Source organism: Chelmon rostratus, chromosome 3, assembly GCF_017976325.1.
Source record: "Chelmon rostratus isolate fCheRos1 chromosome 3, fCheRos1.pri, whole genome shotgun sequence".
Taxonomy (NCBI): Eukaryota; Metazoa; Chordata; class Actinopteri; order Chaetodontiformes; family Chaetodontidae; genus Chelmon; species Chelmon rostratus.
In genome coordinates, this window is record NC_055660.1 from 3,535,480 (window position 1) to 3,607,568 (window position 72,089).

Below are 72,089 nucleotides of genomic sequence, written 5' to 3' on the forward strand. Positions count from 1 at the left end.
TCATCAACATATATTAACATCATGTCTAGGATAATGTCAGTAAATTTGAGTTAAATACAGAATTTGCCATATGGAACAAAGACATGATGGGGTAATTTCTAAATCACATGAGGATTTAGACTTTACCGCAACCCACATTGACAGTGCTGCCTTTGAGGGACCAGAGAGCAGGAGAATCCAAAATGGAGAAAGTTATCGTAGCTTATTAACCGTGATCTTTTTTCTAGATCAGCCTCTTTTAGCTCCTTGTTTGGGGTTTGGGGTTTGCAGCTCTGCTCTCATCAACCCTGTTTCTGGTAAACCAGCTACGATAAGCCAGATATTTTTCTCAGGAGTTTGTGGAGACCAAAACAGAGCTATAAGGAGACTGAAATTTGTCAGGTGGCCAAAAGCATGACTCCAAAATGAATGTTAATGTTACTTTGTGTTTGCTGGTTGTGCAAATTGTTTTCTTACACACATTTGTAATTTTAGGAGGCAATAGGTCTGATGCTGTGTTTTTAGATTGTTCCACTGCCCCCAAGTGGCCAAAAAAAGTTCCCCTAAATGATTAACTCGCCAACGATGCACAGTAGCTTTCTTCCTGGATAAAAGGTTATTGAAAGACTGTGAAATCCACATGAGCAATCATGATGTGATAACTGTAGTGCAGATAGGTGATTGCTGAGCTACTCACCGCATAAGCTGCTGCCAGTTTTTTAACAGAACCCACTCAGAATCCTTAACATCATCACTTTTTAACTGCTGAACAACTTTTCCACAGCAGATATGTTGACTGGTCATAGTGGGGAAAGCACAGGTGTTCCTAATGACATTAACGATGGTTCTGGTCTATTTAAGTGTCTCGAAAGTTGTGAACCAGGATCCTGACACTGAAGCAGCTCAGTGGAACATAGCCACCTTTATTTTGATTATTCACACCCGAGCTTTTCCTCATGTGACTTCTGTGTGTCAACGTGTCGTCGAAAAAATAAATTCCACCTGTAAAATGCGGTTGTTGTCCGTCTCTGCAGGAGGATTTTCAGTTTGAAAAAGCAGGCCGACCTGCGTTGAAACGAGGGCCGGTGGTATAGCTCCCTGACCCGTTCACACTCTGGCAGCATAATTAGGCTCACCCCCGTGATTTTGTCTCTTTATCAAGAATGTCCACAAATCCCTCCGAATGACATCATCTTGTTCTGGGGAGTTGTAGCCAAACAGACACAGAGAGAAGCAGCACCGAGCGTAGCATCCAGATCCAAGTCCTCAGCAGTCACTCTCTTGAGCCAGCAGACCTGGACACCAGCAGAGAAAAATATGCCAAATACCTCCCCCCCAACCACCACACCACCCCAACCTTGCCCCCCCGCCACCACCTATTATTTCTGCCCCTCTCCCTGTTCTTGAAAGCTTGGTTACATCATCCTCAGTGTCCACATTTCAATAATGCCTCTGAAATCTCCCACTGGCTACAGGACTCAGGGGGGCTGGGATGGAGAAAGAAAAATAGCAGAATGCGTGATACAGAACAACAACACGCCTGCAGGAATCACTGAGCATCTGCAGAAAGACGCCAGTTTAAAACATTTGGAACATGCCAATCGGATGTAGCTTTCTGTCTGTACTCTTCTCCCCTCGTAATCCCTCCAAGTAGATGTGTAGTGGTAAGCGTTTGTATTGACTCAGGCCGGTCAGCCGAGCTCTCTTTTCAACCCCCCCCTCCCCATCGTTCAGCCAGTGGGGGGGCTCTGAGCTCCATGCAGGCCCAGCCATAGCAGACATTTTTGTGGTGAAATCATTAAACCCACGTGCAGCTCTCTCTCTGTGGTCACTGGGGGTCGTGCTCCTCTGCCTTTAGCTGAATAAATCATAAAGTTTGCCGGGGGACCACACAAGAAGCCAGCCCAGTGCAGCCAGCCCATCCAGTCTATGCAGCCAGCGCAAAACACATGCACACGCACAGCCTCAGACCTTGTTATTTTTCAGAAAAACACCGGCAGCGAGACAGAGACAGAGGAAGCGAGACAGAGGGAGGCGAGGAGGCAAAACTGCAAAGGCACAAAAAACAAGAGGGAGAACACTGCGTAGGAAATAATGTCAAAGAGATGATAGACTGTACAAAACTAACAGGGAATTAACAGGACTGCATCTTCCAAAACAGAAAAAAGAGGAGGCACAGGTACAGCTAGGTGGAAATAAACAGACAGAAAGGGACTGAACCAGCGCACAGTGAGGGAAAAACTGGAGCTGGAGCACAAAAAAACAGTCACAAATCTGAAGAAGATGTCAACAACATTTGCTAGTAACATCAGTTGGGACGGAACTGAAAAAACCCAACATTTTTCTGAGTGGGCTCAGGAGCATCATAAAGGGGAGAGATCCTCTCTCCCTCTCTGTCTCTGTCGGGATGACCTCGCCAGACTGATCCTTCAGACAAGACCTGACTGCTAGAGGAGGAAGCACTGTCCTGTCTGAGGATCACATACTGTCTGGGGAACACTTAAACAGGGCCGGCTGAGAATGTGCATCCCCTTGTGTGTGTGTGTGTGTGTTTGTGTCCATACTTGCAAGATGTACCAGTTAATACCATAAATTCCTAAAGTGGATCGCTCCTCAGACTGTCACTGTGATTTTAGCTCCCGTTTGCGAACACTTCGGAGTCACATTTCAATGTGAATTCGTACACAAGAGAAGCAACACTTGATGTCTTTGCAGTGGAAGAAGCAATGTTCAGATGTTCTGCTTAAACCTGCACTAAACAGTGTTTAAAATTGTCAAATAATGGATCAAATAATGGATCAAATGAGTGTTTAATGTTAAGGGGGTTGCTCGTACTGATGGATTCTGGATTATCACATGACTATTTTAATTTCGATCTCTAATTCCCCTCAGCAGAGCCCCTCTACGGAACTTTTCAGCATCTTGATTTTTTGGTTACATCAGCCAGAAAAAACCCAAATAAGCGACTTACTCGTGAACGTAGTGTAGAATCAAGCAGCTAAACAGCTTCCCTCCCGTGTTGGTGCAGATCAAAACTGAGCTAAAAGGAGAGGTGGCTGAAAACACGACTCCAAACGAATGCAAACGTTGTGCTGCATCTTCAGGTTGTCTAAACAGGCAGCTGTTTGCTAACATGATAGCAATAACAATTTTTGAAGGTGCTAATTGTCAGTGCTGTGTTTACAGCTTGTTACTCTGCCCCAAGTGGCCAGAATCAGTTATTGCAGTTTAAGTGAATGTAGTGCTACTAAAATGTAAAATCATTTACTTCCATGTAAAGCAAAATTTCATTCATATTAGCAGCAAAAGTCTTAAAATATCAAAAATCAAAGGACTCATTAAGCAGCAGAATGCCCCTATATTATCGTGTAATATGTTACTTTCCCTTCATTTATTATGCTTTAACATATAAACAGCATTATAGTGTAGCTGCTCATAAGAGAGCAGATCCTATCAAATGAGGGTTGTTTAAACAATGCCATACTTTATATGATGGTCATAGGTGTTGTGCATCTTAACCTGCAAAGTAACAGGTAACTACAGCTGTCAAATAAAAGTAGTGGAGTAAAAGATAAAATGTACAGTAGCATAAAGTGGAAGTACAAGGGTAACATACCTCATAATTGTACCTAAGCACAGTATTTGACACTTTGTACTTAGATTTCACCACTGCTCCGCTCCAAATGCAGAGACTAGTCATTAAAAATGTGAACCATGTATTTACAGCGTTGCACCATCAACACACCCGCTCCCACATAAAAGTCATTCGCAAACCTTTCCAACAATCCCTTTTTCATGTTTTGTTCAGACTTTCTCCAACTTAAAATCAAAGCATCAACATATCTAAACCGCCAAACCAAACCGCCACCTACTTCTGTTTTTTAACACCCCGCTGTCCTGCTCTGTTGTCCGCTCTTTCTTCACCTCCATCGAGCCTCTGTCACCTGACTAAAAGGTGGGGGTCGTCATGCGTGTCATGGCGAGAAATGTAAGTGGCAGAGCAGCCTGGAGAAAGAGGAGAGGGTGAGGGTGGAGGTTGAAACTCTACCCTCACCGTTAACGGAGGCCATAGCACCTCTCGACCCCAGGCCACACATTTCTGAGTGAACTTTGGCCCTGTGACCACACCAGTGGTGCTGGGTACCTCCTGGAGTCTGACACACACACACACACACACACACACACACACACACAGTATATCCTCAAACACCCTCTGGCTTGCAGGCAGGCAGCCATTACCTGGAGATTGTATCAGTGTCAGTTTGTGGGGGATTCTTGCTCCCTGGGGTAAAGCACAGAGGGCAGGCGCCTGATCTCTCTGTGAAATGTTAATGTGGAACAAAACAGGCTGAACTCTGAGTGTAGCAATATGTGGAGCCCCACTCATTGGTTAAGAAACTCTATCCCCTTTAGCATCAATTGGCATGTGACCAAGCCCAAAACAAATCAGACAGCTTTGAGTGCTTTGCAAAGATTTTTAAGCACACATTGATGGCTCCACAGTTGGCTCACTGAGGCATGCTTTACAGTATATCTGCAGCGTTCCTGCCTTCATTAGACTGAGACAAAAATCTTGCATTCAAGTTACAGTAAGAGTGTTCATTAGCACTGGTATTTTAATTTTGAAGACAGCAAATTGGCCAAGGAATGCAGCTTGTTCCTTATCAAAGTCTTGAAGACAGGGATCTGGGAATGCCTTGCTTTGTTGAGCGTTTAGTTTATCTGTCCCATAATTGCACATTGTAAAACTGTCTTCGGGGCTTCTTGCGATCCCCAGTGGCCAATGTAACCATCTGGCCCTCGCAAAGATCTGAGCAGGAAGTTATGGGAGACGTAAGAGGATAGGAACTCTGATAATGGCTATTTAGCCTCACATGAAGCTGGCTGATTCTTCTGCAGTCCCGTCATTGTCTGAAATACCTGCCACCGCATGCTTGGCAACCCTGCCAAAAGTTGTCAATCTTAATGGTTCTTCTCTGCAGAAAAACACTCAGCAAGACGTGAACAAGCGGTTCAGGTTTTTTGCACGATCCACTCGGAGTTGGTGCACAGGTGGAGACCATGCACACTACTATGTTACTCGACCTTGAATAAATGGTTCATTGAATCAGAAATTCTGGCATGTCTTTACCTAAGTGCAGGTGGAAGGAGCACACAGCCAAGTCTTTGTGCACGCTAGCATTACAGTTTCACTATGGGGAGCACCTGCTGTATTCTCGCACAAATATGTCTCTATTATGAGTGTATGTGTCAAGTGCATGACATGGTAAAAAAAACCCCACGTTTTTCATTATTATACCTTATGTTGCTGATATCTTGTCATTTCAGGGCTTGTAAGGTTATAAAGACACATGTTCTGTGTCTGCCTTCAGCATCCCTTCAACAATAAATCACTCTGTTAACACATGTGAGCAGGTGGCTGGCAGCCGCTTACCAGCTAAGTCACACAGTCCGATTGTATGAGATGGGAGCGCGTGTGATTACATCCAGCATCCCTGCCTGCTCAGAGGGCTTTCAGAAAGCTGGAGACAGACACAGCGATATTAAGACAAGGAGGTCCGAGGAGAGTCACCCCTCTCAGGGCACCCCCTCTGCACAGATCCCTCTTTATGCTCCTGTTTATTATGGTCCGAAGTAATCCATGCCTTGTGCACTACACCAGAGCTGCCATATGTCAACATCTTGCTGGTGGTTTGCAGGGTTCCAAACAACAGATAGGGTGCACTGAACCTACCATGTAAACTTTATAAAACACATTCAGCAGAACTGTAATTATTTACAAAACCAGACCATGGGAATATTTTTAGTAGGGGAGGGGGGATTTTTGAGGGGGTTTGTTGCTCACTGCATTTGTGATTAAAAACTCTATTAAGAATTTGATTTTACGCCTCGTTACGATGACACTTTCAAAGCGACTGGCGAGCTTGAAATTAAAGGGAAAGCTGTATTGTACATGAGCGTTTGGGGGGGGGGGCTCAGCTTTTCCCAGAATGGCCAACACACAGGTTTGTGTGTGTCAGCATTTCACCTTCAGTGTTCAGAGCCTAAACGGTCTAATGGAGGGTTCTGCAAAATTTAGTCCACCTTTCCGTAGGGCAGGCGTGGCAAAAACGGGTGGGGAGAGGGGTTGTTAGTGAGGAGTGAGGGGGGGTTATTTTTGTGAGCACCCCTACAATGCTCCACCTGTGCCTCAGCCATACCCCAGAGGACCACCCACTTAGGGAGAGAGAGGGCAGTTGAGAATCCCTATAACCTCTTTGGGTGGGCAATAAGGCCTTGCGCTGAAGTAGAGCATTTGAGACAACTGAAAGACTCAGGAGGAACGACTCTCAGCGAATACTATCACAGCACCGGCGAAGAATAGCGAGTGCTGGTGTGAATTAAAGAGGTGCTGCATCAGGGCAGCCTCTCTCTGTGTGTGTGTGTGTGTGTGTGTGTGTGTGTGTGTGGTAGTTGTAGTAGTACATGCATATCCATACTGTATGTGTGTGGTGTGAGTGTGTGAAGCTGATTCTCAGAATAAGGAAAAACTGAGGACTTTATGTTTCGGCCTTGGCAATTATATCGTGGATTTACAAGCCTGTGTTCATTTCATAATGCAGCTCAGTGGAAACCGAACGCACCATGCTAGACACCGTGCTAAAAATACCAAACTTTCACAAATTCTTTAACACCTCCTGACGCTCCTCTCATCCCTCTCGTCACCACTTTCAGGGTGAATTTCATGCAGATAACCATGAGCATTAATATCTGTCAGTTATGATGCCAGCATGAAACAGCTAACGCCAGATGAGTAGCAGGCCTCTACAGAAGACAAACAGAGGTCTCAGAGGTCAAAGACACACTTCACCATTACTGACATAATGCTGAGCAGGTTTGAGGAGAGGGAACGCTTTACGGTAATATGAAACAAGGTCCAATGGCAGGCAAAGTCTGATATATTGTATTTTCTAAAGATCGTAGAACATTGTGAATAAACCAGTGTTTATAGTAGCAGGTTGATCCCTTCCCTTTTGTCTGTGTCGGGGAATATTGTCAAACCACAGATCCTGCTCTGCCCAGCTGTGTCCATTAGCACTACCCGGGGGTTTTCAGTTTGTCACTTTCCTAAGTAGGTTAGATATAGCACTGAACATAAAAGAGAGTCTGGCCCGATGTGAGAGGTATAAACCTCCTTATCTGTGAGCATAAAGCCGGAGGTCAGTGTTTATTAAGGCCTTGGTTGACCCTGGGGGTTTAAGACGTCATTATGCCTTGACCGAAGTCCTTATCGGACGGTCGCAAAACATCTGAAGTCCTCTCCTCCGACATGTTTTTTGACTTTGACATTTAGGTAGAATTTTTTTTAACTTTCCACAACTGACATCAGGCCCACTTAATGCAGCATTTGGCAGGTGTGTGGAAGTGAGAGAGTAGGCTTGATGTTACCTTTACAGATTTACTCCCGTCATGTTTTATGTGTACAAGGTATCCCCGTTTGACTGATTTCCATGACGGCGGGCTTTTCCGAGGGTGCGGCTGTTCGCTCTAAACATTTCTGCTGGTTGACGTGGTTGGAGGACACATCGTTCTGAGCATACGTTAGCCTTTAGGGTTCATTCCGACTGTCCGCTTTAACAAAATAAAGACATTAAAATAAAATACACATCGGCCATTTACAATAACATATGCTGCATCAATCAATGCTTGGGAACCAAAGATCTGGCATGAATAATATACAGCATAATGTAAATCACAACATCTTTACATTGTAGGTAATTCAGGCCCAAAGTAAGTGTAAATTAGACACAATGGCGAGGTGTGAGGATGAGGGTCTGGTTGTGTTTGCTTGTATCTATCTTTGCTTATATGTACGTGAGTGATTGATGGCTGAGGAAAGAGGTGAAGGCCTCCTCCCTGGTGGTCTGGCTGGGCTCTTAGCCACTGTGCAATGATCGCTGCTGCTGCTATCCCTGACCCACATCACCACATCATTGACACTAAACCGACCGCCAATCTTCCGTTGGCCCATTGCCTTTGGCACCGTCAACACTGGAGCTGTTTGGATTATCACCCTGCTTCATAATGAAGCCTGAACAATAATGAAGAGGAACACTGTATCCACAAACTACAAGATAAAGTTTGTTTGTCTATCATTATTGTCAGGCTGGCTGATATTTTCCTGGCTTTATAAATGTGGTGCGCGCTGCTGCACAGGCCAACCCTGCGGTGCACGTGTTAAGTGGCAAACACAGGGAGGATAAAACAGCTCAGGAACACTATCCCATGTTCAAATAAACAGAGGTGTGTGGGGTCTGAAGGACAAACACACATTCATTAGGTGTCTTGGTGCCTCCAGACCCGTCGTGTTTGCCCAGTGATGCACACACACACACACACACACACGTACACACAAACACACACACAGTCTCCCTTACTTTCTTTTTTTTAATCTCTCATTCTCTCTTTTTCTCAGACATACACACTCACACACAGTCCAACCCCCAATTAGACAATCAAACAGCTCCACTGACCCTTAGCTTCTCTGGGATTTGGAGTTTACACCCTGACATGGGCCGCCCATTCCTGTTTACCCGAGGAACCTGACTGATGGATTGTATTGTTTGGCCTTTCGCAGCTATAATTGGCTCTGTTGTATAGGTTAAAGCTTGGGATATATTCTGCAGACCCCAAACATGCCACGCATGGCCTCTGGGTCAATAACACTCATATCAGTCCAGGGCCCCCTAAATGGTAAAAGGGTCAGGAGTGAACATCACTGGCTCGCTAACGACATCAGTCGGTGGCGATGACTTCACCATCTTACCCCGCCCCCTCCGTCTCCTTGCTCCTGAACCAGAGACTCTAGCCTGGCCAAGTATGCCTTCTAACCCCCCAGTACCCAGTAAATATTTAGCCAGGACTCCACACTGTGACACACAGCCAGTCCAAACAACCTGCTAAACAATTATCATTGGCATAATCTGTATACTGCGCTGCCTCCTTTATGTATCCATGTGTCAATATAGTATTTGGCTTTAAAACATTGTGTGATATTTTGTTAACTTGAAATGTGAAATTGTACTGGCTGTGTACTGACTGTCATTCTGACACCACAGAGAAAGAAAATGCTGTAAAGTCAATGCCATAAATGATGCCCAGGGGTTGCATTTTGTGTGTTTCTGCTCTCACTAGCATCACGATGGTCATTCCCAAAAGAGAGGCCACTAACATAGAGAGGGGGACTGATAACACAGGAAACCAAGAATGTTAAAATAACATTTAGCCAGAACTGCAGCATAAAATCAGGGTCCGAGTTTTAACATCAAGGTTGCTTTTGCAAACCATTAACAGTGTGAAGTGTGAAGGAGACCCTTTCAACGTTATGTTATGATGGAAAATAATTTGGTCGTGTGGATCTACAAGAGTCATAAATGACTAACACACTGGTTGCTAAGCGTGAAACAAAGTCAGGTACAAACACCCGACACCTCTCTGTTTGGCCACTGGTGAAGTTGTCACACTTGGGTATGCAAACATTTGCTAAAATACGGCTTCCTCTCCTCTGCTGGTTGCTAATGAGGCTGCAGGCACGGTGATTTAAAGATGCTCAGCTTGATCTTGGAGATCTCGCCATTTCCAATAAATGTGACGACCTTCGTGAATTTTTTTACGTGTTCAAGTTTGTGTTAGACTCTCAGGTTTCCACACCGGAGGTCTACAGCAGTGATGAGTCAATGCAGAGCTTAGTTACTACTTACAGTAACAGAGCTGTATTCCAACAATGATAGAAGTCTGTGGGAACTCATACTCACCAGATAATGCTGCTCTGTTTGTGGCAGTCACCCACAGTTAGCTAAATACCATGTGAGCACACAGTCCGAATCTAACTGCACATCTGACACATAAGAAAGGAAAACGTTGTTGTTTAGTGCATGTGCAAAATGGAAAGTAGCTTCAATGAAATATGGAGTTATCTGATTGGTGAACTCCGCATTAAAGAGTCCAGAGTGAAGGATTTTACCAGCATCAAGCGGTGAGTTGTGGATTCAACTGAATACCCCTCGACTCCCCCTCCCCTGCGATGGCTCTTAACAATGTGAAAAATTGCTGCCTCTGTAGATATACAGAGCTCATTCAAAGCTAACAGTTGTTCGTTTCAGTTGATAATACACGTTTCTGCCCCTAAATCCTTCACACTGGACCTTTGAATGTACCCTCTTGCATTTTAAGCAGCACTGGCAGCGTAGAGCAGTGTTTCACTGCATGAAGCCCAAATCATCTGGATCTTGTGTTTTACGACAACACTCATAAAAATGTACAAGCGAACCATAAGTACAGTCTCATCGGTTTACATCGATGAGAAATGTAAAACAAAAGTCTGTTCATACTTGACTTTCATACACCCTAATGTCAGAACCACCGCTGATCTTTATTGATCACTATCAGAGAACAGTACTGCAAACACGTCTGCAGAAGTAATTTCTTCCATCGTAAGCCTGTAGGCCAACCCTGGCCGCCCTTTGATTATTTGTCACCTGTGCACTAATGCATTAATCTACACAACTTAATTAAGATGACAAACAGAGCAGAGATCCAAGAGAAAGTTAAAACGTTTGTGATGTAAATTAAGGAATTAAAGGATAAAGGATTCATGAATGGTGTGGATGGCTAAAAAGTTTGCTGAATTTACAGTGTGCAGAGTATTTTCCCCCCAAACACTGAAGACTACAGACTCAAAAGTGACTTCTAAAAGCTTAATCTTCCAAAAGTAACCCTGCAGGTGCTGGTATTGATCCACAAATCAGAACATCCGTACGTATACAGCATTGTTGTCATCTCTATTCATGAAGCAATAAAACCCAAATTTATTGCCCATCGAGTGTTGTAATGTGTACCAAATGCTCAAGCTGCTGCAGGACAACAGAAATCAGCAGACAACCGAAAGACATCTCCTCCCTTGAATAACTGCCACAGTTTATTCATTGAATAGCAAAATAAATGCACAACACTTGAACAGCACAGTATAAAACATAAAGCAAGCTCAAGAGTGTTTGAACATTACTGATGGGATCCAACCGCAACAGTGCTGTCCAGTTGACCACACAAATATTTGGAGTACGCAGTGATACTTGGCAGCCTGCTTCTCCTTGAAAGCGCATGCAAGCCACAGGTTGTGAAAGACTGGTAGGAAAAAATCCACTTTCCCAAGGAAGCACAAGTGTTGAAACGCATCTGAATGTTGCACAGCGGTGCACAAATGATTTATGATCAATCTATCCTCTAATATGCTTGCTGGTTTATCTCACCAGCATTTCTTGGATATCAGAATTCACAGAGTTCTTTGGTGGGCTGAGTGCACCACAAGAACATAAAGGCTCAGTTCATTTAGTATCTTAATAAAAAACATGCCATATGGCTTCTATGTCTTGGCCTGTAAAATCATAACAGCCTTACTAATCAAAGACATTGTGTCAAAGGAATACTGATTCCAGTTGTGGCCTAATGTTGGCAAGACACCCCATTTCCCTCTTTATATTCGCCTGCCAAGGGCCGAATAAAAAAAAGTCAGCCTTTTACAGCGAATTAGCACAAACTGTACATCTATAAGCATCAACGTCAAACACCTGCTCATGCAGGCCACCATGTGACTAACAGAACTGCTGTTAACAATTACGTGCAGCACTTGCACCAGCTGGATTTCAAAAGAGACCCCTAAATGAAAGGGATGGTTCACCAAAATTAGAAAAAAACATACTTTTCTCACTCATCTATCTTGTATCTAGCCATGCAGTCAGTTTTTTTCCAGGTTCTGAGAGATCAGTGTCTGAGATTTACCACCACCACCTAAATACAATGCAGGTGAATGGAATTTCATTTATGGCGTTCACATAATTAAAAGAAGACTTAGAGCCATGAACCATGCTAGCAGCTCAGTGAGGCTGTAAACATGCTCACAGTGCAATGCTTGCACAGGTATGATGTTTTCCATGTTTCCCATGAGGATGGCAGTAGAAGAAAAGTCAGGGAAACACTGAAGTTATTACAGTTCATCCTGAGGCAAGGACACGAACGTCTGTACCAAACCGTGTGCCAATCCATCCAGTAGCTGCTGAGGCACTTTAGTTTGGACCGATGTGGTGGACTGACCGACCTGAGAGCAGACCAACATTTCCACCGCCAGAGCCTCGCAGCTACTGTCGCTAGAAATTACAGAAAATGTTTCAACAGCAGTGTGTCTTTCCAGAAACAAGACGCATCCACAAACCTCACTGCGGACAGTTTTCATTGGAACTCATTTCTACTGAAGACGTAGTGCCACTGAAAACTGTTGACAGTGTGTTCTGTCGATTAGGCCTTTGATGCAGTGAGCTTTGTTTTTATAAATCTGACCACAGAGTTCGTCTCTTACAGGCCACGCACTGACTTCAAACTTCTGCTAATAGACTTGTTAAATAAAGCATGCAGCCTTTCATACAAAACGCTGCCTCTCTGACACAGAGGGGATGGATAAGCAGCGCAGGGAAACATTTTATCAGAGTCTTTGTACATCTCCAGTCATGTAAGTATACTTTAAGTCCTTGGTGGTCCAATACTGCTATCAGCATCTGGAATGTAGCACAGTGGGGACTGCACCCAAAACGTTCTGTTCTCTATCTTTGCAATTAGCTGAAGATAAACTTGGGTTTTACACTGTCCTGATTTATCCTTTGTTTCTTAAATTATTTACAAAATGATCTTTCCCACAAGAAAGTACAAACATGAAGCCTGTGTTTATGCTCACTGACTTTCGCTAATTTGTTGTCTGCTTTAAATGGCTATGAGGGGAGTATGAAGATAATGAGGCAGTGTTTATGTTTTTCAGTGTTTAATAGGCCTGCAACTGTTTGCGTGTTTTGTGCTCTCGTGTGGATGCATTTACGGACATGTATGGAGGACATCTGCAGGTTTGAGACCACATAAGAGACGGCCTGTCTGTTCAAGTGTCAGTGTGGCGGAGGGTTTGAGGGATGGGAGGGGGACATACAGTGGCAGACAGGGCAGTGACCCCATCTGTCTGAGTTGAACCCTGCTGAGAGAGGTCCAAGGCCTGGGACGCAACTGCTCAATCACACAGTTCACACGCGCTGTCGTAACAGGGTTACTGTCAGACTTCTAATGAGAAATATTTGCAGTGAGGAATCTGGTTTTCTCAGTCAGGTGAGGAGATTAAAAGAAAGCTGGCTGAAAGATTCCTGCTCGAGAAGCACAACTTCTTGGCCATGTGTACACTTATTTGGGGTTAATGGGGTTTTTACATGTGCCCATTTTGACTGGTAGCTGCTAATCCTTTCGTCCAAAACACTCAAACAAACCCTAAAGCAGATAAATCGGTTTGCAGCTGACCTTTAGACTATTTGTAAAATTCTGATCCATTTGCACAGAAAGTCACTGTCCATCCAAATACTTCTACTATAAATGAAAGAAAAATAATATGGCTGCAGTCATATATAACTGACTGACTGATAACACCTTATATATATACCTGCCTTTGCTCAAATTATGGTAAAGGGTCAGATAGAAGCCTGATTGCTGCTTGTAGCAAACACAAACATTACATTCATGGGGCTATTGCGGTGCATGTAAAACCCATCCTGTGATTTCATAATTTAACTTGATTTTTCCCGATAACCTGTTTCTTTGTGTGCATGAAAAACGTAGCGACTGACTCAAAGCTGCCATCACTGGGGCCAGCATGGAGACCACCTTCTGACACAACGCTCACTCTGCCGCTAATGAGAACCTTAAGGCCACGAGGAGGCAAAACACATCTGACTAACACGCAGTTGTGCATGACCAATCCTGAGACGCTGCAGCGATTAAAGTGTTCGGCGATACATAAAGAATAATAGCAGGGGCAAGGTGGAAATGCACCTGGACATAAATAATGAAACATGTCTGTGTCACACTGAGTTTAGAGCAAGCGAGGCTAACAAAAGCAGTAGCAGATCTGGCATATTACAGTTTTCAAGCTGTTGCATCAAAGCTACCACCAAATACCTTCCGTGGCTACTATGAACCAAAAGCACAAAGGAGGCCGCAGTTTGAATTACATTTAGGGTGGCAATATGAAAATGTATACTGTAATAACTGGGCAGTGTTTTCTAGCAGACGTACCTTGGACTAACTGAAAGGGATTAGAACAAAAACATCCTGACAGGACAGGCTGGCACGTTATAAAAATGACTCATGCTTGGTAACCAGATCCCAGACAAAGGGGAAGTTTTCACTTGGCTTTTTGATATAAAAGAACAAGGGCCAGACGAGGAAATATTACTCTGAAATGAGACCTCAAAACAATTCCCAGGGACAATAAAACACAGTGGGTTCCCAAACTGTGACCTTTGTATGGGGGGGATGAAAGGAAAAAAATCTCAAGACTGATTCCACACCACACCTAACTGCCTTCTCGGGAGCGTCTGTTCCATTCGGCTCTTTTCCTTCTGTTGTAAAACGATCCCAACGCAAAGAGACTGTGTAAACCGGGATTTCACAATTGACCACAAGCCCTGAGAAAACCGTATAATGTCCACTTTTGGGAGAACTTGTACAGCACAGCACTATCATACCAGTCATCCCTCCCAACTCATGCTGAGGACCACCCTGAGAGCCACTTTTCCAAATAATGGAAGGAATGGATAAAATACTTTCCATTTACTTAATCTAAATAAGGGTGGGATTGATTAATCTGGCCGGTGTGTCTGCTAGCCTTTTTGTTTGAACGATAAAAGTTCAATATACAGAATGTGGCACTAAAGCAACACTGCAGGCAAGTCTCCTCAGACAAAATGTTCAAGTTTAGAGTGAGAATTGATGCCTTCCATATCCACCAAGGCAGCAAGAATTGGGGTGTAAACTTGTGGTGTGGCACTGCTTAGATTTGAAATGGTGCAAAAATAATCTCCTAACGAGCAAACCTGCAAGAGAAAAAATGCCATTATAATGTCATGCCGTTTGAAATCACCTGCTCTTCTTACCTGTCTGTATTTAAAAGCATAACATGAGCACAGCATGCACTCGCTGTTCTTCCTCACGCTAAATATTTTCACTTGAGCCGATCTGCCTAAATGCCACCTGATAGCCTGCTAATGACACTGGCGGGCCCTCATTTATCAAACACTTCAGACAGCACATTTAACAAAACACAGTCTTGCAGGTGCGCATACGCACGCACACGCTCGCACACACAATCCTCTGCCTGGCTTGTTTGGATGCCATGAGACGAGAGGAGCACTCAATAGCACGGGCCTACCTGATGGAGAGCCTGAGAGGCCAAGCAGGAACAGATGGGCTGAGGACGGCGGGGTACTGGGAATGAGGGAGTAAAAGGGAGGGAAAGAAGGGAGAGAGCATCGACAGTCAGGGACCACCATCATTGCTGCCCACAGCAGACTACATTTACCACTACTCGCCCGCCCGCCACCATCCCATCCCACCAAATTCATTTGCAGCGCAGTCTCAACTGTAATGAATCTGCAATTTGCACACATGTACAATGCCTAACATGGTACTACTTTGGGATCTTTAACCCCGATGGAAACATTTACAAACAAGTGGCCACAAAGAGTCATCAATCTGCACATTAACCTCTTACTTGCCTTCAGGGGATTGTGCTATTCTCTATTATAGGGTTCAGAGACGACCAAAGAAACTGAAACAGCGAGGAAATGGAAATAGTCCCTTTCAAAGAGACTACAGAGGCAATTAGCCAAGTACTAACAGGACCAAGCTATGGTCACTTCAATCCTTCCCTTCCTTTCGCTTAAAGATTAGGAGAGACATGATCAAAGTGAAAGATTTGAGACCCCTGAGAGGTAGAACGACCACTTTTAAGCTCCCCGAGTTAGAATCCAAACAGTCGTTGTGCGTACACATCTGGAAAGGCATCTATCTGAAGCAAGCCAGTGCTGCTGTATTTATCTCCCCGGAGCTGTGGCATCGTATTTGTGTGTATTTGTATGCATCGGGCATTGAGTAGCGCATAAACAGTGACATGACACTTCATCTTCTCGACTTGTGCAACCCGGTATGTGTCTCGTGCCACCACGTCGGGGAGCCCTGGGTGGCTTCAGTTACTCATGCCATGTGTATACTTTAGACAAACAAGGCCTAAGGACACTCCAGGGTGGTACAGAGGAAGGAGGGGTGAGGAAGCTAAAGGCGAGGTAGTGTGGTCCGATGGTTGAAGCCAGTGATTTAGGGGCTGTTGATACCGGGCAGACAGCCCAGGCTCAGTCACTGACTCACAGTAGATGACGCTGCATAAGTCACTACACTTAAAATGTCCTCATGTGTTTAGAAATGTTCAAGTGGAAATCAGGCGCGCTCACACAGCTGGAAATCGCTACTGGATCTGATTTTCTTGTTTCTCTCTCACTTTTCCCTGAAGCTTTCATAAACAGATGGCAGAGGCTCATTAAGCTGTTGTCAGGACTATTAATGACATTGTGAACACTTTCCGAGCTCTGTATGCCTTAGGGCTTGCGATTGCCAAAGCTGGGCCATTAAAGAAGGTGTGAGAGTAACACAATGCTGCTGTGTGCTGCAAGGTGAGGGATGACGGCCATGAAAGAAAAGTACACACATGGTTGAATGGCTGTTAGCAGTGGGCTGACGTTAATGATTTCATGTTTGTTGTGGAGTTGAGAAAAATGGTATAATGTAATGTGATTTTCAAGAAGAATTTGGATGCTTTGACCCTGCAATGCTACGTTGCATGTATACTATATGCACTGTATATGCTCCAGTTTTTTCTTGGTACGGGAGAATACACCACAGTTTTACTGTCAGATAAGTACTTGCCACTAGTACTACTTTCAGATAATACCTTTGTGATACTTTCTATGCAAGTTCACACAAAGTTTCTAAGTTTCAAAGTCCTAGCAAGAGTCTAAAGCCACGCTTGAGGCTCTGTGAGGCTGTGTTAAGGCACAGCGTTGCTTTTAGCTAAATGCTAACATCGACACAATGAGTAGGCTAACACACTGATATTAGGCAGGTACAATGTTTACCATGTTCACCATCTTAGTTTAGATGGTTTAATGTGTTAGCATGCTAACATACGCTAATTAGCACGAAAAGCAAAGTACAGCTGAGGCCAATGGTAACGTCATTAATTTTTCAAGCTAATTAGTCATAAACCAAAGTGCTGGACAAACTGAACAAATTAGTCATTTTTAACTGAAGGTGGCGAATGATGGACGACAAGGCTGGGAATTAATCATTGAACTGTAATCAAGAGATTAGAGTTCATTTAGAGGGGAATATGAATGTGTGTGCCATATTTCATTGCAATCCATCCAAAACTCGTTGAGGCATTTAATTCCAAGCAACAAATGTGATCCTCGTGGCGGTGCTAGAGGAAAGGTCTGGAGACCACCAAAGTCATTAGGATTTATCTTCTGAGGACCATGAATGTCTGCACCGAATTTAATGGCAGTCCATCGAGTTTTTATTTCAATTTTGGACTAACAGGCAGACGTGACCATCCGTAGGTGGTACAAAACAAACCGAAACAGATTTGTCACAGACAGGGATTGAATTTCTTATTCAAACATTTCAAAATCATAGCAACACAACAAGAGCTTCAAATTCAAATAGATCAATTCCAGTATTTACAGCTACCTGGAATAGTTCATGTTTATAGATTATTAGTGAGTCAAGTCCTTCACTTCTTGCAGCTCCACAGATGAATTGTGCTGGACCCGCAGCTAAGTGCTGGCCACCTCTAACAACACTCGGAGACAACTTTAGGTAGACTTATGAACTGTGAGGTGTGAGGTAGTGGTTTCGCCAGCTTTCAGTGGAAAAACTGAAAAAGCACAAATGGAGTTCTGTCATCAGTCCTGTTGTGTATGCTCATTATTACGATGCTGACTTATGAAGCAAACAATGCAGACACAGAACGGACAGAGAGAGCGGAGGAAACTTTCAACATCTTCTCAGTTTGGGAAACAGTGGAGGTGGCAATGAGAGCTTGCAGAGCTCCGGGCTCATGTTGTTGATCCTCATGTGGTCACACGCAAACCTAACCATCATCCTCTGGGATATCCTCTCAGAGGGTCAGACGCTGAGCGCATGAGAATTCCCCAACTGACCCTGCAGAAAATAAAAGGGCAGAGCAGGTGGTGTCTTTTCAGGGAATTTTCAGGTTAATATTTAGATTAATATCTCGTTACGAGCATGACCCTAATGAGCCAAATTAAAGCAAAGTGAGCCTCGTCTCCACACCTGACAAGTGATGCAATAAATGTAATAAAACCAAATGACTTTTGAACAATGTGGAGAGCAAATGTTGCAAGAGAAGACGTTTTATATGGCTGTTTGCTTATTTCTTCATGTGTATGCGTGTGTGTGTGTGCTCTGAGCCTGTGCTTCACTAGGACTCTGTCAGCTCAGAACTGTGGTCTGTCGAACTGTGATTCTCTCTAATGGTCTATCTCTCCCAGCAGATGTACTCTTCTCTGCTCCACAGCTGCATCCCACATGTTTTCACGCTGTTTGACAACGCAGTTATATTCTTTTTCTCTGCGAGGAACTCTAGTGGTGGTGGTGGTGGTGGTGGCAGATTCCTTCTCTGAATATGGTCTTGTTCCTTCCCTCCTTTATATCCAGAATACTGCAGTAGCACTTTGGCTATACTTGGTCCTGAAATGTCTCCAGTTGGGTAACGTAAAGAATGCCGAGGGTGGGGGGTCAGATCTGGCATGGTCTGCCACAGCTTCATAGCACACACAGTCATTTCCATAATTGCCCACAATCAAACCAACCCCTCCTGGATTCCTCCCGGTCCAGATTCCTGTAGATAAGCTGAGCTGGGGCTCTGGTGAGTGCCGGAGACCCCCAAGTAAGAACAGGTGCCGCTAATGTAACTGATTTCAGATTGTCTGTGTATCCAAAAGAAGGGGGGCTGTTGTTCTCCAGTAATTGCAATGGCTGGACATTCCCTTTTGGATCGCTATCGGGAGACTTTTCTGAAGAGGGGAATGAAAGAGGATTTGTCCCGCATTTGGTTTGGTATTATCAGGAGCCAAATTAAGATGGCCTGCAGTATGTGCAACTGTGAAGGGCAACAAATTTCTGGGCATCAAGTCGTAGTGATTGATTCACATTTTTGCTGATTTTCCACTGCCTGACACATGTAATTCTTCATTCTGCGGCTACCAGAATAAACCTTTTAGACCATATTTAGAAACAAAGTCAAACACCCATGACACAGTTTGTGATGTAACGTGATACTCCATTTTCATAATGTCAGTGTCTCCATGCCTCTGTCAGAAGCTCAGTTATTCGAGAGCGGATAAAAAAAACCCAACATGTGGATCATTTTTCAAATATTTTTAAGACTTGGCTCATGTACACGTCCGTGAAGTAACTCCAGCATATGGATAGCAGTAGGTATTCAGATTCTTTACTTCTGTAAAAGTACCAATGACACAGTGTAAACAAATCATATGAAATCTTACTTAAGTAAAAGTACACAAAAATTAAAAGCAGCTGCTCAATATGCAAACAAATGGACACCTGTGAGAGTTCTATTATTATATATTATATCATTGCATTATTTTTACTGATGCATGACCTCTGTAAGAAATGAGAGAACAATTTATATACTGTAAAATGTAAAATCTGAACCTGCAGAGTAACTATAGCTGTCAAAACATGCAGAGGAGTAAAAAGTGCAATACTATCCTTTGAAATGTGGTGGAGCAGAAGTATATAGACACATACAATACTTGGTACTATAGAACAAGTATCTTAAAATTGTGCTGTTTTGGAGTAACTGCACTGAGCTACATTCCACCACTGAGCAGGAAAGAGATTTTCAGATGCCTCAAAGATATTAAATACAGAGAATGAGGTTTACATGGGTTAACCATGGAGGTTATTTGTTTGTTTGGAGTTAGGAAGAAAAAGAAGAATATATTTTATATATGTCTACATCATAAGTACACACGCGCGCGCGCAAAGACAGCGTATATATAGGGATTGATCAGAGAAGTCATTAGACGTTTTCTTCCCTGGACTATTCGGCTATCAGGAATCAATCAAACAATAACTTCTTATATTTTGTTTACGTCGCATATTTAAGCCTGATGTAAGATTAATGCATGTCTTTACTTTTCGCCGGACTGAGCCCAGCACTGAGCCCCCCCACCCCGCCTCCTCTCTCGGTCCTCCGCTCTACCAGGTAACTGTTTACCTCGACGTGGACGCGACTGTGGCCACATGCGCGCCCCCGCGAAGTCATACGTCACCGTGCTCGCTCCTCTTCTCGCGCGCTGGTTAAAAAGAAGGAGGAAAGAGCACGGGAAAACATGTGAGCGGTCTGAGGACTTTAGTGAGAGGCAACTTTTATGTCTTATATGTTTTTTTTTGACCCCGTGCGTGCACAACCCGCCGTGCCGTGCTCAACAGGAATTACATCTAAAGGAACGTCACGGCTCTTTGGCAGTTCACGGTGTTTTTGGGTTTTTGACTTTTTGATTCATCAGGATAAATTGTGTTATTGTTTTGCTTTAATTGTATTTTTTGTTATTTCTGAGTTGTAGCATATAAGCAGAAGCAACAATAATTTATTTTTTAACACCTTTCTTTATAGCAGTGACTCAAATGTAGGACACCTGCTCTGACAAACAGCATATTTTTAATTTTTTGTAGTAACTGGCTTCTGTTGCTTGGAGAAATATAGCCCAAATAAAACTACATATATTACATTGCTGGTTAACCCCAGTCTTTGGAAAAAAGGGGGGTATATATCTTGTGGTATTTTGCTGTTGCTGTTGTATTTTCATATATATTATATATTTTTGTTATTTTTTATGATTTTTTAAACTATGAAGCATTTGCAATTTGTGCTCGTCCTGGCCATCGCGGTCAACGTGTGGGAATGTGGGGACGCAAAATTCGGCGAGAGGGGCGAAATTAGCCCCCGGAGGAGAAGATGTTACGACGGAAGCTTGCCCAAGCGGCTGAAGAAAAGGGAGCGAAAAGTGCTGCTTGACGGCAGCGGCAGCAGCAGCGGAGAAGTCTGCCACAGGTTGTACCCCCGCGTGTCCTGCTGTCCCACCAGGAGAGCCGCCTACCAGATCCTGCACCGCAGGGACGCCAGGGTAGGTTCACGTCCGTCCACCACGGGGCTTTTTTTCTCCAGATTAAGGGTCTGGGGTTTACTGCTAAGACGCCCCGGGTGATGCATTTACTGCCTTTGTGTATTGTCATTCTGCCTCTTGTTGCCGACAGCTGAATTTTGGGATGGTCAGGGGAAATCGCCTCGGGCTATGCTGCTTCTGGGTGAAAAAGTTTTAACATCCCAACAGGGACATTAATGTGTCTGTGGTACTCAGTGATAGGTGATCTCACCAAACCTTTGTTTTTTAACTCTTACCTGTTAGCTCGCCCTCTAAAATACCCATTTCTGACACGTACTGTTTGCCTCTACTGTTATTTTATCGTTTTTATATCCTCTCAAAGCTCCTGAGTTCGCTCCTCTGTTCTCTAGGGATTAACCTGCTTCTTTTTTAGCTCACCTGGTCTGAAACTGGCCCGACGTTTCGAGGATAAACCGTGTTTTCGTGCTGTTTACCGGGCGTCTCGCTTCTCACAATGTGGTGCAACTCTAAATCAGCTATCCGGTGCGCTTCGGCGTTACCATGACAATCACTCGCCGATTTACGTTACTTCTCGCGCAGTCAGCTCCGACCGTCAGCAGAAAGCGCTACTAGCTAAACTCGAACCGTGTACCCGGAAAGGTAGGAGCCCGGCTGTACCTTTTTATCAACCGTCCGCCGTTTGTACCGCAGCTAGAAGCTGTTAGCGAGCTGTTTTCTTGCCTGTTTAACATCCATTCGCTGTCCGCGGCTCGGCGGCGCTAACGTGCGGTTATTTGTTTGCCGTACGTATTAACGTTAAGGAAGAAAGTCCCACAAAATGTACCGTTTACACGCCACTCTCGCCCGTTATGGCACCCACCGAAGTGGTAAAATACGTGCTAAAATGTCATGTATGATAGGATTTTAAACCTCTGCTCCGGTTCCGCGCGCGGAAGGCGGAAAAAAAGCGACTGTGTGCGCCAAACTTGTCCCGGGTTCCGTCGGTTCCTCACCGGGCCATTCTCATGTAAACCACTCCTGGAATCATTCAGCGGCTGGGTGGTATCTCACTTTGTGTTGCGACAAAAAGCCATATTGCATCATTTAATTTGCTCAAGTCATGCAAATAAGAGGGGGGGAAACTGAATAGGACGAACTCGACTTCTCCTCCTCCCCACTACACTGCCCACACACGGAGCCTTTTCTGATTATGGCAAAAGAATAACAACAACACCATTGTGTTTGTTGGTTTCACTAATGGGAGAAGCTGGAGAACATCACTCTCCCCCAGTCATCACCCTGTCCAAGTGTTAATGCCTTTGAGAGGGTGTGTGTCCTTCACTATATCCCCCTGCCAACCAACTTACACCTATTCCCCGAGGACTGGTGCTTTGTTTAAGCTTAGTGTTGCCTACATCAGTGCTCTCCCAGTTTCTCTGACTGTATGAGGTTTGCAGAGCGTCACTGATTTCTTGCAACTGAGTGTGTCATTGTAAATTAATATGTTTGTTCCGGCAATTTCATTGGTTAAAGCCATTATGCAGATGCTATCATAGAAAGAAGTAATCCTTTCAACAGCTGTTCTCCCATATGCAGCAATGCAGTGCAGCTTGGTGTGACGCCAACGACCAAAAATGTCATTTAAGCATTTGAAATAGCCTGGGCATGCATTAATGCCAACTTTATTTTCTTATGCTTATAGCCCCTTGTTTGTTTGATTATGGCTTTGTTCTTGACCTGCTTTTGCGTGTCCTCAGCAAAAGTGCAACAGCTGAGCCTCATTGCCATTTTCTCCTTGCTTTTGAGGAATGTACACACTGAGATGCAGCAAAAGACAACAAACAAAGGTCCACTTGTTCTGGTTTGGATGATGGCAACATTGGAGCCCATCCCAGCAACATATGGACACAGGGCATGGCTGAGAGCACACAAATGCTACTCTCTGTGGACCTTGTGCCAGCCCATGGCACACAGAATCAATGGGCAATTTAGAGCAGGAGGGCAGGCATGCCCACAACACTACATGGCATGAGTGAACAGGGCACGGAGACAGAGGAACACACCGCACATACAGGGTCATAGCCAGCCTGGAGCTCCCTTTTTGGGGAAAACGTCAATTAGACAATTAGGTAAAATATAGAACAAAAGTGGCATTCAGATCAGTGTTGAACTGTGGAACCTCAAACAGGCTTGAATGTATTTCCCCTCTTGAATTCATCTGTTACACTGCCTTTTTGCGACTACAGTTTTTACTGTGTATTTTTCAGGTAGACCCTGGAGGTTTTGCCAGAGGTTCTGCCACCTGTTGGGGAAACAGAGCTCTGAATAACTTCACAGAAGAGCTTTTCCTCAGTTGCATTTGTTTCTGCAGTCAGAATGAAGTGTAAGGCATCCATATGTTGGCCTTGGGTCCACTGGTGTAATTGACTTCGACAGACTGCTAATTTGTTGATACCAGAGTGGGAATGATGTGCCTGTCTATCTCTAAATTGGTGTTTACACATGGACCTCACACAGAGCAAAGCACTACCAGCCTGCCTGGCTGCCCAAGCAGCGCGGCTCTTGACCTAAAACAGATTACATTGTGTTTTATTACAGCTAATTTGTTATGTAAATAATCCTGCTAATTTCTTTTGGATTAACTCTTTGTGTACTTTTGCCGTCAGTCAGGCTTTGAGGCTCATATTTGGCTTCATTCATTTTATGCCCTGAGATCTGTCAGACATGGGAATTGTAATTTGACTTTAACTGTTTATGAACTTGGGTAAGTAGGCAGTGAATGAGATGATTTCTTTGTTTATTGTGTATTTCTCCAAACAGACAGGGTGTTCCAACCTCAGTGTTTAACAAATTGGTATCAAAGGCTATAGAGCTGGATATTACAGAAGATGTTTTTTAGCTTAGGATAGATACAATCTCTTGTGTACATGAGATTGCAAAAACTCTAAAGAGATGTTTCAGTGGGAAAATTCAGAAAGAAGCTATACCACCATAACAGTGAAAATCTGGTGTCTTTGCAGTGTGTGAACTTTCATGCAGATCGTGGTCGAGATGCTGCAGACTTTCACACTATGCAAGTGACAGTCTGTCTCCCTCTTCATTCTGCGTTGTACCGATGATGCTTTGAAAAATATGGAAGTTGCTGTGTGAACAAACTGTTCAGCACTATACCAACCCTAACAATAACTATCCAAACTAACCACATGTCAGATCTGCAGATCATGTGGAATATAAACAGACTCCATGATGACACTGATGTTTAACATATGGCGTGGCATGTGGCGTAATGGGTTTATGACATCTAGTGTTGCTTCTCACCCTGTTGCCAGAGTATCTCACTGTGCATATGGGAAAAATATGTTGTTAACTTACAGTTGTAACTTATAAGTAAGTTGTAACTTTAGAGTATTTGTGTCCAGTAGAGATCTCTGATGTTCTGGGTAGAAACTAGGGGGAAACTTGCTAATTTAGGGCTGTTAAATGGGAAAGTCTAATGAGGGCTGGAAAGTGCTTAGGCTCCTCTGTGTTTTATAGTAGCAATGATCTAAACATTTAAACAAAAACCATTTAACATTTTTTACACATTACATGGGCTGATGTATACACATGTAACAAGGAAAGGAAGCAAAAGTTGTGTGAAAACTTTTAAGGGCTAATATTTTCCTTAAAAAGGTAATTTGGACTCACTGGGAACATTTGGAAACATCTCAGTTTGTACAGTTATAGTCCTTGAAAATCTCAGACAGTGTCTTCATTTGAGTTCATGAAAATGAATTGCTGAAAATGCACCCCACAATCTAAACTTTCCCGACCTCATAGAGTAATGTTTATCATGTTATATCGCCAAACGTCCAGCTAATCCTCGACTCCATGGTGGCTTGCCTGTGCAAAGTGAAGAAGTAAAAGTTTACAGCCCACCATTTTAATCACCAGTCCTTGTTGCGTGTGGTCTCCAGATTTTCTCCACCAACAACACCGAATGTGGACGTCTCCTGGAGGAGATCAAGTGTGCTCGCTGCTCCCCCAATGCCCAGGTGTTGTTCCACTCCTTGGACATGGATAAGACGCCACACAGGGAGCCAGACCTGCCGCGGCTCTGCCAGGACTTCTGCCGCGAGTTCTACTACACCTGCAGGGGGCACATACCAGGTAATTACACAGATAATAATGACCATGAATGTGACTTCAATTATAGACCCTGTGTGGTTACCAGGTGATGCGCAAGCAAACATATACACATGAACAGAGTATGTGAAGATAGGCGTACGTTATACTTGCACATTTCAGTCTCGAACATTCGAATTGAAACTGACACGTCTCATTGTGATGTATTAAAATTCACAGCAGGCCTTATTTTTCATTAAGACTCAGCCTGCACATGTAGAACTGGCAGATTTTTGGACTTATGCAAGAAGTGGTGCGTCAGTAGTCTGGTCTGAATATTTATTTATCCAGCTCTTACCTCATCTGACCTCACCTCCATTTGTTGCTGAGCTTGTCTTACCCGTTTACTTGCTCACGGCCTCGCTCCTTGCTTTGCTGTTGCACATGAATGCATCAGTAAAATTACTTGCTCCACACTGTATATATGCTGCACAGACACGACACCAGTTTGCTGATTAGTCTGCAGCCTGATCTAGCACATTTGGTCTTGCAAAGCAGAGCAATATTTGATGCAGTATTCAGTCTAGCTGTGTTTATGGCACCAGGTGCAAAAAGTTTTGTTCCCTCGTCTCTGTTAGGTTTATTTGGATCATGCTGGTTTATTTTAATCAGCATAAATTTGCAAAAAATTTACTTTTTTGAAGACCTTGAGGGTAGTAACAATACACAGATTTGAGGCATTTCCTGACATGTGAATGGAAAATATTTGAATTGCAAAGGTGGGTGTGAAAACAAATATCTCACATTCACTAACAAAAGCCAGTCCAGCCTGACCAGTGTACCAGAACTGGACTGGAGCAAAATGAACTCTTTTATGACCTGTTCCTGGATACTGCTTACCAGACTCAACTCCTGAGGTTGATTCTGTATTCGGGATGCATAAGCACCCTAGCTGTGGTCTAGACATGACTGCCCTGCACCTTGCTTTCCTCAGACATAAACTGTCACTTAAAAACCCCTGTCTCGTGTTCTGCCACCAGTATGTTTTCATTTGAGTCGTAAGTTCACATGAATGTAAACATAGCTGAAGTGTTGCTTTACTGGCCCCTGTCATCTCTGACCATGAGCTCCACTATGAGATGGCAGAAACCACAGAACAGGAAAAAAACCTCATCGATGCAACACTTTTCCTTGCGGATACAGTACTGCTAAATGATAGGAACCCTTCTGCCCCCTGAAAGCATTTGGTCTTCAGAAGAATTTCCTTTGAAGGGATGCAAGATCACAGGTACCTGTGCCTTCAGAGCGCATACCAAGCATGATCAAACACTTTTTGACTGTCTTTTCTGCTCCAGCCAAGTCTTCTTCCAATCTCTGTCGCCACAAACTGATTAGATCTGCTGAGATTTGCAAACAGAAAACAGTTTGAAACGCACTTGTCTGCAACCCACCCACATGGTATGCTGCAGCTCAAGTCAAATATCAAACACATACATTCCATCTGAGTCCATCCTCGTCTGCATCTAATGGCCTGCTGGCATGTCTTGTACGACACTCGAGCTACAATTGAGGTTAGTGAGTGGGGCTCCACAGAACAGAGATAGAGGAGGGATAAAGAAGAAGACTTGTCTTGCTCATGAGCCGAGAGACATATGGGCTCAAAGAGTCAAACCAAAAAAGCTCAAGAGAGGAATCCAGTGAAGAATCCCCCCTCCCTGCGTTCACCGTCGCTCTCCTCCACACTCACCCCCCCTCCCCAGTCCTCCACAGATCAGCATATGTGGTGACGAATGACACATTTATTTTTCTACAAAGGTTGTGTGTATGTAAAACTGCTGAAGTGCATCAAGATGTCAAGTACTTTGGGTGGGCCACCCAGGTTGCCTTGGAAGATAACCAGATGGAAGTATAACTTTAGTGCTGGGGAGCCGGGAATATGGATAGAGTTCTGTCTCTCGCGCTCTCTCTCTCCCTCTGTCTTTATCCCCTTCTTCGCTCTTTCTCTTTCTCTCGTCTTTTGCATGCTCTTCCCCTTCTCTTTTACTTGGTTCATACTATTTTCCAGTCATGTTTTTTTGTGTGCCACAGTACAATAAAGGTAGAACATATTGCCGAAGCTTGTGGATCTAAAATATCCTAAAATGAAATGTTAAAATACTGAACTTACTAAATGCAAATGATTAATTGCATTGAATCCTATTGCTGTGAGAAATCTCTCCTGAAATGCATTGCTTGCATAAACAGTAAAAACTGTGTTTGCATTTATAAGTATTTAATGACAAGCATTTTTTAAATTGTGCCTTTGAATCGTATCACACCAGGCAGTAACAGTGAATATAAGCACAAACATGAACAGACAATATGATATGTCCTTTACTTTTGCTAATTCAAAAACACTGACCAAAGGTATTAAAATGAAACAGTAGCTTTTACAGCATCCATAACTGTCATCCGTCTCCCATGAAATTTCCTTCCAGCCCTTGATTAGCCCATGTACTTAGCCCCCATTTCTCCATAAAGACATTTACTGCCCTGACTCTCACTTCTGTCTGGAGGCCTCCCACCTTCCCCTTACTCTTTTCATATCTTCCTCCCCTCTTCACTCATCCCCCCACCATGCACCCGAGGTCCCCAACCAGCATGGTTAAGATAACTGCAGACACAAGTGGGTGGGTGGTATAGCCAAAGCTGTGTGTGTGTGTGAGTGTTTCTGTGTGTTTGATCTTCATGTTGTGTTTAGATGTTTGAGGGGATATCCTATCACCTCCAGTATTCGGTGCGGTCAGCGCTTGTGGTCGGTGTGTGGCAGGAGAGGGAGATGAAAGGAGGGACAGGGAGAGTCCTGTTTGTGTTTTTATCACTGGTGTATTTGCTCTCCTCTGTCCTCTGAGGGATTGACTAAAGGAAACAATATTGAAAAGATTGTTTTTAGGTCGCAAAGGGCCTCTGAGACCCACTGCGCACTTTGCTTTTTGCCGGGAATAATGTTGTGACTGCTCAGGCTGGAGGCATAGCTGTGTGTGACTGCATGTTTATGCAGATCACTTTTTGTTCTAGTGTTGAAACATTTTAGGTTACACCAGCAGGCCAAAGGAAACTAAGGAACGACATGATGGTAGTTTTACCTTGAATTCACATGCTAAATTAGTAGAACACAATCGGTAAGTCAAGCCAAGTCAAGTCATTTTTATTTGTATAGCCCAATATTGTAAATCATAAATTTGCCTGAAGGGGCTTTACAATTTATACAGCATACAACTCCCTCTTTCCTTAGACCCTTGATTTGGATAAGGAAAACTCCCCCCAAAAACCCCTTTAGCAGAGACAAAAAGATTAATGAAATCTCAGGAACAGAGGAGAGATCCTTCCAGGTAGGAAGACATGCAATGGATGTTGTGTGTATAGAACAGACCAACATAGTAAAATTACAGTGTGATCAGGATTATAAAATTATAGATAGATGGAAACATGTTTAAAAAATGCAGATCCAGACATGACCTAAGCCATACCGCCTCCTCTCTGCCGTGGAAGAGGACGGACGACACAGACGCAGGAGAGGTGAAACTCAAGAATGCATTCGCACAGATGGGAGAAGAGACACAAACACATAGAGGGAAAGACAGGGACAACACGCACACAAGCAAGAGAGAGAGACAAGATGGGTGGCTGAATCTGTTGGAGGACCAGGTCCAAAACATCTGGAATGAGGAACCTACAGCCAGGGGAGAAAGAGGTCCCAGGACGGCCAGTGGTTCAGCACAGAGAAGCCTGAGCGAAAAGAGAGGACAAGAAGGAGAAAGTTGAAAGAGAGAGAGAAAAAGACAGGGAGAGGTAGGCACACAGCCTGCATGTTCATGTGCCTGTGGGACAACAATCAACATGGGGATAGGAACCATAAACACGAGGCTTAATAGATTCATCGAGGCTGAGATCGACCCACCGGAAGGATGGTAACAGGTACAAGGTCTAATGTAACAAAAAACAAGCAAGTAACTTGGATTTAAAGACGTCGATAAGTCAGACTGTCTGAGAGTTACTCTGACTTGGTCAAACTGGTGTTTATGTCAAGCAGGGCCAGTGGCCAGCATCCTAGTTTATCAGAATTTAGGAGCTTTAAATTACATGACATCCAGCTTTTCACAACAGACAGGCGGGCCGTAATTTAATAATTACGGTAATTTGATCATCCTTTACATGTACGTACAGCTGAGCATCATCAGCATAGCAGTGGAAATTAATTTCATGACTGTGTATTATTTGGCCAAGAGGTGAAATATAAAGAGAGAAAAGCAGAGGTCCCATAACAGAGTCTTGAGGTACTCCATATTTCACCTCAGAAAGATAAAATGTGTTATTACTCTAGGAAACATATTGTGTTCTTTCAGGTATGTAAGATATTAACCATGCAAGAGCCGGGCCAGAGACTCAAAGATTATTTTTCCAGGTGATTTAAGAGTTTACAGTGATATATGGTGTCAAAAGGTGCATCGAGATCTTGTAATAATACTACTAAGGTGGATTGGAAATCATATTATCAAGAAAATCATTCACCAGTTTTATAAGTGCAGTTCAATTTGAGTGACAGGCACTAAAAGCATATTGAAAACATCCCAATAGATCGCTGTCAGATATGTGGGCCCAAGTTGGTGAGACACAACTTGGGAAGCATTTGGTAACATCATGTCTTTGTTTACCAATACAAGCCAAGAATATCTCCCTCTACCTGAAGACATTTTGTTTATTCGGAATTACATGCCATATTTAACAGGTTGATTATTTCATTTCACATGCTGTGCCCATGTGTTCCTCAGTAATGCAAAACAGTCACACCTGTTTTTAGGAAAGAACAAGTGTTCGGGTCATTAAAGAAGATTTAGGGATAGGGAAGAACTGCAGGGATTTTAAAAAAAAACCTCCAATTAATTGAATGAACACAGTTTTTCCCAGGGAAAAGAACTTTTGACATGCTGATTTTATCAGGTGGGAGAAAGAGCTATGACACAATGTACTCCTCAACTTTTGTGTGCAGGGAGATTTAAATTTAAATGTTGTCCTACAATTAGCTTTATGACGTGAACTTTTCTGAGCCGTTAACATGACGACCAGTTTTACTACCATTGTCTCACATTCTGTGATCTCATCGAGTAAACATGGGGGTTTTTCAGTCTCTGTGTTTTTGACTGTGTCAGTTTGTCAGTTTGGTTTTTCTCATATACAGTGTAGTTTTTATTTTTGTTGATAGTTTGATTGGGTTTGTGTCAGGGTGTGTTAAGGCTACGTGAGCAGAGCCCCAGCTGAATGAGGGGAATATGACTTTGTTCCTTGAAAGGTCAGGGCTCTGTGATTTTGTGATGGTGAGTCTGGAGCTTACTTGCTTTTAGATAGATGTAAATTTATATCGTTAATGTGTCCTTTATATGAAATGGTAACTAAGTGGTAAGTTTTTCTCTGCTCTTGTCATTAATTGAAAGGAAACAAGACTGGATAACAATGAATTTTTTATCAAACACTCTGGATTTTACTGTATATGCAGTGTTTAAGTGCAAAGACGAAAGGCTCTGTAGTCGTTCTGTCCTGTTTCTTCACAAAGTGAATTCACTATCAGGGAGACATTGCAGTGAAAACTGAAATACTCTTGACAAGAGTTTGAATGGAATATCCAGTACAATACTTATACAACAAATAGAAGAAACTGCTTGCTTTGTACATCACATTAAAAATCATGTTGTAACTGCCTGTTGAGCTTATATTCCAGGGTGAAGGTATGTGTTTTTGGATATATTGTTTTGGGGATGTTATTAAACAACAACACACCAAGCCAACCTCCAAGTGACCCATGAACCAGCTGATAGAAGGTCCTTTTAGTGCCAAAGAGGGAACATTACTGCCCTCATCACACCTCTCTTGCACTGGGTGTATTTCAGATTCTTTGTTATCATTGACTACTGTGTTGCTGAACAGACTTTAGAGTCTTTTCATATCATCCATTAGGATTAGTGCGCAACCATCATTTCATAAATCAATACACCGACAGTGTAAACTTAAATTGAGAATGCAGTCTTTCTGCTCTGTGTAGGAGGCGTAGTTCACTGCTGAGCCCTGTCTAATCTGTGATCCATTTGGTTTGGCCCAGTTTCTCTTCACTTGTTCATTTCAGCCCAGTCTAGCCAGGATTTGGTTTGGCTCATCAAGCATAACTCCAACCCTCCCCAACACACAAGCACATTACATCCTCTCACTCTTCCTCTGTTTCACTCTTATTCTTTTGTCCTTTCTTGTACGTACTCATGCATGTACACACATATAGTACATAAACTACAGACACACACAGAACCGAAGTACCATGAAAACACTGAAAGGGGAATGTTCTTTGGATTTTTATCGGTTTATCTGTCTCCGTGAGCCCAGCGTATGAAGTCATATGCAGCATCTACACTAAATGTATGACCCTCTGTCTATGTCTGTATCTGTTGTGTTTGTCTAGAACTGTTCCAAGCCGATGTGGATGAGTTCTGCCAATACTATGGGAGGAGAGATGCCAGTCTGTGCTTTCCAGATTTTCAACGAAAGCAACCACAAGGGCAAGACTCCAACTACTTGGGAGATGAGAAAATGGAAGATATCAGCAGGTTTGTAGCCTGACTTTTACCATGTTTTTCATCTATTTAAGAGTTTAGCGACATTATGGAAGATGTGCCGTACTGATTATTATTTTGAATGAGCTTTGGCTAGCGCTTAATGTGTTTCAGCCAAGTGAACTTTTCTTTTCAAGCTTCATTAGTACGTATGAGTTCAGATTCATGACATTCAGCTGTGATTTTTTATGTTGTTGTAGAAACAGGCGGAGCCTTGATCACATGTTCTGGGTTCACTGGGCCATTTTGACATGGTCCATACTCTCAGACAGAAATGCAGTGCCATCTCTCCTCTAATCCTAAAGTTTGTGCAGACTGCATTTGAGCAGCTTTGCTCACATAATGAAAATGCTTATCCTGCGTCATTCTGGTTGCCTCCCTCACTGCAAAGGTCTGTACATCACAGAGGGCTTTGCCCTTTTGTCCATGGGGGGATGCCTTTCATCTCTGTTTTCCCTGAGGCAAGAAGGCCAAGCAGCATGTGCATCTGAATAACAGCAGCCAACATTCAGTCGAATAACTTCCAAAAGTTAGAGTCAGGGGCTAATTTGTGACTGTATCCTCTCAGAAGTATCACGTAAATGAGCGAACTCTCTTACGTAAGAGGCTGGATGAAAATGCCAAAATTAAGTCACAGTTATTGGCTAACATTTTGGCCTGTGGCCTGTTTCTGAGAATTAATGGAAGTGCTCATGTGTTCCTTGTGCAATGCACAGAGGGAGTGCTGGTGCACTTTTTGGTATGTTCATGGCTGGCGCTGTGTAGGTCACCCTGGGAGCACAGAAAACTGGACAGAACAACAAAGAATTCATCATTATACATTAATCATGGGTGTGTTTGTTGATTATGAGCTGGTACCAGTTGTGGCCAATCACACCAACTTCCCTAATCCTGCATAAAGTCTGTGCTCTCTGCATGTTCACAGGTGGGAAAGCAACTGTCTCAACAGTATAGTGATGTACCTGCACAGTAGAGGGTGGACATTGGAAGTTAGTTAGTTAGGGATGAAGCATGAAGCTGATGGACTGGAAAACTGGTGTATTTGAATTTAATTGTGAGGATGGAGAGAAAAGAATTGGTGGATATCAATGGTTGTGAGGGAGTTCAGAGGAGAATATAATATTTATAATAGTGAATGACTCTTAATAGAAGATGTGTGTCCAATAAATCCTCAGGATATCATCTTTTTCATCACTGATGATGAGTTTTAGCACTGGTGCTTGTTGCACAACATTTGATCAAGAGAAGTGGTGGATCTGGGAAATCAGATGGAAATCACTGTGTACCTCCTGCCTTCAGATAGGTGTAGAGGGAGGTATACAACAGAAAGCCTTCAGACAGCACACTAGTTGTTTATTCTTTCTTTCGAATACTTCTACTGCACTTTCTATCGTGCCCCCTCTTCCTTATAACTGGATTATTCGTTGCCGCCTCCAGTCTCTGACCTTTTGTATCTCCCTTGTTACCCAGGAAACACAAACACAACTGCTACTGTGCCCAGGAGGTGTTGAGTGGTCTGAGGCAGCCGGTGGCCGTGGTGCACTGCGGGGATGGATCCCAGCGGCTCTTTGTCCTGGAGAGGGAGGGGATTGTCAGGATACTCAACCATGATCTCGAGCTAATCAAGGAGCCCTTCCTGGACATCCACAAGCTGGTGCAGAGCGGCCTGAAGGTAGGAACGAGCCTGCCTTCATACTGTTAATGTGAGAATATGGATGCACTTTGAGCACACATGTAAACAGGAAGGAGAAGAGGAAATGAACTTGGCTGAGGGAGTATGAAATATTGATTGCGACATTGCTAGACGAAGGAAGTAATGTGGTAAAGCCTTAACACAATTCAGTACAACACAACTGTTTGCACCTATGTAAACGTGTGAGGAATATCTCCAGCCAAGACAAATCTCTTGAAGGTGGTGCCTGCTCACTATTAGTATTTAATTATATAATTACACCAAACAAGCAGTCATTCATCAAATGTGATCGTTGCTAATCATTATGCTATTATCTGCTAATTAACTGTACATACAGCACACATTGTGCTCACTGCTAATTTTCTGCTAATTCTCACAAGATGGGTTAATGGCTTTCTTAATCTCTACCATATTGTTCCTCTAAGGGTTCTGATATCCCACATGGTGTCTTACCCAATACTTTACATAGTGACTAACTCAAAACCCCACATGATGACTGAAATGACAGTTAAACAAGTCTCTCCCAGGTTTAACTTTCACTCCAGCAAAGCCGTTTTTGTTGGATGTCTGTCATGTCTTTTTTTGCTTTCTCCTGCTCTCCTAGTGAAATAATGAGGGGTTAGCTGAAAGATTTATATGTCTATTTCTGACAGGACTTAGCGCCTATGTAGCATTTACCTCGTCTACTTGGCCACCTACCGTCTGCCTGCCAAGAGGGGACATGATAAGATATTGTGGTATCAAAGGGCAAGTAAACAGGTGTTCTACCTCTGTTTGGCTCTGCTCCGTGCCTGAGAAAAACCAACACAGGCAAGGCAGTGAAAAAGAATTAAAGGTGCACATGAATACATCTTTAGATCCTTTTGCAGATTTTTTGATATCTTAACATCCATTTTGTCATAGAGCTGGTGTACTTTCATCCACTTGTGTATTGTGATGTGGTTCTTGTTGCTGAAATATCGTCTTTGTGACACTGGACATATTGCAAGACTCAGACATACATTGTAATGCGATGCATACAGCAGTTCTAAGTATTCTCTATGGCCGTCTCAACTTGCAAAGACACTGTAATCTTCAGAGTCATGTCTCTAATGTCTTGATAATTATGTTTTATCCGTAATCCTCACTGCATCTCACATTTTGAATTTGAGAATTGTTCAGAAATCGTTTAGATCGCAGGAGATGGGCAAGCTGGGATGTTTGGGGGGCACACTCCCAGACAGGAAGTTTATCTATCACGCATGCCTCCTGCTCCTCCACTGACAAGACGCTTTGCTTATAAGAAGTCAAACAGAGCACAGCAATTGAATATGCAACTGCCCCCTACGGGATACTGTCACTGCTCTGCTGTGCTCCCTTATCATCATTCAATCCAAACTGGTTGTGGATAAAGTGATCATTATGACAATTAGACGTGGCTCGATCCCCTGCAAGGCCCCAGGAGTCCTATTCTGTGATGTTGGCTGCCAGAACGGGCTCCCAGCCACACGGGGTGAACAGAACCAGGGGAGGGCCAAGGTGTTTACTGGCAGCATCAACAGGATGGAGGTGCCTTTATACAGAGAGAGGAACCCAGGCCCCCAGGAGACAGGGCAGATAACGGGTTTATCATCAGCTCCGTGCACATGCTTTGATTGTAATGTTCTGTGCTTCCTTCTGGGTCTTCTATCCCCCTCCTTCCATGGATCCCCCCGGTGCCAATTAAGCTGAACTGCACAGAAACAATGCTGTGCTGTGGTGGTGTGGGCTCCTAGCTGCGCTGTGGGTGTTCTTCTCCTGAAATTCAATCTCTATACGCCAGTCCCCCCCAACCCGCCACCCACCTACCACACACACATACACACACTTTCACACACACACTACCATGTCATCATCACAGTGGTCTCTCCACAATTGGCTCACATTCACACACCTCTAACATGAATTGAAGACAAACGTCCTGAGTGGACAGGGTCCTGTTACAGGATGTGGTTAGGAATTGGTTAATGTAGCCAGTTTTGACCGTTCTTGGTAAAGCACTGACCCGTACTTCATTTTCGGTCCAATGATGATTTAGATACTTGAGACTTTAAAAAAATGCAATAACAATCAAGCTGCCAAAAATTGTATATTTGTATTTTTCAAAAAAATTATATGTTTTTGACAAGGTTATTGAGAACTTTCAATAATATGTACTGAACATTCCTATTCTAATTGTTCATCACTTTTCCAGCCTTCCAAACTCGCGTCCTGCCATATACACATTAAATCAAACTAAACAGAGGCGATGAATGTCGCTTCAGCTTGGAAACACAACTGTAAGTGATGAAATACAGCAATAGTAAATACAAAAGAGTGTTCTATATGCAGTACATTTATTTTTATTTAATCTATTTTAGCAATTTTCAGGCAACAAAATAAGTCTAGAGTTAAGTACTACTCCAGAAAAGACACGTGTGACGACAGCAAGTTTTATGAATGAAGACATCTGTGAGCAGCAACCCAGAGCTTGACAGTCCACTGACACGTATTAGCCTGTGTAACAGTGGCGAGGGGGCCTGCAATAAAATATTCCACTGTTAAAACAAATAAGTCACAGCATGTTATTCTTTCTGTCCCCGCTCCGCTGACAGCTGCTCTGCCTTCCCAGCGGCCATCAGAGGCTCAGTGCTGCTCTCAGAGAGACTAAAATAAGTGGTCTCATCTTCACGATTTACTCTGACTAGAAGCAAAGGCAGGGTCAAACTCACACTGATCTCACAATTATCCTCAAGCAGTGGGATGCCTTCAAGTGAAAGATGAATGTCAACAAGTACAGCAGTTGGGCAAAAAAAATGTCTATTCTGTGAGTTTTATGGCCCAGATGATGGATTTTATCTGATTCTTGGTTGGTGGGAGGATTAATCTATCACAGGATGGCTGCGTGCTTGTCGCAGGATTTATGTATCAACAGGTGGAGATTCCCATTGCAGAGGATAAAAGCGGAGAATACTACACAGGAGGTGTGTATTGTATGCTTGTGAGGGAGGGAGGTGTGAGCGTAGACGCATCAGGTAGTCTTTGAGGGAGGCGCGTAGACATTGTTTTGCTCCAGTCAACTCATGTGGAATGTCTTTCTGTGGAGGAATGCCCACGAGCCAGAGAGGAAGGATCAAAAGGTTCAGGGTAACAATGCGTGAGCATGCGTGCGTCACTAGGACTCAAAGACAGCTGCCCCGGCACAATTGGAAACGGTAGCGTGGTGTGTGTCGATGCCTCCGCCGCTCAGACAGGACCAGCATTCCATGTAATGCGCCGTGAGATGTGAGATAACAACCGCTGCTCATCCCTGCACCTCACTTTCCCAGCTTTCCGTGGAAAGACGCCAACACTTTGACAGCGCCAAAGCCGGAGCCCCAGAGAGGAGAACTGGAGGGAGAAGAGGAATGTAGAGGCAGGTGTTTGTGAAAAATGAAGAGATAATTCCTCATGAGAGATTCAATCAGAACCCCCTGCCTGGCTGTGGAAGAATGACGGCAGTCATTAAAAAAAACACAAAGATGTTCAAGGGAAAAATGGAGGGAATGTGTTTCAAGTGGACACAGCAGAGCCATTTGTGTAGTTTGAAACAGGTTTAAAGATGGCAGAGGTTACAATCAGCAACATAAACGTCTGCTGTTAGGAAATTAATTTTAATATGAAGTAAAGTGTAATAAAACAGAGAATCCTGTGGCTTACCCCTAAATCGTCCCTCGTTCTCGTTCATATTTACTATAGATGGAAAAAAAAACCAGCATAATACATAGTTTAAAGGTGCGCACATGGTATTGAGGCAGATAAAATAAACTGCTTTTAAACCCACAATGTCAAACCAAACCCCCCCTGAACATTCCCTTTACAGCTGACAATATGTGAAACCCAGAGTTTGTACATTCTCTAAATGAGCTTGTTTGTACAGTATATTGGTTTTTGAGCTGTGCCGAGTGTATCTCACCTACTGCAGCTCTGGCAGCAGTGTAACTGTGATCGGTGCTCAGGAGCCACAGGTTGGCACTCCGTCTTCTTTTAATCAAGGTGTCTCCTTGGATTGGCTCTACAATGAAAGGCTTTCTAATGCGGTGTTTGTTTCTTGTGGCTCCGGTGCCAGCTCTGCTGTTCGCCTGCTGCTGAAGGAGCTGGTCATTAGCAAGGGAGCTAATATTTCAGCCCCGTTAACCACAGTGTATCTTGGTGGTCCCCCTTTGGCTCCGGATCCAGGCCTCTTTGGAATTGTGGTCTTTGACCCACTCCCTATGGTGAGTTTATTTTTGGGATGTGGGTCACTGCATCCCCAAATCCAACATATGGATCCGGCATTGCGTTGAGAGTTTGAGAGTTTCGCTTCCCAAGATGCAACTTTTTGACATTCTTTGGCAAAGTGCAGTCACCTCTGCTCCGACTAACATCCAGCTGTACAGTGTGCTGCATCCACTCCCACATAACTCCTTTTTTATTTGACTTCAATGATCTGACATTAAGTAGGACTCAATAAATTTTTTGCGGAGGAACTCCTTGCCTTTTGGGGAGGAGATTTATTTGTCAACTTTCACAACATTTCACTTTCTATTCAGATTGATAGAACCCCTGTGGCTTATCATGTGGGTCTCTGTTGTTGCTCAGTGGTGCTTCAAGTACATTCCTTTGCAAAGAGTCATCTCTTTTGCATTCGCATGTGGCCTGTGTCACTGCTGTGTTTGACTGGGCTGAGTCTAACGCAGTCCAAACAGAACTACGAGATCCAGTACACCAATTTATGATGTGTGTTCCTTGGCCTGTGACACAGACTACACCTATCCAGAGCCTGCCACTTGCACGCGTCCAAACCAAGATATTTCTTTTTCTGAATTCCTTTTTTAAAACTATTTTGAGTGGCAGAACCTGAAGAATGAGACAGCTGTGTTAACTGCAGACACGATGCTTCCTTGCTTGCCATGAGTGAGATATCTTCTCTGCTTGATGCTCACTTTTGCTCCTTTTTTTTTTTGGTTTTACATTTTCTCAGTCAAAGAAATGAGAATCAAGCTGTTTAGCAGGGATATAATCACACAGGGACCACGTTATAAACATTCTTCACACCTAAGCCTAGCATTCTGTTCATTCTTTTGTCAAGAAGAAACAGCGAGGGAGAGCACAACATAAAAAAAGGGCCGACCTGGCTTGCCTTGCCTGGGGAATGAAATGCTGTAGCTGATTATTACAGCTAACTATGATGGGAGGACCACCAGGGTAGTGACAACTGATGTAGCTGCCTCCGGGGTGAGACAAAGGTTTACATATTACACAAGCAATTTGGATGTTTTCTAAACATGTTGCCAAGACAGTGGGAGTTGGCAGCTCTCTGCCCCCTCCCCTCTTCCCCTTCCAAGCCTTGAATTTTGCATGGATTTTGTGTAAACCGGGAAAGAGCGAGGGGACAGGGAGCAAAAAGCACGGACTGAAGCACTCTGCACTTTTGTGCTCTCTATGAACTGTGAGTGAGCTAATAAATTCTTTCAACCACTCAGCGTAGCATTCACGGATATCCCCCATAGATTACACACACAAATCACTGCACAATGGAGGCCACCGGGAGGGCCTGGGCGTCACAGGGGCCCCCGACCCTGTGGACAAGCACACATAACCAGGCTGCAGAGGGGCTGGGCAATGGCGGGGGGCTGTAGAGGAGGTGCAGCTCTACCCAGAGTCAAATGCTTTATAATGGTTGGTAATGGTATATTCAAGGAGGTTGGTGAAGGTGTGAAGTGAAACAGGCGAGGGTAGAAAAAGAGAGAATGGGCGAATAGCAGGGGTGTGAAAGGGAATGTGATGGATAAATAAAAAAGGGGGATTAGAGAGGTTGAAGAATTAAAGGAGGTGGGGGGATGATGGGTGTGTAGGGGTTGCATGTAGTGGTCTTGGTGATGATGAAGATGACCGAGGGGGGTGATTCCAACCCCACACAGCCGAGCAGAAGCCAAGGAGGGACATAATTAACTCCTGGATCTTTTGTGTTTCTCATCTGACTGCAGGGTAGAGATGAAAGGGGCCTGCTAAGCCTGGTATTCCACCCCAATTACAAGAAGAATGGCAAGCTCTACGTCTCCTACACCACCAACCAAGAGCGCTGGGCCATCGGACCACACGACCACATTCTCCGTGTGGTTGAGTACACCGTCTCAAGGTAATGGGAGAAGTGTGTGCCAAATCTACCTTAAATATGGGTGGTTCACTGCCTGACAGCCTCACAATCTACACAACGTTAAACTGACTCATCTATCACCTATTTAGGATTAATATAGCCTGGACATACATTTTTAATTTAGCCATAAACATTTCAAGGCATCCTTATTGAAAAACACAGGAGAGTTTATAATATCACAGTTGGCGAAAAGTCCCACAATCTGCTTTTCAGTGCACGTTTTCACTTCGTTGTTTTTATCTAATCATTCAAATGGTGAAATTTGGATAAATGTTAAGCTTTTCAAATGGAATAATGACGAAAGTCTGAGAACATGATGAAACTGGATGTTGTGAAAAAGTCCTGATCACGCAAGGATGAGGAAGTCATTATAATATCAGCTACTCCAATCCAACAGCATTGATTCGACCATGGCAACAAAAGTAAATACAAAAGCACAAAAAAGGGCACACAGCAATACAGTTTGTGAAGGTGCAACTGTCAAAATCAAGGATGTAGAATGTTGGTCAGTCGTCCCACCTAACTAACATTCAGTGTGCACAGTTTTGCTGAATGTGTGATGGGCGTTCATTTGCAGCATCCTTAATCACACACCTGCGGTGAAGAAAACAATCTACCCTCATGAACGTCTTTAAGTGTAACATTTTAATTTGCATAATCACAGTTGTATGTTTGACGTAATGATCTAATCTCAATTATAGTCTTGGCACGCAGTCTAGGTGACTGCAGCGTATAGTCCTTAATTTGAGGGTCCCATAGAGAAGTGACAGTTAAAGTATTTGATGGTTGTGTAAGAGAGTCGTTTTTTTTTCTCTGGCAAGCTGCTTTTTAAAAATTGCAGGACTACCCAAAATAACACATTATGAAATATTTGTTGCTGATACTGTGAAGCCAAATCCTCACTTTGCAGTCGAAATTGTGCAACATTTTGAAGCCTGTGTTACATCTCCACCCACTGTCTTTGCCTTAATGCGACAATGCGTTAGATTTAGACTAAACGTCTCCAGACAACTAACTATTTAAAGTCATTTAATGTTGAATTTTGTTTGGTGTGTCATGTCAGCGTTTTCCGTGCCTTGGTATCATTTTACCCACCAACAGGACTAAAGTGCTTAGAGACAATCAGAGCGCGTACTCGCTTCTATAATCATGTCTTATGCAGCATATTTCAAAACATTACCAAGACCCTAATACAGTGTATGCTTTTGAATATTTACGTGACATTCTGTGAAAGCATATAGATAAAGAAATGTTATAAATATTAGTCATTTAGTAGTGTAGCAACCATAATTTTCTCACTCGGTGACAGAAAGCCGTGTTATGTTTTTCCTCAGGAAAAACCCGAACCAGGTGGACACCCGGACCGTGCGGGTGCTGATGGAAGTGGCAGAGCTGCACAGGAAGCACCTGGGCGGTCAACTTCTGTTCAGCCCTGACGGCCTGTTGCACATCATCCTGGGAGATGGCATGATCACCCTGGATGACATGGAGGAGATGGATGGACTCAGGTGAGATCCGAGTTCTAAGAATCGTAGAATAAAATATCGACTGCTGGTGTTTGTCCCAAAGATTGAATCCTTTCCTAGCTCCTGCCATCGTGAAGGTATATTTTGTTTGTGTGTTTGAATGCAGTGATTTCACAGGGTCCGTCCTGAGGGTCGATGTGGACACAGACTGCTGCATGTCACCTTACTCCATACCGCGGAACAACCCTTACTTCAACAGCACCAATCAGCCACCTGAAATCTTTGCCCATGGATTACATGATCCAGGCAGGTGAGTGAAATATTTCATGAGAAACTTCAGCAACATGACACTGAAGATCCACTGCTCAGCACTGCAACTGGTTCAAACTTTTACAGCTTTTTGCTGTTTTATTACTGCTGTTTTTAGGAAGGAGTTTCATAAAGTCAGACTGTTCTTGTGTCGAGGCATTGCTTCTGTTTCTCATGTACTCTTCCCTGGTATTCTCTGCTCTAGGTGTGCAGTGGATCGGCTTCAGTCTGACAATGGGAGTTTCTTGATCCTCTGTACAGATGCCAGCGGCAAAAACGCATCAGCAGGAAGGATACTGGAGATTACTAAGGGTAAAGATTATGGTGAGTTACAGTTTCCATGAGATTTTCCAAAAATGTTTAAAATATTGACCTTTTTAAAGTTTGGACGGAGTTCATGATTTTGCAACGTTAATATAGCTCATGACGAAAATAAAAGAGTGCAACCTTTGCTTGAGTTTTGTTTGATGGCATTACGTCGGGAGAAAGAAATGAAAGTACCCTAACCTCCTGGATAACCTTTCATATTTTTTTCTGCTGAAAGTTTCATCTGTTTTTACGAATGTCTTTCATTTTGTAAGAACACAGTGTTTTGGCAACAAGTTCAGAAAACACACCGGGTTGAGAGCGGAGACAGTGAAGGTTAAATGTAAAAATGATGTGATCTAGAAAGATTCCTCCCTTGTAGAGTGTGGATCTGCCAAGGGAATGTGAGATTGTGTCCACAAGTAAGATTTAAAGCTGTCAACAACAATAGCTGTCTAGATGATGGTTTAGCATTGTTGAAACCACAGCTGAGAGGAGCCTAGTTCTTCTCACATTGAGAAAATAATCAATAACAGCAACGCCTTGACAATGCTCAGCTTTCTTCTCTTCACAAAAAAGCAAATTACTGCTATTTGTTCCAAATTGAATTGGGCTGGTTATCTTTGCCACAATGAGCGATGCTCTGGCAACCCGAAGTAGTCCTTCAACCTTTTATCTCTCACTCCGATTCAAAGTGCCAGTTTCTGTCACAGACCACCACTCACCTGGCTCGATGCCTGATTTAGCCAGTTTACCCAAACTCTAAAGGGACTGCAGTTGGGAAATGAGCACACCAAGTCTTGGATCATAAATTTTTAAAGGCAGCAAACCTCCATTCATATTTCCCTTTGCCAAGACTGTAATCCAGAAAACATGCCATTTTGCCTCAACATCACACTTCTGAATAAAAGATTAAAACGTTCTCTTCCAGTTTTTGATAAAGACATATTAAAGTCTAATTTGGCTGCCAAGGAAGAAGTCAAATATATTACCATCCAATTTAAATCAAGACTCATTCTTTGCTCTTTTTCTTATTGAAGCGGGTTTCCCTAATAGGAACCACACAACCATTCTGTCTGAAAGACAAGATTAAGCGAACATCTTTCTGATTCCAACATAAACAAAACAGCACTTACAATTACAACCCCAATTCCAAGATAGTTGGGACGCTGTGTAAAATATAAATAAAAAGAATGTGATCATTCGCTAATCCTTTTTGACATTTACTCAACTGAAAACAGTACAAAGACGATATAATTAATGTTTTATCTCATTAACTTTATTTTTGTAAATATCTGCTTACTCTGAATTTCAAACATGTTGTGACAGGAGCAACTAAAGACTGGGAAAGATGTGGAATGCTCCAAAAACACCTGTTTGGATCATTCCACAGGTAAACAGGTTGATTGGTAACAGGTGATAGTATCATGATTGGGTATGAAAGGGGCATCATTGAAAGGCTCAGTCATTCACAAGCCAGGATGGAGCGAGGTTCAACACTTTGTGAACACGTGATTGGATAAAGGAGTTTAGGGGGGGTTCAGGAACACTTCAGCAAACTGTTGTCAGTAAACACTTTATTTATGTTTTACACCGAGTGTATTATGGGCACAAATTCTAAGAATTCATTTAGTAAATCGGTAGATTATAACCACTGAAGCATGCAGATTGATGAATATTATTATAGATAGATTAGATTAGACAATCATAGATTGTCTCTGGCAGGCAGCAGTGTTTAAACTACATCTTTGCCTCTTTGTGCCTCCCTAGAAAATGAGCCTTCCGTCTATGACCTGCAGTCCAGTGGAGGAGCACCACCTGTGGGGGGCTTCATCTACAGGGGCTGCCAATCTAGAAGACTCTATGGGAGTTATGTGTTTGGGGATAAAAATGGGTAAGCATGACTGACTGTTGAAACAGCACTGATGAATAATCAAAGTAAAAAGTTGAGTTGCTGCATGTTGTGAAATCTCGATTGACTCCCTGCATACTTGATGACAGCTTTATTTTAAAGACACAGTGGCTTTATCCCATCGGCGTTCGTGTAAACTTGTTTTATGTGTAATCAGAAACATCTGCAGTCTCATATAGATCAACATATATCTTCCCTCTCCTCTCACACTGAAAATCTGTCCCTTGCATCAGCACGCGCCAAAGTAAACACAAAGCTCCATCCACGTGGGGGGAAAACAAGTTTTATGTTACTGTCACCACCACGGCACGGCCCATTCAGTGTAAATGGAGATTAGACATCCTGCTCTGCGTTGTTCACACTCTTCTTTGGTTTGTAATTTATCCTACTTTGCTGATGTCAAACACTGACGCTTGAGTAAACAAAGGAAGTAAATAGCGGCGGGGAAGTACACTATCAGGAGTTGGCACCGTGTTTAAAACAATGTGTGGTCGGTTAATTCTGTGCCTCATTACAATTTGAGGGCACACTGTTGTGGCTAAGTGAAGGCTCCGGCGTGATGTTTGTTTTGAAACTAAAAGCCGAGGTCTTAAATAACACCATGTGAGACGTGGGGTGAAAAAGGAAGATGGGTCAATGAACCATGTTGTTGCTGTGTTTTGCCTCGTGCTGCTGCAAATGAACTGCATTATGTTTCTCAGTTGTACAGCGATTCATAAATGTGCACAGTGTCACCTAACAGTGAGATAAACTGACAAATTGATGGCTGTAGTAATCCACCTAATCTGTGTGTTTTGTTTGTCTCAGTAACCTGCGGATCCTGCAGAAGTCGACACCGTCAGCGTCAGCTGGTGGTGAGCAGTGGCTGGAGAAAGCTCTGTGTCTGGGCTCGGCTGGCTCCTGTGGATCTATGCTTGTTGGGCACATCTTGGGTTTTGGAGAGGATGAACTAGGTTAGTGGGGCAATGATGAGAAACCCACACTGTCATGCACATTCTCCATCTCTTCTCAGTCTTTCAGTCTCGCTCTCCTTTCTCATCCTTTGTTTTGCTCTTCCCCCCAAATCTGCATGAGTGGCAGCTATGTGTCAACACATTTTCTGAAGTCAAATGGCTGATGTCAAAACTGTGGAAAAATCCTGGCTGAGAGTTATTTTGTTGTATATTTATCAATGCTACATACGTACATGGAATTTTCCAGTAGGTGATTTAAAAGGTGCTTGTGATGTTTTGCAGTAACACGGTAATGCAAAAAAACCCGACTGAAAATCTGGGAAAATAATACCCCTCTTACTCTCCCTCTATGGAACATTCCCAACAGGATATTAAATAGTGCGTACTTCCTTCTGGATTAATTGTCATTTCCATAAGATAGCAGTGAAACTCCAAAGACCCACTTATGAGCTGTGTATTGGGCCACCTACAAGGCGATGTTTTGCATGGGTGGAGAGATGTGTTACTATTCACCTGGGGGACCGCAGCATAAAGATAAGGTAGGGTGAGCTGAGGTGAGCAGGCTAATATGATACAGAACATTTTTACCCGTTGGACCCCCACCAGACACTCGCAGAATTATTAGCTGTCAGCTCTGGTGTTTCTGATTAAAATGAAGACATGATGTGGATCACTCACACAGCCATCAGAAATGTTTGATCCCAGTTCTTGCCAGGTCTTGGAGTTATTATTTGTCGAGGTATTTAAAGATTCCTGCATTTGATCATGATTTGCAAGTGGTGCAAGAATCATGGAAGGGGGGTGGGCTTGTGTCCCGAAGTATGGGCCCCGACAGACACATGTTTACAATTTGTCCCCTTATGGAATTTTCTCGCGGGCTCGTTCCTCATTAAATTATCCGCCTGGTTCCCAGTCATGAGTATCCAATTGTCCCATTAAACTCTTTCTTAAAGTCATTTGGCAAGTGCGCCAATGCAGAAGCTTCAGCTACACTCGTTGTCCTCATCTCCTCATGTGCCTCCTCTCGTCCTCTTGTCTCCTCTCCTCATTTTTCTAGCGTGGATGGCAGAAAAGTGTAATTATTGGGACATATGCTGCACATTAAAAGTATGTAATGCAATTAAATGCTGATGGCCCATTTCATGTGACTGTTCCTCTTTTGCAGGTGAAGTCTACATACTGGCAAGCAGTAAAAGCATGGCGCAGTCTCACAGTGGGAAACTCTACAAGCTGGTAGACCCCAAAAGGTACAATCATGAAGTGCATGTTCTTTTTCTCAGGGGATGGTTTGTTTCTCATTTGGAAAGGGGCCATACTCTTTCAGCCATCATATGTTTGTAGACTGTGGTGGTACACTCAGTTCAATAAGTGAGTGATCCCGCAGTACTTATACATGTCGTCTAATGAGACAAACTAGCACACCATCTCTAATTCCATGCTGGTTTTTGTATTGTTTTAAGACAAACCCACATATAGAATATCATGCAAGATCCAAGACTCGTGAAACCATGGATCTATAGTTAACCACATTTTACTGCAGTGACGTCTTTTCTTGCTCATTTTTTTTCCTACACTTTCACTACTTAATACACTCACAAAACAAATCTCTAGGACCAGGACTTTTGTGTCACATGACCGCCTGCCTTGGCCAAAACAAATGCTGAGCAGTAACTGGAGAATAAGCACAAAATTTCAAAATGTTGGCGTGTCTAGTTGATTAGCTGGCTGTGATCACCTTAGTAACTGCTGCCTGCTGGTTATTCTCAGAGCATTTGACAGCAGGGTTTATTCTGCTGAGTGTAAGGAACGCACAAAGGCACCTGTTGTCAAGCACAGAGACCTCTACACATTTTATTTATGCACATGTAGAAACACACACACGTTCGTGCATATAAAGTAGTGCACATTTTTTTCATCATTATGTGGACGGAGCTCAACAAAGCTCCAGCACGCACACAAACACACACACACACACACACACATCAACTTCACTGTGAGTGGTTCAATCCAGTCTATTTCCGTGCAGTCTAATGCTTAATTAGTTGATTTTAAACAACTGGAATGTGTGGGGAACATGCGCGTGAGTGCAACTTCATAATTCAAATGTGTGTACGTGTCACTGTGTCATAATCCTTACCATATGCATCACAGTATTAGAAATCGTTCTGATAGTGATGGATCTATAAACTGTTTGTGCAAAGCCAAGTACATGTGAAAAACATTTGTCACTCAAGATGAGAAAATATGCGGACAGGGCATGAATTCATCCCGCACGAGACAGGAGGGATGTATAAGCATTTACATGTGATATATCACCCCGGCAGTAAGGAAATCGCTGCAAACGTAAGCAGATAAGCAGACTATGTATTTCAAACTGATTGCATATTAAGTTTCAAGCTGAACCCACCCCCCCCAAATGCTTTTACCTATCTGCTTATCAGCACTTGTGCAGGAAGTTGAGAGAGAGATCCTGCAGGGTTAGACCCATCTGTTCAGGAAAAGTCACGAGAAAAGTCCCAAATGGATAATATTTCTTCAGGCAAGGTCAGATTTGATTAAGAGAGGCAGATAAAGTTAGAGAAGCAGACTCTGAGAGAGAATTTGCATGCCTCCGAATCACAATAGAAACATATCCGCAGCTGATTATTCCTGGGCGACGACAGTGCCACCCAGGCATTAGCGCAATTAATTACACCACAGATGTTTCAAAGGGGCCCTGGTGGCCAGCTCCGTATTTATGTTTTCTGGCATGGCCGCTGGACGCATTTCTCCCAAAGAACAATTCTTTCCACCGTCAAGTGGACTTGTTTAGTCTGTGCGGACCCTGTGGTGTTGGAGTCTTGACTCCTAATACACTCTGGCTTCGTTATTATGATCCTGTTACAGGGAGGATGGAGAGGGGGTGACAGGGGGAAGTAAATGGAGTAGCTAACGTATCTGACCCTAACGCGTTATCAAGTCTGGTGGTCTTCCCCTCTTTCTTTTCCATACTGCAAGGACATCTGGACCCTAAAACCCTCACATAAAGAGATTTGTTTTAAAGTGTGGCGGTTTTTGTGGTCCGGTATAGCATCTAGTGCAGTGTTTTGATCAACTGTGTGTTTGGGAACATAGAGGGGAAAAGAGGAACTGTTAGGGAGAGCGGTAAAGGCTTACAGGGAAACATCAGCCATAAAATCCCTCAGCAGTGTTTGTGTAAACATGTCCTGGCCAGATGACTTCATTTCTAGGTATTTGTTTGTCAGTTGGAGTACCCCTCCAATAATAAATAGGCCACCATGCATTCTGAAACATGCTGAATGTGTGTGGTGTGAGGGTGTATGTGAGTGTGAGAGAGACAGACAGACACAGGGCAAGACATGGCTTGTTTGTGGTATAGCAGCCAGATAGAAATATTTCCAGTCATATATCTCTCTCTATATGGTGACCAACTGGAGGCTTTTAAACAGACTTCTGAGCTTAGATCCCCTTCACCATAAGTCATGGGAGTGGGCATCCATGCGCGTATATTTTATCTAAGGCAAGAAAAAGGCATTGAGACAAGATATAAAGGAAACACAACACACATAAATAAAAGAGTAAAGTTGTTAATATGTAAATAGTGTCATGTCTGACTGAGACAAATATAATACTGAAAGTTTCTTTATCTTTGTTGCTTATCTTCTTTTGCTTTTCAACAGTCCTACCGTAAATGAGCGAAGCTTTAGCTCTTGAACTGAGTGAAACCTCAGTCCGATTGTGATTAACTCTGCATATATACACACTGTAGGCAGGTATTCATGGTCAAGTTGAGCTACTTCTCAGTCCCACTGAGTCTGCATTTGATAACATAATTATTTATACAGTGGGGGCATTATATTTATGCCAGGAACAAATAATGCTAGAAAAGAAACTAACAAACAAAGATATTATTATACAGCAAAAGACAGGATTTGTTTCAGCCCCTCTGTGTATATACAATACACCACGGGAGTCAAATAGTAAAGTTGCATGTTTATTATATCATAATTCAAAAGGCACGTGCTGCACTCCATCCATGCAGTTGGACAGAATCAGCCTTGCTCTTACAGTCGGTCGTTGGCAACAGCTTAATTGAAACATATAGAGCCAGCCCTCCTGCTGATTTCTGCTGTAGAAAGCAGTTTGCCTCTGTTTACTGTTGCAGCACCTCTCCACAGAGGAGAAGGGAAAGGGAGGACTTTTCACACGTTCAGGTTTTGTCAGCTGCAGGCTGGACTGATTGAATTACAGCGAGGGGAGACCTTAAAAAGACACAGTGAACTTCGAATAGGGTCCTGGGACCTCCTTTATGAACTGCATTAGCCATGGAAGTCACAAATCACTGCATGTACAGCAGAAGGAGACTGCGGGTGCTCGTTTGTGGATATATTTATCTGCATGTGTGCCTCTCTGTGTTTTGTGTGTACAGATATAAGCTGTGTGGGTGGTGGGTACACGCGAACATGCACATCTGTGAGCCTGTGTGAGCGTGTGGTACGCTAGCCCCCAGCACGCTGCAGAAAAAGCCTTTTCTTTATTTTCCTATCCCTCCTAAATCTTCCTGCATCTCTGCTGTGGTCCTCCCCTTGACAAAGCTGCTTGCCAGTCGCACTGAATAGCCCTGGCTCCTACAATACACAGTAAATTTCTTGCACAATTAAAACAAGGAATGAAGCTACAAAAGAAGCCCCCAAACAATGGAGTCGGATGACAAAACAGCAAAAGAGACCACACTGGGCCGTTTGATTAAGCCATTGTTAGGGCGCACAATGTACACCACTCCACAGCCCTTTTCTCACATATACCTCACGTCAATCAAACAGGGTCTGCGAGCCAACAAGCTAAACACACACACACACACACACACACACACACACACTGACAAACATGATAATCAAACCGATCAGGAGCAAATCTGAGGCAGAGCATCCACACTGCTCTGATGGCGCAGACCTGAATGGATGTCAGTGTTAAGATATGTTAATGCTCAGCCTCCCCTGGAGTAAGGACAGAAGGGGAGGCAGTTTTTAGCACAAGACGACACTCTTAACCTGCATTTGTCTTCCTCCTCCCCTGCCTTCAGTATGCCTTCCTCACTTTTCTACTTTGTTTTCATTTTTAGTACGACGTGATCGTCTCTCCCTCTGTCCATGTAGCTACCTCGTGTGTGAGCACTGTCGCCCTTCTCCCACTCCCTCGCTCTCACACATACACCACCCCTCCCAAAGTTGATAAATTCCCACAGTGGCTGTTGACCCAGCTGCCTTTGTCAAGTGGCGCTACCAGCAGGTGCTGTTTTCACAGCCACCCTGGCAGTCGTACAGACTGTTTAGTAGCGCTGCTGACCCCTGCCTGCTATTAACAGTGTTAGCTATAGACCCCCCAATCCTCCAGGGACTCTTACTCTTTCTCTCTCTCCCTCTCTTTCTGTTTGCTTCCCTCCTTCGCTCTTTTTTAACTACATGCAGCCTGCAACAACAAAAGCCAGTGCGGATGGAGTCTGGAGTTGGGTGCTGATGGGAGCATGGGAATCAACCCCCTCCCTGCCCTCCATCCTCCAAATTTAAAGCAACTTTAACGCGCACACACAGTCACAGTATTGTCACTGCCATCAGTCAGCGTGTCTGTCGGAAAACATTTGAAACACAACTAGGAAATAAACCCCTGCACAGGCGGATAAATGCAGTTGTGCTCACACAGCATCGTAGTTATTTTACTTAAAGCTGAGATGTGGATCTAAAACAGTCAATCCTGCAGACCAGGTGAGAACAGGTGAGACTCAGCACACGGATCAACCTCTCCCCACAGCAGAACACTGAAAGCATCAAAAAATGAAGCACAGTTAACTGATTTCAGATTTAATATACAACCTGGTTGCATGTCCTAAACTCTGTTTAGTTTCGGGTTCTGCTGCTGATTGACCATTTGCTCTCCAGCCATGATCGATGAGGTTGGTTCTCTCCTGGAGTCAGCATACAGTATATACAGTAAACACTCACACACACTGACCTCACTGCTCAGGCTGTTCAGCTCTCGCAGCAGCATCAATCCAGTTACCATGCCTGTGTGTGTGTGTGTGTGTGTGTGTGTGTGTGTGTGTGTGTCCTGCAGTGTCCAGCAGAGTGTGTTGCCTCAGTAGCTTTTTACCTCAGTGCAACAGACTGTTTACACATTTATCTCTCTTTCCCTCTCACTCTCTTTCTCTTTCACAAACACACACACAGACAAACATGTGTGTGTGTGTGGGCCAGTGGGCAACAGGCGCTAACAGACGCTTCACATTTGAACTTGATTACGCACTCGGTGTATTATTTCCAGATTTGTAGAGCGTGATATGAAAAAATTCTGTTTCAGCCCATTTGCTGATGTGCGTGTCTGGATGTTTGTCTTAATATGGAATGATCACAATATGTTTCTTTGGTGTTCAGACTTCACGCATATGGTGTGGAGATGTTTGTGTTTGTGTGTGTCTGCATTTTCCAGATCATGTTTATATCTGCGGGAGCCCCGCGTTAACCCTATGTGTTGTTTTGTTCTCCAAGTAGGGAGAATTTAAGGAAAACATGACAAAACAATAAAAGCAGCACACTTGACATGGAATTCGTCCCAGCTGTACAGTTGAAATCCATCTTAGACAGTATATTCCTGAGTGACTCACTTTGAACTGATAATATACAGAAGAAATGCAAGGGAAAGAATCTGCACAGAGACACATACACATAAAACTAGCTCCAGAGGTTAAAAATGTATGCTTTAATGTGCAAACTATCCCACTCAGCTTACATACTGCTGTATCAACAAAAGCCGACAGCCCTGCGTATCATCTGTCATCACAGACAGAACATATTGTGTCTGATTTGTTGATCCTTCTTGTTGTACTCTTCAAAAATAGCTTTACAGTAAACAAATGGCTACAGCTATCACAATACATCACAATGAAGTGTTTAAATGGAACATGTTTCATACAGTACTTCCACAAATCGTAGTATAGTATTACTGTGCACCTCAGCCAGAAAGAGTTGGACGAGGGTTTTGTTTTTGCCCGGCTCCTGCTCTTTGTCCACTCGGCAGGATATTTTTAAAAACTTATGAATGGATTTTGCACGAAACTTTGTGGAAACTGTGATCTGGCAGTAGGAAGCGATGTGTGTCGGCGGGCGTGACTTATCGCTGAAAGGCTCCGACTTCTAAACAGACTCGTTTAACGTGGTTTGCTTAAATACAGACATATGAGGAAGAGAACCACCCATTACTATCCCAATCAAACAACCTGTGGACCGGTCCTGTGCATTTCTCCGCCTGGCACAGCTCAGAACAAATCCAGAGCTGATTAACCGTGTGGTGCAACTGGCCAAAACTCTGACAAGTAGTAATAATTTAAACTAGTCTCACGGCAGGAAATCTTCCAAACACTGAGTTACAGTACAACCACACATCTTTACACCACACTTTGTTTACCTTTGATTCACGTCAAACCCCCCAAAGAGACCAGTTTCAGTGTGTGTGTGTGTGTGGGGGGGGTTCAGGATCCAGTTTCTGTCATTCTGTCATTATTATTGGATGTAAGCTCAATATTTAACCTAATTTAAAATAATGAGGGCGAGATTTAACTTTGCAACTTTAGAGCCAAAGATTTTTTTATTTTTAGTATTAACTCCCTATTAGAAAGCTAGAAAGATAACCACCAGTATTTTGGTCCCTGCTGCAGTTGGGAATTACTGATTTTTTTTCTGTTATTATATCCTAACTACTGGAGTGTATGAGGCTGCCAATATTTAACCCCTTGACGCCTGAATTTATTTAGAATTATGTTTAAAAATTAATTCTTTGTGCTTTTGCTTTCAAATTGATCCTAAATTAAGAGGAGTTTGTTAATTTTTCTGCAGCACATACAATAGATATAAATGTAGGTCGGTTCACCAACTAGAATCGGGTTCAAACAAACAGTATATGTCCACTTTTTTCAGTGCTTAAATGCAGTAAAAACATCTTTTTTATGTATTCAAAATTCATGTATTTCATCAAAACAGCCACAACATTGGCTTACAACCATTACACTGTAACAACAATTAGAACAGGGGTTCTTTCACTTTGACCGTCCGATGAGAAACCAGTGCTTGCAAAAGGTTCCTAGGTTTGTGTTGAATATGCACAAACCGGCATTAGAGGAATGTATGCGCGATTCGGCTGCAATGTGGATTAAAGTGGTATGATGCGAACAATAGGCATTAAGGGGTTAAAATCGTCCTAAACCAGATACTTTCTTAATAAAACTCAAACTTAAGTAACTTCAATTGTGAGATCTGTGACAATATGAAATGAATGCCTAGCCCTGCTCTCTGTAATTTGTTAGCATGCTTGTGGCCCCCACATGTTGACTTTCCCTCCTTCTAACAACTGTTGCAGGCCTCATGCCCCTAAGGAGTGCCAGCGTCAGGTGGAGCCTCCAGAGCTGCTGATGACAGCTTGTTCCAGACACTGTAAGAACGGACACTGCACTCCGACCGGCAAGTGCTGCTGCAGCCCCGGCTGGGAGGGGCCCTTCTGCAGAGTCGGTGAGTGCCTTTTAGTACATTTGCGTGTGGCGCTTTAAGAGTAGAATCATCTGTACAAACATCCATGTGTTTTTCCTCTCCACATGTGTAAACGAGGTTTAGCGACGCTCATGCGCAGTAGGCCTGCCGCAGTTCTTCTTCTGAATCGTCAGAAAGCGATTTGATCTTTTGTGTCATCTTTTCTTACTTTACTTTTGACCTCACTGTTTTCGTCTGCTCTCTCTCTCTCTTTGTGGTCGCAGCCAAATGTGAACCAGCCTGCTGCAACGGAGGAGTGTGCATGGAGCCCAACAAGTGCCTGTGTAAGAGCGGCTACTCTGGGGCCCAGTGCGAGAAGAGCGAGCGGGGTATGCCCAACGACCAGGAGAAAGACGGCATACTGGACCACATCATCGACATGACCTCGTACCTCCTAGACCTGACCAGCTATATCGTATAGGGGTGCGCAGAGGGGGGCTGCTCCCCGCTGTCATCCTCAAGTTGACACAAGTCTACCTACCACCACCAGCAGACTCTAACGAGGTGTCCTTAATATGGCCTCCCGATCTCCCTCACACCCACACAGGCATGCACACACACACACACAAAGATACCCACAGGACCCCCGTCAGACTGCTTTTCATCCTCATCACCAAACTCTTCCTCTTTCGCCTATAAGCTACTTGCTCTTGAGCACCAGGCCTGGCATCCAAGCCGTGTTCACTGACCTGCAGACAGCCGCGAGATGATTGACAAGCATGGCCAAGTCATGGAAGTTCCACTAAGACGTTTCCTCTGTCGTTCAGAAAACACTCGCACACGGCTGACTCCACATGAACAGGAGCTCCACAGGAACAGACCATGTTAACTCAAGACTTTGGATCTCTTCAGGGGTTATCTGTCGCCTTACGCAAGACCCCTCAAAAAATGGAGTTTGAGGCATTTCACTGGCGACAGTTGATTGTTCAGGGGTTGTTTTTTTTTTTAAGGATTCAAAATTGTAAAGAGTGGTGAGGCTCAAGATCCAAGTTGGTGGTCCGTTCAAAACCCAGCAAAATAAATGTCGACACACAGACTTTGAAGGAACACTCTGCACCTCTGCCTGAGAAGAAGACAATGAGAGTCACATAGAGCCTGCAGTGCTTTGTGCTATACTATTCTAAAGGCGCTAATACAAGAGACATGAACCAGGTTGTCTCACTTACGATGTTGTATTAAGTTTGTGGGCACATTGTCATAAAAAGCTATAACAGTATACAGTATGTATACTTTGTTTTGCAGCACTCACTTGCTATCAATGTACAGAATGGATCTAAAACAGAGGACTGTTACCGACACAGAAACAGGAACGACTGAGCGGCGTTTTGTCAAAGCCAGTTTCATACAATCTGAACGGAGTTATCGGCTCCCATGCACTGTATTCATTTTTTATTTTGTTTCATTCACTTTATTATTCAAAATGAATTTGTCATTAAAAGCGCAATGAGAGTAGTTTCACGTTCACACGTGCACACCACACTATCGCAGGTATGGTCTAACAAGCTCCTTTCGTTGCGTCACACACTGAACCTGAACTCAAAACTACAAAGGGAAGAGATAGCGCGGTGATGTATATTTCCAATAGAGCTTACCTAAGTACTACTTAGCATTGCAAAAAAAAAAAAAAAAAAAAATTCTATAGCATTACTATTGTTATCATAGAGGAGGGTTTATTTTTTTAAGCGTAATAATATATGGGAGAGAATGGTGTTTATAGAAAGCAGTTTTACACTAAGCTTGTCAGTTCATGTCATTTCATGTTCTTGTACTTATACATATGCAGCTTTTTCCTCAGTTAAGAAAGACACGTGAGGTGCATAAAAGTAATGCATGTCTGTGCCTGCATAGAGTAATTGGCAGCAGTTGGCTGAATCCATCTAATTCTTTTCCCTGACATGTGGTTTCATTACCGCTGTCTGAAATGTGTCTCCACTGTGAGATGATCAAAGATCCTGTCGGGCCACCAAGTCACTGTGGAAGCAGTTCACAGGCAGATCTTATCTGTGGAGAGCAGACTTAAGATTAACCTAAGGATCTGGCTAATGGACGTAAGATTGAACGGTACACTCTAATGAGCATCTGACTCCTACATGTAGGCAGAAAACAGTTAAAGGCAGACTGGGATTGTCTGGAGCCACATTAATGTGTTTTGTCTTTTCAGATGCCAGACTGAAGTTCAAACAGATGCAGCATATACAGTATACACGCATGTCCATATTCTCTTAAACTAATAACATATCTTATTAAGAGCTCCGCATTTCATCTTTTGCCATTTAAATTCCATAAAATGAGTCTCGACAGAACCATCAGTCATCATGTTCAACGGCTTTGAAGGCGATGGAATGCTTTTGTTTTGAAAAACACATTTTCAAGTCTCACGGTTAATTGAAGTTCAGTGTCCCTAAAGATGTATTTGTTCTTCATCTCCCGCCTCGCTTGTGTTTGCTGAAATAAATCAACTCTACCTGGTCAAAATGGAATTCATGCTGTAAAATGGAAAATTCTAATTTTTTTTAGCACTTAATGTGAAAGTTGCATTGTAGCTGCTGAGACGGCGTGGTGTGAATAGAATAACCATTTTCATTATTTAAGTAGTTACACAAATAAAATAATTATTTAAGTTCTCTATGTTGTTTTTACCATTGTACTGTATGTGACAATTTTTTTATTCCTGTGTTGTAAATAAAACTAGGGATAACTTTGTTTCTCTACAGAAATATCAATATGTCTATTAAAATTTATAGCATGTCTGAAATATTTGTCTGTCTGTTGTTTTTTGGTATTCAGTGATATTTGGTGGATGATTCTCTGTTCACACAAGTTAGACTAAGAAAGAGCTAAATTTAAACCCAAGTAGATATATATTCATGTATCATTGTAAACTTCATTCTGCATATTCATAATGTAAGTCGAATTGTGTTTGCCTCCATATAAATTTTACATTTTTATGAACAGCTAACTTGCTGCTTTTTCTAAATGGCTCTCCAGGTTACACTAAAAACTCCAGTAAGAGATGTTAGTTCTTCCCTTAAGAAATGTCACCGCTCATGACATTCACACGACCTTCATTAGCAGATGGATTTACGCAATTTTTCTGAGCACTTTAAACCTCCGGTGCTCAACAACGTTTGTCTCCCCCTTCTGGCAGTGAGAGTAATTACACAAACACTTGATGTGCTAAAAATGCCATAGGCTGCAGCCTGGCAAACTAACAGACGTTCATTTATATGTAGAAGTCCTGCACTCTTCAAGCAGCTCTCCATGTCGGCTAGCATTGGCTGGAAAAAGCCCTTCTACTGAGGAAGATCATGCAGTACAATCGAAAGCACCGTATACTGAATCTGTGGTGAGATTGTTTTGTCAAAGAATTAACTTTCAGTCTCAGCCTTTTAGTCTGTAACGCTGTTCTGCTTTCTTACAAAGGTTTAGATGAGAAGATTGATACAAATCAATCCATTACATATGAGGCTGCAGCAAGAAGATTAGCCTAGCTTAGCATAAAGACTCAGGGAGAAACATGCCTCTGACCAATTGTAAGATAAATGAATAAATAAAAATCTGCCAACCACGACCTCTAAAGCTCTACCTAACATTTTATATCTTGTTTGTTCACTTCGGGTTTTTGTCAGATATTGTCAACACTGTGAAGTTGCCCAGGCAACCAGCAGAGTCTCCAGGAAATGGATGGTCCCGTTCAAGAAATAGACCAGCTCATAATACCTGGAAAGCGATTTTAAAGTAATTTTTACACTTATAGTGTATTTTATAATATAACCTATTAAATAATGAGCTTTAGAGTGGTGGTAGGTGATGCTAGTAGAGATTAACTTGTTTCCAGATATTTTGAGCTGAGCTAAGATAACTGGCCACTAGCTGTAGCATCATATTTATTGTACAGATATGTCAGTGGTGGTGGTCTCCTCATCTAACTGAGCAAGAAAGCAGCAATTCCCCAAATATTCCTTTGAGATGTGTCCAATAAAACCAAAATGTCCAAAATGGCAATATGAGAATGTTCACTTTCAATCTCAACTATTAGGACATAATTCAGAAATTACAGAAAATTGTGTGTTATGTAAGATTTTAGTAGACACTATCATTGAATGTACAACAACCTTGTCCTTGTTCAAGGCCCCATACTGGGAATTGTGTCATTTCTGGTAAGTCAGCTGCAGCCTTTGTCCTCCAGCCAGGTAAAAAGAGTCAAGATAAAGACGTTGAGAAAATGTTTAAGTTTAGGCCAGTGTGGCTGCAGGCCCGGTGCCTGACTGGAAAAGCTGCACGCAGAGCTGACGGCGAGGAGCGAGCCGAGACGGCCGCTATGTCGTCATGCAGCGTCACTTTGAGCGATGCCAGCCAGCGAAGTTCAGCCTGAAGTTTCCTCATCTGAAGTGGAAATTCTCCGCTCTGTTTTTCGGAAGTACACAAACACGTTCACGCATGGAGGCACACACGCAAGAGCCACCGCTGATGGCAATATTAATTTCCTTCTCAAAATACCAATGAGGCTTTGTGTTGTATAATGATAGCGAGTGGAGACCACCCACCTCACTCCGGTCTCGCTCACACATACACACGAGTGCACACACTGCCATATTTAGAGTAATGCAATACTAAGTTGTCTATGCACTGTTCAGATCCAATCAAAATTGCATAAAGTGGAACTGTCCAATAGTACTGCAAGGTCCAGCGTATATTTGACTTTATACACTATCTGTGGCATGAATCATTACTTTTCATTTGGAATGGTTTTCTTTTTCCTTCCCAAAGGGCCCTTGTCTGGCTATCTTTCCCAAACAGTGTAACCCAGTACTTTGAATAAACATGAGGAGCCTGTATACCAAATATTTGTAGGACTGAGATGGCTGGAAGTGCATGCTATAATATTGTATACATGAGCGAAAGAGTCAGCACAAGCAATACTTATAGGGTAACAGGAGGAGACAGGACAGAACGGGGACGGAACAATAGCCCCGTGATTAAAAAGAGACACGTCTTTCTTTTTCTCCTCATACAGGACAAAATGAACAATTCATTATGCTGCATTTACTTGTCTTTCGATTCTGCGGTAATTTATCACGTCCTGTGGGACTGTCACTGCCCCAAATCATATCTGATGGGGCAAAATAGACAGTCTGACAAGCCAGCAGTTCAGACAGGACACTCACGTCAAGTTTTTTAACTCTTCGTTGCTCTACCAAATGTTTATATTGACCGCCTGTTATGAGACGTACGTGATTGGACGGTGTATTCAGCATGTGACTGGACTTCAGCGAGGCTCCGTTTAGGCCAGATTGTCTAAACAGGGCTGCTGAGAGGGGGTTAATGCAGAGTGAATCTAAAACTGACCCAAAATCTGATCTTCAGTATCAGATGATATTATCAGCAGCATAATCTTTACTTCAGGCTGCCAGTTGGATCTGTCTCGGACCTAAATGCACCATGGGAGTTGTAGTTCCCTTTTCACCATTTGTATTTATGCACACAAGCTTTTTCCTTTGACCTGTTATTTAAAAAAAAAAAAAATTTTAATGCACTTGTTCATTTTTTTGCAGATGAATCAACCAGAAGACTTTCATGTCCTTCAAATCTTTGAAGTGCTTCACCTCTGTATAACATTGTATATGTAGAAAATCCAGCACCAGTGGAGCCTTTACAACAGTTTATTATAACAGTTTATCTATTATTACCAATGAGAAGGATGTGCTACACTACAGAAATAAGACCCAAGTTGTAAAAAAGCAGATTTTCTTTCCTTGCTTCCTTGTGTGTTCAGACTAGCTTCACCAGAAACTGTGCTGTGATTTGAGCCTTTGAGCAAGATTGTGAGGTCACCGTGTCTCCAATCAAGCTTTACATTTTCACTAAACCTTGCTGAGCTCATGTTTGGCCGCCGCTATTCGCACCCTTTTTTTCCTGGCAGTCCCATCCAGGTGTAGCACTGTTTGTGTAGGACAGGACCGTAAGCTCACCAGCATCCTCTAAAAATAAGCATTCGGTGAATATTTAGGTGCCTTGTGACTGTGAGGAAGTACAAACTGCAGCGTGCACGTGGAGGTAAAACATAACACAGTGCAGGTACCGTACGATAGCTTACGCTGTGGAAAAACCATATATAATTCTACCCAGCCGTACATGGAAACTTGAAAAGTCTGGAGTCGGTGTGAAATGTGTGTTTTAATGATCTAATAGCTAAATAGCCTTTTCAAGGTTTTATGAATACATTATGATATAAATCATTTAGATTTGCACAAAAGGTGCTCGTCCCTTTAATAAAGATGGTACAAATAAATTATTTTAAATGTAGACCGCCATGTTTTAAAGTATTTTCTTTAACTATCCATGCAAAGGTTTTCCAGATTGTGCTGTTTTCTGGCACCGCTCCTTCGTTATAATTCGTTATTCTAACTGTGGACTCCAGTGACTCCATTTTTGTGATGCCACTCGTGTCCACCGTGACACTTTTCTGGAAACGCCTCCCAATGCTCACTATGATTGTGACATCCCTTCGAGTCTTGTTTGACTCTGCCAGCACCGTGAACAACTGTTTCCACTGTGATCTAAGTGTACGTTACCACTTCACCACCATACCGCAGAACTGTGGAAATCGCTGCTGCATGTAGATCATGTTGTACATTTGGCCGAGTTTGAGATCATGTGTGAGCACATGAAGTCATGATGTCTTGTCAGGGACGGATCCTCGCCGGGGGGGCGATGTTGATTGATGTTGTGCATTAACATCTGTGTTTGTCCACGCTGGTCTCTTGTGATTTTTGAATTGTGGCCCCTCCAGGTCCCCACATATTGATTTATGTTAGAATATTGGATCTGGACTGTGTAAACATTAAATGCGTTGGTTGTCTGTACCTGCATTTTTTTTGCATTTTGCACATCTGTGTGCATGTCAATCCCCCGGTTGTATATCTGGTTTTGTCACACCCCTAATTGCGTAGCGTATTCTGTGACCTCATGTGTTTACTCTGGGCTGACTCAGTGAGTACTACTGCTGAAACGCACGGCCGAGGCAGCTGAAATCTCATATTCCTTGGCCCCGATCACTCACTAATGAAGACACACTTTCCGACCGGCCCGCTGCTGCCGCCTTTTCCTTCTGCCTCGCTTAACTCTCGGCTTATCACATAACAAAACAAACCTCACTCGCCGACCACCTTGGAGGAGGTTTGGGTGGTTTTATGCGAGGCTGTTGGTTTTTGTCAGCTTTTGTTATTACCTAAGAGATTTTTTTATTTGCCGTCCTCACACCTCCACTATCTCATATTTCGCACTTCTTCATTTCATCTCAATACCTCGGCTATTCGCACCAATTTCCCATCCTGAAGCACTTCCTCTTCCCTCCTTTCCACCAGTGTTCCTCCTCGTGCTCCTCTCCGTTCACCCCTCATCCACTCTTCATTCCATCACTCCCCCTCTCCCCTTCCTTCTCCTTCCTCTCTCTCTGCTCCTGGATTCGGAGCTTGTTTACTCTCCCGGACCACAGCACTGACTCGCATCCATGAAATGATGCAATTAAGGATCCCACTGGGGCTCAATCTGTCATCTTAACACATGCTAAACCCCCACAGAGGGCTGAGAGCAGCACTGAGTGCTGGGCGACAGGTAAGGGTGACGGGGGTGAGGGGTGGTTCAAAAATGAGGGGAGTGTGATGTCTCGTAGTGCAGAGGAGGCAAAACGCCGCCATGATAAATGATACAACACGACTCTGATGGGAGAGGATTCTGACAGCAAGTGTGTGTGTATATATGTCAGGTTCTGAATGCCACGTGCATCCAACACAACTCTTTATCAGATCTGTGTATTTACATGCATCTTTATGAATCATTAAAAAAACTGCAGAGCATATCAATAAAAGTATTACTGTGCATGAGCTGGATGTTTCTTTTCAAGCATGTTTTTCATGAGTCATTGCTGTGCAAATGACTAAACACTGAGCAAACTGCCTGAACTCCTCTTACGCTACCTTGACAGTGAACGCATCACCTGTTTTTCTGTTCTGTTCATCGTGTTCACCCTGAATCTTTGTACCCAGAAGTATTCCTGCTCACCTTAAATGCAACAAAACCTTCATTAAAAGTATTAGTTGTGCTACTGTGAGTGTGTGTACAGTAGCATGCAGGTCCTGTCAGTGCATGTGTGACTTTGCATGTATCGCATACTTCTGTGTGTGTGTGTCTGATCTATAACGAATGTGCATGCGGCTGTCAAAGACAACACATCGCTCTTTGTCTGCTTCCCCTCTCTGTGATCCTCAGCCGGGCAAGGTAAACAACCGATGTCGGCTGGAATGGACCACCTAGGTATAAGTTTCCATGTGGGGGTATCCCCTCAAAGCAAAGTGAGGAAATTTTCCGAAACACATTAAAAAGAGTTATGCAAATGGTTTACGGCAGCACTCGTGTGGCTGTATTGTTATATTAATCTGTATACACTGCGGCTCATCTTGGCAGGGCCCTTTGTTTGCCTTCACTCTTAATCTGCAGGGCTCATCTCGAGCTTACATCATTCAGAGTCAACAGAGGGACATCCGCCGCAGCCTTACTGCTAACACCAGAGCTAACACCGGGGTCAAACAGTGTGTGTGTGTGTTTGTGTGTCTCTCTGCCAGAGTGAGTCGAGCAAAGAGAAAAGCCAAAAAAGGTCTAGCAAGTTAGCAAGTGTCCACTGATGTTCACAAGCACCTGGCCACTGCAGCAGAGCAGCTCTTTAGAACATATTCTGTATCCGTACTTTCTAGCTCCTGTAACCAATATGCATCATCTGATGACCATGTATTTGCTCTTCAAACACTGACTTCCCTCCAGAACTTTGCCGCCCTACGAGAAGGAGAAAAAGGAACAGCGAAAGCAAAAGAAAGTAGAGCGCAGTCGGTTTTCTGTGCTTGCAAAGATGTGGTTTCCTCTGACTGAAGTGGGGCCATGGCTTGCATCAGCCCACTGTCCGTGCGTCTGTGTGTCCAGGCCAGTGAACTCTGCCAGATGCCTGCCGCCTTGTTATCTGTGCAGGCTCGGCCCGTTCTGCTGCGCTGTGTGGGCCAAACAGTTTATCACACAGCGCTAGCAGAGAGGTTGGGGCCTTGCACAAGTGATAGCACACACACAGACACACACACAGGCACACACTTAGAGAGGGAATCGTGTATGAGCAGACATGCATGGAGATGAAAGCACACCACTGCATTAAGACCATCACTGTACTGCAGCTTGAATCTGAAGTGTTGTTCAATACAATTACACTTAGTCACTTCTCGCTTTGTTGATTCCTTCAACTAGCAAAACTCAGAACCTATTTAAAGGTCCAGTGTGTTGGATTTAGAGGTATTGATCGGTGACACTACAATAGCTGCTAAAGCACATTAAACGCGAAAGGTGCTCAGTAGAGCCAATGTTTGGTTTGTCCATTCTGGGCTACCGCAGAAACATGGCGGTGCAATATGGCAGACTCTGTAGACGAAGACCCGCTCCCTCTGTAGACTCAGTCTAAGGTAGCAAAAGCACAACAGTGCTTATTTTCAGGTGATTCATTCACATTCATGGTTTCCAGGAAATATATTGTAATGACTTTTCCTCTGGAGCCACAAAGAGGTTCTTGTCTTTTCGTGAAATCCATGGATTGACATGAAATTTGGCTCAAACAATCATTTTGTCCTCAAGGTGTTTTGTAATAACTTTTCCCTTTAATAAAGTCATCAGTATTTAGTTTCTGACTTGATAATTTGCAGTTGTTCATAGTGTTAAGTGCTTATTAGCAACATGCTAGCATGCTAAACTAAGATGGTGAACAAGGTAAACGTTATATCTGCTAAATATCACCAACCTGACATAGTTATTGTGAGCATGTCAGCATTACTTTATCATTTAGCTCAAACCATAGCTGTGCTTAGCACAGCTGCTAGCGTGGCTGTAGACTCTATTGACAGAGCCAGGCTAGCTGATAAGCTAATCACCTCCTGGCTTTAGCTCCACGCTTAAAGGTAGAAAAAGTTTTCACATTCAAACGTCTTGAAAACAAACTCCGTCGTTTGTTTTCATTGTTTTCATTGAAGGACCCCTAGTGGCAAAAATCACATACTGCAGCAGAGGAACAAACTCAAATAGTTGCATTTCCAAAAATGTGGAACTATTCCTTTAAGGTTTGAAGCTTAATTAAGTAAAGCTTTCTAATGAGTCAACATTCAAAATAAAAACCCTCTCTCAACTTGTCTAATGAATCAACATTCACTGTAAAAAAAAAAAAAAAAAAAAGCAAAGCAAGTCTTGATCAACAAAAAAACCTGATTGTTTATGACTCAAGTATCACAAGCAGCAGCGTGTGGCCTCTCAGTCAAACCCACACACAATCACACAAATGCACCCCCATAACTGCAACTGCACTCTCCAAAATGAATCGTAAATAAATGGAGTCAGTGTTATTCCAGAGATGGAGGATTACAGCGTAAACATGCCGTTCTCCTCAGTGAAATATTGAACTGAGCGAGATATCTTGCTCATTCCTTCTCAGAAAATATTGCCCATTCATTCTCATCAGTGCCACATCAGGTAAAAACGCATGTGGTGTACAGTTTTCTTTGGCGACGCTCTGGTGTCTCTTGCATGGTTAAGTGTTCTTCTGTGGTGCTGCCTTGCCATTGCCAAAGCCCTAATCCTCGTTTTGGTACAGAGACTGCCTGTGGTGGTGGTGGTGTACTGTGTGCATCCTAATCTCTCCAAAGCTCTGTGTCTAATGGCTGCACTGCCTCTCTGTACACTGTGTGCTTCCAGTTTAGCTGTAGCCTAACAAGCATGGCAAAGCGGTGACAGGAAGAGGTTGTTACACAAGCAGACTAGGAAGGAAGGAAGGAAGGAAGGAAGGAGGGCGTTAAAGGTCCATAAATCGTGGGCATGTTCATATATAATTACAGAGACTGTGACTTTGAATTAAAAATCAGCCTGGTCATAAATGAGAATACATGCCTGCTTTACTCGTGTGCTGACAAACAGCGCTGATGTAAACAAGCCTGTCCTGGTGGCAGAAAACATTGATTACCAAGATTTTATTGCAAGTCTGCCTCATACATGACCAGTCAGTTAGTTTAGAAGAACAGCAGGCTGTGGCTCAGGAGGAAGGGTGATTGTGCACTGATCAGAAGGTTGAGGGATTCCTGGTTTGGGATTTTAAAGTGGCATAGAGCAAGATGCTGAAGCCCAGACTGCTCTGAATGTGTCATGTGTTGTAAAGCACTTTGACTGGTCAGTAGGGTAGAAAAGCTATGTGATGTCGGCCTTTTCAATAACAGTTACTCTGCATTATATCTAGACATAAATCATTAAAACGTTTTAGAAAATATTAATACATTTCCAGCAACCCAATGTGACAGCTTCAAATTGTTTCTGACCAACAGTCCAAAGTCCAAACATATTAAATTTACAATAATCTAAAATAAGTGAGACGGATCGTCTTCATGTAGCACAACATCACTTGATTTCTGGAGTTTCTTGAAACAGCCTTAAATTATTTCACCATACTAATCTCAATTTGTGAGTTACTAAACGAGATGACTCAGACACGAAGGCTCAATACGAGAGAGCAACAGTGAAATTCTCAGGACGCCCATCTTCAGTAAGATACAGTAAATGTGTAAATGTGAACATGTTCCTGCACAGATCACTCCGAGTGAGAGACACGATTTAAACAGTAATTAATTTAACACTGAGGTGATATATGGAGTGGAACCGCCTCCCATTTTCCCCTCAAATCCACGACTTCGTCCTCCCGCCGCAGCCGTCCCTGCTGTCCTCATCAGGCCCTCGCAGGTGTCCCATCTGCTGACCTCATCCCTGACCTTTAGTCTTTAACCCCTCACACCTGGACCACTCCGCTGCATACCCTCTCCGAACTCCGACCCCAGACTGTCCATCATCCAGGGGGTCACCTGGTAAAAGCATTAACCAAGAAACTACAGCAGCGCTCTGCACAGTCGCAATTCACCTCGACTAGTTAAAGACACTATTTGATTTTTGGAAGTTTAATTTTTCATGCTTTGCACAATTTACCAAAGACTATAAACATGATCATTTATCTGTTGATTTTGCTTTCAGGTCTTAAAGAGCAGGTTGAAAAATGCTGAAAAATGTCAGTTTCTTGCATTTAATGACGAAACAGAGAAAAAAAAAACTTGCATAGGTACACATGCATGGTCCAATATCTGCTTTACATATACACTCATGCATAAATTCATGTTGTAAACTTGCATGTGTATCAGAACCAGATGTTCTTTTACACCTTTTCATGTGTGCTTATGAATGAATGCATACGAATGAATGCAGGATAGTGTGTTTGTCATGCGCGGCGTTCAAATAGCAGCAAACTTTCTGTACCGGCCTCCTGTTTACGTCTGCGCTCTGCCGGCTCCTGTGCAGGGAGCCGTCCAGATAACTGAAGGTGACAGACCGCTGCATCGTGCTGCAGGGCGGGGCTGGGACAGTAGCAGTCATGTGATCTGGTTCAATGTACATATAAAACATGTTGCTTTTAAATGTCAGGAAAAACAAAATTTCTCAAAAATTTCAAAGTAATTTCATATGGACGGTATAAATGCTAAGAATTATCTTCTTTTTTCACAGTTGATTTCAACATATAACTCACCAAACAGAACAGAATAAAACAGCAGGAAAACTACAATTTACGAGAGTGTTAATTTTGGAAGCACATCTTGGACAATTAAGTCCAAATTAAGCCATTAGTGGCAGCGGTTAACTCCAAATTGCTAATCAGCAATTACAGAATTATGTTTAATTTGACTTTCCAGTGCATTGGTGGTCTTTTTATCTCTGTGGGCAAGATCTGAAAAGCAAATATTCCTCAAGAAAATCTGAAATGTCATGAAGTACACCCGCATGTCACTGTTACACATAAAAAAATGGGATTTAATAAGAGCAGAAGGGCCGCCTTTATGGCCTGTGTGACTGACCACCAACATTGTTCCAGGAATCTCATTTTCACATCGAGGGATTCACTCCAACCTCATCATTTATGACGGATATGTTATATTTTTTGAGCAGGTGGGGGTGGGGAAGAGGCTTTAAGTAAATGACATCTGATCTCTTTGTGGGGCATCCCTTTTCAAGTCGAGGAATCAAAGACCACCAGTGTGTTACACCTCTAATGTGGTCAGGGGCGAGGGAGGAGGAGGAGGATCTGCAGATCTGGCGCAGACACACACACACACGTGAAATCCTGATCCGCTCCCGCCGAGTCCATGCGGGCAGATGGAGGCGAGCGCAGCGCGGCTCCCTGATCAACTCCTGCACTTGCCACACACTGCGCCAGCACTGACAGCGTTCATCATCCCGCTTTACTGTTGACGGCCACTTTCTTTTTTTCCTGCGCTCCCCCCACTCCTTTCCTCTCTGGCAGGCAGGATTAAGTTTAATTGTATCGTTTATGACAGATACGAAGTGAGGTTTGGCACTAACTCAGGGCAGGCCGTGCACCGCCAGTTTATGGCTTCTTTCCACCTCACTTGCTGATGTGTGGTGGTGACATATTTGACAAAAACCATCCAAGATGGAGGGTTTGGGGTGGGGGTGCTGTGTGTGTGTGTGTGTGTGTCTATAGAGTGACATAGCTGAGAATGAACTGAGACAAAAGTTTTAAACACCCTTAACCACACCTTTTTCACTGCCATCCAGCACCTCACACACTCAAATTCTTCTACAAGTCTGATCGGTTGGATGTAAAAACTGTGTGGTTTGCTGTTTGAGCGCTTCCACGCTATGGTCTCCTCCGCAGTGGTGGCATCCCGGGGGCCACCTACCCACAGTAATCTCATAATTAGCCGAATGGGATTGAAGGAACCTGCCAAATATGTGACATTTGTTGTTTCGGGGTGAGACAAATGGAAGTGTCGATTGAGAACAGAGAAGTCTGGTTTGCTGTAAACTGACTAAACAAGCAGAATAATGTTGGCCTTGTTGGGGATGAGCATAATCAGTTTGATCTGGGCCCTGACTGAAGCTGCAGGGGGGCTAACTTATAAAAGTCTTTCTTTCACAGCTGATGTTCATTCATCAGACAGATGCAGTGTAAAGGCAAGTGTGTGTGTGTGTGTGTGATGTTGCATAGTGAGTGGACCACCAGGCGTCCAGACATGGACTCCGCCTTTGAGCTTAATACAACTGATTGCGCTCTGATCAGTGCTGGTAATAGTTAAGGCTTCAAAGGCTCTACCTCTGAGGCTGCCAGCAGTTATTTCCGACCCTGCGATCGCAGCCCCAGCCTTTGGAAAACACTTAGCCCTCATCTGTGACTGTCTTTCACTTTTTATGAAAAAGAATTCATTATTCTATTGTATTTTTTTTTTTAGTTTTTGCTGTAAGTTTTAAAATAGTGAGCAGTAAACAAGACAAAAAAGAAAAAGTCATTATTTAGTTAAAGAAAAAGCACATGCAGGGTGTGATATTAAAATAAATAAACTTTTCTAAACAAAAAATCAATCTAATAATACAACACATTCTGAAAAGAGTTTATAACTGTAACATGTTGGCCGGGGGCGTTTAGCCTAGCTTAGCATAAAGACTGGAAGTCAGGGGAAACAGCTAGCTAGGCTCTATCTAAGGTCTAGAAAAGTCTTGCCACCAGCACCTGCAAAGCTCACAGATGAAAACATTATATGTGTGAAGTTAAATCCTAGTTGTGGTTTTATATTTTAGTGGGTGTATTTGAGGCTGCCTACTTCTAGCAGTACCTGCTGAAATGTAGCCTGTAGTATGCAGTATTCAAACAAAGCAATATCTGCAGTATGCAAAAAAATACCCGGATGTTGTACTGATTCTGCAGAAATCTCCAGTATGTCAAAACAGCCAGCCGGTCCAACAGCAGGAAGTTTTTTCATTCACTATTTCATGACGTAATTCACTTCTGACAGTTTCTGAGGCGATAAAATGAGCCTGTTTCCCTGATACATTTTCTCAGTTTGTTGCATTCAGGTTCTTCCATTCTTCCTGTATTTTCTCATTCTGTTTTTCTTCCTGCCCCTCTTTGTCTGTCCCTCTCTCAGGTGAGCCGTCACACCTCATGCTCTCAGCACCCTGCAATTACCTCCCCCGAGCCTTACCCCACAACAAACACACACTTAAATACCCTCTGTCACAGAAGACACCTCTACAATTGCCTTTTAAACACACACACACATACACACATCAGGAAACGAGTCTGGCGGAGAGACGGTTTCGAGGGACAGACGCAGTTAATATGAACTTAAAGGGTTGTAACAGACAATGATTAAAACAGGCCGAAAGATCTTTGTGGCGATGCTGCATTTCATTACGCTGTCTGTGGCTGATCATCAGGACAGGTAAGAAAGACTTTATGAACAGAGTTTTCTAGAAGTGAGTCTGTTTTTTTGGTGTTTAAAGGCCATTGGCGGCTCTTCCAGGACAGCGTGATCATGTGAAACGAACCCACTCGGCCTGAGTCTAATCATTTAACAGCCTCTTATTGCAGCGTGAGCAGATCTAACAGCAGCTGTGAATGGAGCTGGTTCAGTGGTTCTGCAGGCCACGTAGTTTATTGCGCTTTTGTACATGACAGCAGATTTTAATGAGGGAGAAATCACGGCTGAAGGAGTTGAAGGAGTTGTCTGGTGAATGCACGGGCATGAGGGAGGTGTTTCATAAGTAGTTACAGTACACAGCTGCAGTAAATGGGCTCTAGATATTTATCTGAATATGGGATTGTGGACTATATTCATTCTTGACTGCATCAAAACACACCTCTGTCTTTCTTTTTTAACCCCCACTTTTTATCTGTTTAGGCCCCCTTATTCTTTCTGATTATTATTTTTAATTTTAAATGTGTTTTTTTGCTTTTATAGTCAGAATACAAGGTTGGTGTCAGGAATTATGTTGCATAAATTTTCTTTCTTGATTATTGATGTCATGCCACCGTTATAGCAACTTTTAGCTGGATTATATTACAGCTGTCGTGAGATTGTTGATTTTGGTCGTTTACTTTTCCTGCGATCAGTTTTGTGCTAATCCAGCTAGCCGCCACACTAGCCAGTCGAGGAATGTGTTGCTGATACAACACTGGCTCAGTAACTGATCACTTCCTGGTGGGTTAACTGTATTTTGCTCTGTTTACTCTCACTTGTGGACTTGTGACTAAAATCATAGCACGCTACATGTTCTTTGAGTGACTCTTTTCCGGATTCTGAAGATAATGATGAAGCATGTGCACCATATAGAAGAAGTGTGCATGGCATGTACTCTGAGGTAACAGTCCCACAAAGACATGAAATTTAGCATTGTGTAAGAACCTGTCAGTGATGACGCACATTGGCCATGATTAATACGTGTTTGAAATCATTATAGAGTAACTTTAAGTGTTGATTACAGCTGGTGAATGTGTGAAGAATCGAGTGATTCGTTTGTTTGCTGGATTAATTAGTGCATTGTGCCCTCTTTGGTGACTCGATGCTGATCTTTCACCTGGGATTCTTTAACTCTTTCTGGCATGAGGGACGATGTTGATGATTGGAATAAAATTAGACTAACTGCTGCTTAAGGAGTCTCATTTCAGTGTTGCATGCTTTTCTGGTCAGTGTTTCACCTTGTTTCGGGACGTCAGTCTGTGTGACTTCTGTGCTGATACTGAAGCACTGAAGGCTTGATGATGCTTAATGGTCTGATAACCTTTTGTCCCATCCCCCCACAGGTCAGCGGAGGATGCGCTGGAGCGCACTGGGGGTCGTGCATGGCCGGGACTCTGCAGATTTGGACAAACTACTTCCTGTTGTTTGGGATGGAGGAATGTTAACGGCATTTGTCAGCGTAAGTCTGTGATTCAGTGACAGCACAACTACAATGACACGTTAACCACAGTTCACAGTTTGGCATCTCAGCAAAACGACAATACAAGGAAATAAGTGTGAGGAAGTTTTGATTGTTGCATCTCTGGTTCTTTTGAGGTACTTGCTTTATTTATTTACATTTTATGCTACTTTAGTCTTTCACTTTGCTGCATTTTTAAAGGACATGATGTGCTTTTACTCTTTCATATTTATCTGACAGCTTTAGTCACTCCTACATGTACAGTATGTGTGATGAGAACATGTAATGAGCTTATAAAACAGTGTATTGGTAGAGATCACGCAACCCAACAGTTTGTAAAGTGAGTAAAAGTTAATTCCTCCAGCTACGAACTTAATCTACAAGTGAACGCATCAGTAATAATCCTGTTTTTTAACACCCTGAAAAGGCTCAAGTATACTGAGCTGTACTGATTCTATTTCTTGCAGCCTGCCTTTGCTGAAATAGAACTATGAATGCACGATTTGTAGGCAACATTGAGTATTTTTAAATTTCAATCTGCACTAATCAATATTTCTAAACTGCCAGTGCTCAAATTACTTATGTAGTTCAAAAGGTGTTGCTCATATTACCAAACTTGTGAAGAGCTCTCATAAATCTCTTGTACGCTGTATGTTGTGCACACACAGTTAGCAACTAGCTAGTCTAAGAAGAGGAGCATTTACCAGCTAAAGAAGCCAGTATTTCCTCCAGGAGTTGGTGGAGACCAAAACAGGGGTAAAAGGAGAGTTAATATTGACATGCAAGCGCCATGAAACATATGACAGCTAATGTTAGTCCATATTTGCTGGATGTGTGAATAGGCAACTGTTTGCTAACATGGCCACAGAAATTTGATACGAGTCAACGTTGAGTTTACAGCTTTTTATCTTGACTTAGCTGCTTTAATTTTTGCATTTTTGTGGAATACCGTCACCTTAATGGTTGCTCTTAGCATAATCCAGACTCCAGAACTTAGTGACGTTTGCATAATTTGGTTTTTATTGTGTCTCTCGTCCACAGCGGTGTGCAAGAAGTCATGTGTGAATGGAAAATGTGTGGGACCAGACAAGTGTTTATGCTCTGCGGGGTATAAAGGACCTCAGTGTGATGAAGGTAGAGTATAATGCACAAAATCACTGTCAGTCTTATGTTTCTCATTTCTTAACCATTACCTGCGCCCCTGCATCATTTACCACAAGGATTTCTATCTGCTGCTTGAACAATGTTTCATATTGACTCCAGATGTGAACGAGTGCGGTTTCCCGGAGCGACCGTGTTCCCAGCGCTGCATGAACACACACGGTAGCTATCGCTGTTACTGCGAACCTGGACACACACTCAGTGCAGATGGATACACCTGCACCAGTGAGTAATTTCCTGTTTAAACAGAACATTTAAAAGCTACAGTCCAGTGTCTAAAACCCAAATGAAGAAAACCTGGAAACTGACAGATGATATTTCTGATGTTGGATCAGTTCTCCACGAAAAACCATCTGCCATCTTTATACCATAATAGGAGGTTAAGTATCTGAGGACTTGTGCTCAGTTTACGCACCTTTTCAGGCTAACATAAATGTTTAGGACAGCATTTAACAGTTTATATTATAGAAAGTGATATCATAGCAAAGTTCAGTGGTGATAGGGTATTAAGAAGGCAAAGGTGTGTGTGTGTGTGTGTGCTCTCTCAGCGGTGATCCAGTGGCCCATTTCTCTGACCGATCCTCAGCCAGTGTTTCCCTGTCTGTCTTCCAGGAGAGGCCGCATGTTTCTCCCTGCGCTGCCAGTTTGGTTGCCAGATGGAGAGGGGGGGAGCGGTGCGCTGTCTGTGTCCCCCCGGCCTCCACCTGGCCGCTGACAACAAGACCTGTGAAGGTAATGCTTCTTCAGAAACGCCCCTCAGTACATCGCTGCCGTGAATCACTGCAGAAACACTCGCCTTTACTGCTTTTAACGGTTCTTCTTAGCCTGATTGTGATTTTTATTCACTTCATTGTTCAGTCTGACATCATGTTCATGTTTGGGAGGG

At 43.2% G+C, this 72,089-nt stretch overlaps 1 protein-coding gene across 2 annotated transcripts; it reads left to right on the forward strand.

Annotated features, from left to right (window-relative positions):
- Positions 1 to 20,440: 20,440 nt before the first annotated feature.
- On the forward strand, positions 20,441 to 54,159 carry LOC121604007 (hedgehog interacting protein). Of its 2 annotated transcripts, none has more exons than XM_041933378.1 (13): positions 20,441 to 21,110; positions 25,046 to 25,238; positions 31,678 to 31,822; positions 33,299 to 33,500; positions 39,527 to 39,678; positions 41,031 to 41,204; positions 41,329 to 41,472; positions 41,677 to 41,795; positions 43,548 to 43,671; positions 44,497 to 44,642; positions 45,808 to 45,889; positions 53,049 to 53,197; positions 53,440 to 54,159. In XM_041933378.1, exons 1-13 carry the CDS (start codon positions 20,835 to 20,837, stop codon positions 53,634 to 53,636), a joined length of 2,103 nt encoding a protein of 700 aa, XP_041789312.1. In that variant the 5' UTR covers positions 20,441 to 20,834; the 3' UTR covers positions 53,637 to 54,159. The 2 variants fall into 2 exon arrangements, with proteins under 2 accessions (XP_041789312.1, XP_041789313.1); XM_041933379.1 differs by lacking the exon at positions 20,441 to 21,110 and adding an exon at positions 21,695 to 21,749.
- Positions 54,160 to 72,089: the final 17,930 nt, after the last annotated feature.

Coding starts and splice junctions, on each gene's coding strand:
- LOC121604007 (XM_041933378.1), top strand. CDS start 20,835: ATGAAGCATTTGCAATTTGTGCTCGTCCTGGCCATCGCGGTCAACGTG. Junction 31,823..33,298: donor AAAATGGAAGATATCAGCAG/GTTTGTAGCCTG, acceptor CTTGTTACCCAG/GAAACACAAACACAACTGCT. Junction 33,501..39,526: donor TGGTGCAGAGCGGCCTGAAG/GTAGGAACGAGC, acceptor ATCTGACTGCAG/GGTAGAGATGAAAGGGGCCT.